Below are 61,897 nucleotides of genomic sequence, written 5' to 3'. Positions count from 1 at the left end.
TCTGTAACGGCACCTCCTGTTGTTTGTCTTCTTCCTCGTCTTCGTGTGACTCTTCATCAGTCACTTCTTGTAGTTGAGCTCCTCTCTGTAACGGCACCTCCTGTTGTTTGTCTTCTTCCTCATCTTCCTGTGACTCTTCATCAGTCACTTCTTGTAGTTGAGCTCCTCTCTGTAACGACACCTCCTGTTGTTTGTCTTCTTCCTCATCTTCCTGTGACTCTTCATCAGTCACTTCTTGTAGTTGAGCTCCTCTCTGTAACGACACCTCCTGTTGTTTGTCTTCTTCCTCATCTTCCTGTGACTCTTCATCAGTCACTTCTTGTAGTTGAGCTCCTCTCTGTAACGACACCTCCTGTTGTTTGTCTTCTTCCTCGTCTTCGTGTGACTCTTCATCAGTCACTTCTTGTAGTTGAGCTCCTCTCTGTAACGACACCTCCTGTTGTTTGTCTTCTTCCTCGTCTTCATGTGACTCTTCATCAGTCACTTCTTGTAGTTGAGCTCCTGTCTGTAACGACACCTCCTGTTGTTTGTCTTCTTCCTGGTCTTCGTGTGACTCTTCATCAGTCACTTCTTGTAGTTGAGCTCCTCTCTGTAACGACACCTCCTGTTGTTTGTCTTCTTCCTCGTCTTCGTGTGACTCTTCATCAGTCACTTCTTGTAGTTGAGCTCCTCTCTGTAACGACACCTCCTGTTGTTTGTCTTCTTCCTGGTCTTCGTGTGACTCTTCATCAGTCACTTCTTGTAGTTGAGCTCCTGTCTGTAACGACACCTCCTGTTGTTTGTCTTCTTCCTCGTCTTCGTGTGACTCTTCATCAGTCACTTCTTGTAGTTGAGCTCCTGTCTGTAACGACACCTCCTGTTGTTTGTCTTCTTCCTCGTCTTCGTGTGACTCTTCATCAGTCACTTCTTGTAGTTTAGCTCCTGTCTGTAACGACACCTCCTGTTGTTTGTCTTCTTCCTCGTCTTCATGTGACTCTTCATCAGTCACTTCTTGTAGTTGAGCTCCTCTCTGTAACGACACCTCCTGTTGTTTGTCTTCTTCCTCATCTTCGTGTGACTCTTCATCAGTCACTTCTTGTAGTTGAGCTCCTCTCTGTAACGACACCTCCTGTTGTTTGTCTTCTTCCTCGTCTTCGTGTGACTCTTCATCAGTCACTTCTTGTAGTTGAGCTCCTGTCTGTAACGACACCTCCTGTTGTTTGTCTTCTTCCTCGTCTTCGTGTGACTCTTCATCAGTCACTTCTTGTAGTTGAGCTCCTCTCTGTAACGACACCTCCTGTTGTTTGTCTTCTTCCTCGTCTTCATGTGACTCTTCATCAGTCACTTCTTGTAGTTGAGCTCCTGTCTGTAACGACACCTCCTGTTGTTTGTCTTCTTCCTCGTCTTCGTGTGACTCTTCATCAGTCACTTCTTGTAGTTTAGCTCCTCTCTGTAACGACACCTCCTGTTGTTTGTCTTCTTCCTCGTCTTCATGTGACTCTTCATCAGTCACTTCTTGTAGTTGAGCTCCTCTCTGTAACGACACCTCCTGTTGTTTGTCTTCTTCCTGGTCTTCGTGTGACTCTTCATCAGTCACTTCTTGTAGTTGAGCTCCTCTCTGTAACGACACCTCCTGTTGTTTGTCTTCTTCCTCGTCTTCATGTGACTCTTCATCAGTCACTTCTTGTAGTTGAGCTCCTCTCTGTAACGACACCTCCTGTTGTTTGTCTTCTTCCTCATCTTCGTGTGACTCTTCATCAGTCACTTCTTGTAGTTGAGCTCCTGTCTGTAATGGCACCTCCTGTTGTTTGTCTTCTTCCTCGTCTTCGTGTGACTCTTCATCAGTCACTTCTTGTAGTTGAGCTCCTGTCTGTAACGACACCTCCTCTTGTTTGTCTTCTTCCTCGTCTTCGTGTGACTCTTCATCAGTCACTTCTTGTAGTTGAGCTCCTCTCTGTAACGACACCTCCTCTTGTTTGTCTTCTTCCTCGTCTTCGTGTGACTCTTCATCAGTCACTTCTTGTAGTTGAGCTCCTGTCTGTAACGACACCTCCTGTTGTTTGTCTTCTTCCTCGTCTTCGTGTGACTCTTCATCAGTCACTTCTTGTAGTTGAGCTCCTGTCTGTAACGACACCTCCTGTTGTTTGTCTTCTTCCTCGTCTTCGTGTGACTCTTCATCAGTCACTTCTTGTAGTTGAGCTCCTGTCTGTAACGACACCTCCTCTTGTTTGTCTTCTTCCTCGTCTTCGTGTGACTCTTCATCAGTCACTTCTTGTAGTTGAGCTCCTGTCTGTAACGACACCTCCTGTTGTTTGTCTTCTTCCTGGTCTTCGTGTGACTCTTCATCAGTCACTTCTTGTAGTTGAGCTCCTGTCTGTAATGGCACCTCCTGTTGTTTGTCTTCTTCCTCGTCTTCGTGTGACTCTTCATCAGTCACTTCTTGTAGTTGAGCTCCTGTCTGTAACGACACCTCCTCTTGTTTGTCTTCTTCCTCGTCTTCGTGTGACTCTTCATCAGTCACTTCTTGTAGTTGAGCTCCTCTCTGTAACGACACCTCCTCTTGTTTGTCTTCTTCCTCGTCTTCGTGTGACTCTTCATCAGTCACTTCTTGTAGTTGAGCTCCTGTCTGTAACGACACCTCCTGTTGTTTGTCTTCTTCCTCGTCTTCGTGTGACTCTTCATCAGTCACTTCTTGTAGTTGAGCTCCTGTCTGTAACGACACCTCCTGTTGTTTGTCTTCTTCCTCGTCTTCGTGTGACTCTTCATCAGTCACTTCTTGTAGTTGAGCTCCTGTCTGTAACGACACCTCCTCTTGTTTGTCTTCTTCCTCGTCTTCGTGTGACTCTTCATCAGTCACTTCTTGTAGTTGAGCTCCTGTCTGTAACGACACCTCCTGTTGTTTGTCTTCTTCCTGGTCTTCGTGTGACTCTTCATCAGTCACTTCTTGTAGTTGAGCTCCTGTCTGTAACGGCACCTCCTGTTGTTTGTCTTCTTCCTCGTCTTCATGTGACTCTTCATCAGTCACTTCTTGTAGTTGAGCTCCTGTCTGTAACGACACCTCCTGTTGTTCGTCTTCTTCCTCGTCTTCATGTGACTCTTCATCAGTCACTTCTTGTAGTTGAGCTCCTGTCTGTAACGACACCTCCTGTTGTTTGTCTTCTTCCTCGTCTTCGTGTGACTCTTCATCAGTCACTTCTTGTAGTTGAGCTCCTCTCTGTAACGACACCTCCTGTTGTTTGTCTTCTTCCTCGTCTTCATGTGACTCTTCATCAGTCACTTCTTGTAGTTGAGCTCCTGTCTGTAACGACACCTCCTGTTGTTTGTCTTCTTCCTCGTCTTCCTGTGACTCTTCATCAGTCACTTCTTGTAGTTGAGCTCCTGTCTGTAACGACACCTCCTGTTGTTTGTCTTCTTCCTCGTCTTCATGTGACTCTTCATCAGTCACTTCTTGTAGTTGAGCTCCTGTCTGTAACGGCACCTCCTGTTGTTTGTCTTCTTCCTCATCTTCCTGTGACTCTTCATCAGTCACTTCTTGTAGTTGAGCTCCTCTCTGTAACGACACCTCCTGTTGTTTGTCTTCTTCCTCGTCTTCGTGTGACTCTTCATCAGTCACTTCTTGTAGTTGAGCTCCTGTCTGTAACGACACCTCCTGTTGTTTGTCTTCTTCCTCATCTTCCTGTGACTCTTCATCAGTCACTTCTTGTAGTTGAGCTCCTGTCTGTAACGACACCTCCTGTTGTTTGTCTTCTTCCTGGTCTTCGTGTGACTCTTCATCAGTCACTTCTTGTAGTTGAGCTCCTGTCTGTAACGGCACCTCCTGTTGTTTGTCTTCTTCCTCGTCTTCGTGTGACTCTTCATCAGTCACTTCTTGTAGTTGAGCTCCTCTCTGTAACGGCACCTCCTGTTGTTTGTCTTCTTCCTCGTCTTCATGTGACTCTTCATCAGTCACTTCTTGTAGTTGAGCTCCTCTCTGTAACGACACCTCCTGTTGTTTGTCTTCTTCCTCGTCTTCGTGTGACTCTTCATCAGTCACTTCTTGTAGTTGAGCTCCTGTCTGTAACGGCACCTCCTGTTGTTTGTCTTTTTCCTCGTCTTCGTGTGACTCTTCATCAGTCACTTCTTGTAGTTGAGCTCCTGTCTGTAACGACACCTCCTGTTGTTTGTCTTCTTCCTGGTCTTCGTGTGACTCTTCATCAGTCACTTCTTGTAGTTGAGCTCCTGTCTGTAACGACACCTCCTGTTGTTTGTCTTCTTCCTGGTCTTCGTGTGACTCTTCATCAGTCACTTCTTGTAGTTGAGCTCCTGTCTGTAACGGCACCTCCTGTTGTTTGTCTTCTTCCTCGTCTTCGTGTGACTCTTCATCAGTCACTTCTTGTAGTTGAGCTCCTGTCTGTAACGGCACCTCCTGTTGTTTGTCTTCTTCCTCGTCTTCATGTGACTCTTCATCAGTCACTTCTTGTAGTTGAGCTCCTGTCTGTAACGACACCTCCTGTTGTTTGTCTTCTTCCTCGTCTTCGTGTGACTCTTCATCAGTCACTTCTTGTAGTTGAGCTCCTGTCTGTAACGACACCTCCTGTTGTTTGTCTTCTTCCTCGTCTTCGTGTGACTCTTCATCAGTCACTTCTTGTAGTTTAGCTCCTGTCTGTAACGACACCTCCTGTTGTTTGTCTTCTTCCTCATCTTCGTGTGACTCTTCATCAGTCACTTCTTGTAGTTGAGCTCCTCTCTGTAACGACACCTCCTGTTGTTTGTCTTCTTCCTCGTCTTCGTGTGACTCTTCATCAGTCACTTCTTGTAGTTGAGCTCCTGTCTGTAACGACACCTCCTGTTGTTTGTCTTCTTCCTCGTCTTCGTGTGACTCTTCATCAGTCACTTCTTGTAGTTGAGCTCCTGTCTGTAACGACACCTCCTGTTGTTTGTCTTCTTCCTGGTCTTCGTGTGACTCTTCATCAGTCACTTCTTGTAGTTGAGCTCCTCTCTGTAACGACACCTCCTGTTGTTTGTCTTCTTCCTCGTCTTCGTGTGACTCTTCATCAGTCACTTCTTGTAGTTGAGCTCCTGTCTGTAACGACACCTCCTGTTGTTTGTCTTCTTCCTCGTCTTCGTGTGACTCTTCATCAGTCACTTCTTGTAGTTGAGCTCCTGTCTGTAACGACACCTCCTGTTGTTTGTCTTCTTCCTCGTCTTCATGTGACTCTTCATCAGTCACTTCTTGTAGTTGAGCTCCTCTCTGTAACGGCACCTCCTGTTGTTTGTCTTCTTCCTCGTCTTCGTGTGACTCTTCATCAGTCACTTCTTGTAGTTGAGCTCCTGTCTGTAACGACACCTCCTGTTGTTTGTCTTCTTCCTCGTCTTCGTGTGACTCTTCATCAGTCACTTCTTGTAGTTGAGCTCCTGTCTGTAACGACACCTCCTGTTGTTTGTCTTCTTCCTCGTCTTCATGTGACTCTTCATCAGTCACTTCTTGTAGTTGAGCTCCTCTCTGTAACGACACCTCCTGTTGTTTGTCTTCTTCCTCGTCTTCATGTGACTCTTCATCAGTCACTTCTTGTAGTTGAGCTCCTGTCTGTAACGACACCTCCTGTTGTTTGTCTTCTTCCTCGTCTTCGTGTGACTCTTCATCAGTCACTTCTTGTAGTTGAGCTCCTCTCTGTAACGACACCTCCTGTTGTTTGTCTTCTTCCTCGTCTTCGTGTGACTCTTCATCAGTCACTTCTTGTAGTTGAGCTCCTCTCTGTAACGACACCTCCTGTTGTTTGTCTTCTTCCTCGTCTTCATGTGACTCTTCATCAGTCACTTCTTGTAGTTGAGCTCCTGTCTGTAACGGCACCTCCTGTTGTTTGTCTTCTTCCTGGTCTTCGTGTGACTCTTCATCAGTCACTTCTTGTAGTTGAGCTCCTCTCTGTAACGACACCTCCTGTTGTTTGTCTTCTTCCTCGTCTTCATGTGACTCTTCATCAGTCACTTCTTGTAGTTGAGCTCCTCTCTGTAACGACACCTCCTGTTGTTTGTCTTCTTCCTCGTCTTCGTGTGACTCTTCATCAGTCACTTCTTGTAGTTGAGCTCCTCTCTGTAACGATACCTCCTGTTGTTTGTCTTCTTCCTCGTCTTCGTGTGACTCTTCATCAGTCACTTCTTGTAGTTGAGCTCCTGTCTGTAACGGCACCTCCTGTTGTTTGTCTTCTTCCTCGTCTTCATGTGACTCTTCATCAGTCACTTCTTGTAGTTGAGCTCCTGTCTGTAACGACACCTCCTGTTGTTTGTCTTCTTCCTCGTCTTCGTGTGACTCTTCATCAGTCACTTCTTGTAGTTGAGCTCCTCTCTGTAACGACACCTCCTGTTGTTTGTCTTCTTCCTCGTCTTCGTGTGACTCTTCATCAGTCACTTCTTGTAGTTGAGCTCCTCTCTGTAACGACACCTCCTGTTGTTTGTCTTCTTCCTCGTCTTCGTGTGACTCTTCATCAGTCACTTCTTGTAGTTGAGCTCCTCTCTGTAACGACACCTCCTGTTGTTTGTCTTCTTCCTCGTCTTCATGTGACTCTTCATCAGTCACTTCTTGTAGTTGAGCTCCTCTCTGTAACGACACCTCCTGTTGTTTGTCTTCTTCCTCGTCTTCGTGTGACTCTTCATCAGTCACTTCTTGTAGTTGAGCTCCTGTCTGTAACGGCACCTCCTGTTGTTTGTCTTCTTCCTCGTCTTCGTGTGACTCTTCATCAGTCACTTCTTGTAGTTGAGCTCCTCTCTGTAACGACACCTCCTGTTGTTTGTCTTCTTCCTCGTCTTCGTGTGACTCTTCATCAGTCACTTCTTGTAGTTGAGCTCCTGTCTGTAACGACACCTCCTGTTGTTTGTCTTCTTCCTCGTCTTCATGTGACTCTTCATCAGTCACTTCTTGTAGTTGAGCTCCTGTCTGTAACGACACTTCCTGTTGTTGGTCTTCTTCCTCGTCTTCATGTGACTCTTCATCAGTCACTTCTTGTAGTTGAGCTCCTCTCTGTAACGACACCTCCTGTTGTTTGTCTTCTTCCTCGTCTTCGTGTGACTCTTCATCAGTCACTTCTTGTAGTTGAGCTCCTGTCTGTAACGACACTTCCTGTTGTTGGTCTTCTTCCTCGTCTTCCTGTGACTCTTCATCAGTCACTTCTTGTAGTTGAGCTCCTGTCTGTAACGGCACCTCCTGTTGTTTGTCTTCTTCCTCGTCTTCGTGTGACTCTTCATCAGTCACTTCTTGTAGTTGAGCTCCTCTCTGTAACGACACCTCCTGTTGTTTGTCTTCTTCCTCGTCTTCGTGTGACTCTTCATCAGTCACTTCTTGTAGTTGAGCTCCTGTCTGTAACGGCACCTCCTGTTGTTGGTCTTCTTCCTCGTCTTCGTGTGACTCTTCATCAGTCACTTCTTGTAGTTGAGCTCCTCTCTGTAACGACACCTCCTGTTGTTTGTCTTCTTCCTCGTCTTCCTGTGACTCTTCATCAGTCACTTCTTGTAGTTGAGCTCCTCTCTGTAACGACACCTCCTGTTGTTTGTCTTCTTCCTCGTCTTCGTGTGACTCTTCATCAGTCACTTCTTGTAGTTGAGCTCCTCTCTGTAACGGCACCTCCTTCTCTTCTGTGTCCTCATCTGATACCAGGTCTCTAACATGGCTGTCTTCCTCAGTGTTAGAAAAATCAGGAAGTTACACTATGAGAAAAGCTGCAAGATTTAAGGTTTCCTTGAATCTTGCAGGTAGGTAGGTTTCCTCCTACCTTTTGGTTCTCATAACACTCTTTTTCAAGTGACATTGTTTTTGACTGTCTGAACTTTTCATATAACATTGAATGGCCATTAAACATAAATAATAGAAATAGAAATAGTATCATTTGTGAGTCAGACAACTCTGAGCCAGCTTCCTGACAGGTTCTTTCTTGCAAGAAATAAATGTTTTGTGTTAATCGTATCCAGCGACTCTGAGCCTAATTTTGAGAGAATGTTTCTGACATATTGGTACTTGGTACCCAGGATTGGAGCTGAAACCAAACACAGGGAATTTCAGGACTTCTAACTAAAGTCCTGTCAGCCTGGTTACTGAACGAGGCCGGCTGCCACTGGCTGGGGGAAAGGTGACAGGATCTTTATTTTTGAATCAGCTGCCAGACTCACTGGATTCTTGGTTGTTGGACTTACCAGTGGATTTATGGTAAGGATTCCGTTGTGTTACTATTGTTGGCGAGAAATAGAGTGATTATTACAGCAAAAAAAAAATTTGATTATTTAACTTACAATGGTACAGTGCTCTCTCCGGGTCGGGAATGAGATCCTTCCCCAAGTGGAGGAGTTCAAGTATCTCGGGGTCTTGTTCACGAGTGAGGGACGAATGGAGTGGGAGATTGACAGGCGGATCGGTGCGGCGTCTGCAGTGTTGCGGGCTCTGCACCGACCCGTCGTTGTGAAGAGGGAGCTGAGCCAGAAGGCGAAGCTCTCTACTTACTGGTCAATCTACGTTCCCATCCTCACCTATGGTCACGAGTTGTGGGTAGTGACCGAAAGAACAACATCGCGAATACAAGCGGCCGAAATGGGTTTCCTCCGCAGGGTGTCTGGGCCTCCCTTAGAGATAGGGTGAGAAGCTCAGTCATCCGGGAGGGGCTCGGAGTAGAACCGCTGCTCCTCCGCATTGAGAGGAGTCAGATGAGGTGGCTCGGGCATCTGGTTAGGATGCCCCCTGGGCGCCTCCCTGGGGAGGTGTTCCGGGCACGTCCCACTGGGAGGAGACCCCGGGGAAGACCCAGGACACGCTGGAGAGACTATGTCTCTCGGCTGGCCTGGGAACGCCTCGGGGTCCCCCCGGAAGAGCTGGAGGAAGTGGCCGGGGACAGAGACGTCTGGGTTTCTCTGCTCAAGCTGCTGCCCCCGCGACCCGACCCCCGGATAAGCGGCAGATGATGGATGGATGGATGGAACTTACAACTGTTAGACCAATGAGGTTAAATTGAACTTCATTTAAATAAGACGTTTGCAAATAATAGTGAGTTTTAAACAGTGACGTGAGTATTGAACAGTATTATGTTCAACTGGAACCCTCTCTTCCAGTGAAGTCCAACATTAAAGTTAATACTCAGATAATATCTGCAAGACCGGTTAAGTTTAACTAATAAATGTATGATACTGAACTAAGATCTGAAAGAAACGTTGCTATTTTTACAAGTGCAGCTAAGTACCCAAGGCCTTTAACTAAACTGTATAAAATTACGATGAGAAACCCGTGATATGACGATACATGTAAGTAGGGGCATTGCTATTCTTTAAAGGAAAAACGTTGCTATTTCGAGTGCAGCTAAGTATCAAAGGGAGTAGCCTTTAACCAAAGACTGTATAGTTGTTTAGGATTAACCCATGATAAGTAACATAAAATCAGTCAGTAAAGGTGAGTGAGTGCATAGTCTGTGTGAGAAGTCTACAGGAATAAATAACTCGCCGTGCGTTAGAAATGGAATCTTTCTTAAGAGACTTTGCGATAGTAGATTGCAAGAAGTAAATCCATCTTTGTCTGTTCGTTTGCTGCAGTGTTGTAATGTTTGCTTGGAATGTATAAAGTGTGAAACAGCTGCTAGTGGTGTGTTGCTGTTGCTGATGGTGACGACAGGAGTAATGTTTCACTGACTAGTTCAGATTGAGTTGAAGTGGTGGTGAAACAGCAGACATTTGAGTCAATCTTTCAAACTTTGTATCACCACAAAATTGTTTTATTGATGATTTTACTGAATTACTTTAATTTTTGTGTGCACTGCTTTTGACTGTTTAGTCATAACAGGGGACTTGAATGTGCATGTAGATGTAGCCCATAATAAGCAAGCTAAAGAACTCACTGCTTTCCTTGAAATGTTTGGGCCTGAAGCAGGTCTGAGACCAGACAGTCAAACCTGTTAGGTGCAGATGGTTTTCAAGCCAAACTGAAACCTTTTCTAAATTTGAGGAAAAACATCACAAGTTTATCAGAAACATAAGCAGGAAATGGAGAATTTAACATATTCATTATATCTGATTAACTTCCCTAAAACTTAAAGGAACTGATATCAAATTCATCAGAGATTACAGCATTTATCTCTTAACAGAGCAGCAAAGTGGGTTAAAGTGAATAATCGGATATTTACAAAAACACAAAAATAAAATGTGCTATGGGTGTCAGATATCAAACAATGGCTTTCTTAAAGAGAAATTTAAAGACAGCTGCAGCTGCTTTTTACAGCGTATGGTTGTATTAATAATAAATAATAATATTATAATAAAGAATTTTTGTCTAACATGTCAAATATGTGCAAAATATGATCCACGAGGTGGCCTCGGACCGGGGCGAGGACAGTTCCCGAGACCAGAGTATCCTTTTCAACGCGTTTGTATGGATTTCATTGAACTAAATAAAGGTATCTGCCTGGTGATAATTGATGTTTTACCAAATGAGTTGAAGTATTTCCATGTGCACAGGCAGATGCACTCTCAACACTAGTGAAATATTTCCTAGATTTGGATTTGCTGAAAATATCTACAGTGATAATGGGACGCACTTTGCAAACAATGTTATCTCTCTGATGGCAAAGAACTTAAGAATAGACCTTAGAAACCACTGTGCATATCATCCACAGTCAGCAGGTTTGGTGGAGACATATTGGAATAATTAAGTCAAGGTTGAAGAAAATACAGGAAATTGGGAAAAAAATTGAGTTACTACTGTTTACCACTAGTAGTCCTAAACATGCATATTACTCCAACTAGCACAGGATTAACTCCATTTGAGATAATGTACTCCCGCAGTTAGAACTGTTCACCGATGACGACATGATGAAACCTTAGCAGAATACATGGTTAAAATGTAGAGAGATCTCTTCTGTGTAGTCTCTTCCAGGTGAACCTGTGGAGGAATCTCTAAAACCCAGAGACTGTATCCTCATCAAAGCGATAAAGAAAAAGAACTGGTCTAGCCCAAGATGGGAAGGTCCATATCAGGTATTACTTACAACACTCACCGCAGCTAAAACAATATATCCCTCAGGTCCAATACACAACTTGTGAACCTACATTTTGTTAAAGAAATAGATGGGATGGCTGAGGTTGTCATATGTGGAGGCAACCAAAAAGCCCATGTGTATTCTGAGAAGTAATTCAATTCAATTTCATGGTTCAATGGTTTCATCTGGTTTCATAGATAAGTACAGCTGAGTATCATCAGCATAACAATGGAAATTTATGCCATGCTGTCTAATAATGTTACCTAATGGAAGCATGTACAAAGTAAAAAGAATTGGTCCAAGCACAGAACCCTGAGGAACTCCATGACTTACTCCAATGTGTGAGGAAGATTCTTCATTTACAAGAACAAACTGGAATCTATCAGATAAATATGACTTAAACCAGCCTAATGCAGTTCCTTTAATCCCAATAACATGTTCAAGTCTCTGTAACAGAATACTGTGATCAATTGTATCAAATGCAGCACTGAGATCCAACAGGAAAAGCACAGACACAAGTCCGCTATCAGAGGCTAAGAGGAGATCATTGGTAACTTTCACCAGTGCTGTTTCTGTGCTATGATCCACTCCGAATCCTGACTGAAACTCTTCAAACAGATTATTTCTATGTAAATGATCACAAAGTTGAGCTGCGACTATTTTTTCAACTTTAGACAAAAAAAGGAGATTGGATATGGGAGGAGACCCCGGGGAAGACCCAAGACACGTTGGAGTGACTATGTCTCTCGGCTGGCCTGGGAACGCCTCGGGGTCCCCCCGGAAGAGCTGGAGTAAGTGGCCGGGGACAGGGACGTCTGGGTTTCTCTGCTCAAGCTGCTGCCCCCGCGACCCGACCCCCGGATAAGCGGCAGATGATGGATGGATGGATATAGGTGGATAATTAGCCAACACTTCTGAATCAAGAGTAGGTTTTTTAAGTGAAGGTTTAATTACAGCAACCTTAAAAGTCTAAGGTACATATCCTGTCAACAAAGACAGATTGATCAAATCCAATATGAAAGTGTCAATTAAGGGGAAAACCTCCTTGAACAGTCTGGTTGGGATTGGGTCTAAAATACAAGTTGATGGTTTAGAAGAGACTATTGCTGTTGTTAACTCAGAGATCAACTGGGAAGAAACTGTCTAAATACAATTCAGGTTCTAAAGATACTTCTAAAGCTGCTCTACTTGATGATACATCAGTGATAATAGTGGGAAGGATTGCATTAATCTTCTCTCTGATAGAAACAATTTTATTGATGAAGAATTTCATGAAATCATCACTGCTGAGAGTTAAAGGAATACATGGCTCAACAGTGCTCGGACTCTTTGTCAGCCTGGCAACAGTGCTGAAAAGAAACCTGGGATTATTCTTATTCTCTTCTATCAATAATGAATAATAAGCAGTTCTAGCTTTACGAATGGCCTTCTTATACGTTATTAAACTATCTTTCCAGACTAATTGAGACTCTTCTAAATTAGAGGAACGCCACTGTCTCTCCAGCTTTCTTACAGTCTGCTTTAACGCATGCAGCTGTAAATTATACCAAGGAGCCAACCTCTTCTGACTGATAGTTTGTAAAAAGCGGGTAAGAAAAGGTTCGAATGTCCGAACATACACCATCAAAAGAGTGAGCGGAGGTGTTCCGCTGTAAAACGGTGTGAATGTCCGACCATAATTGATAAAAAGCGGGTAAGAAAAGGTTAAAATACCCGACTGTACACAATCAATAGCGGGACCGGGGTTGTTCAGTTACAATAAGGTATGAAAGTCCGACCATGGTTTGTAAAAAGCGGATAAGAAACGGTTCGAATGCCCGAATATATACCATCAAAAGCGGAAGCGGAGGTGTTCGGCTGCAAGAAGGTGTGAATCTCCGACCACAATTGCTGAAAAATGTGTTAGAAAAGGTAAGAATGCCGGACCATACATCATCAAAAGCGGGAGAGGTGGTGTTCGGCTGCAAAAAGGTGTGAATGTTCGACTAAAGTTTGTAAAAAGCGGCTAAGACAAGGTGCGAATGCCCGACAATGTATGATCAAAAGCGGGAGCGGAGGTGTTCAGCTGCAAGAAGGTCTGAATGTCCATCAATAATTGCTTTAAAACATGAAAGAAAATTTTCGAAAATCAAACCGCACATGATCATAAGTGGGAGAGGAGGTGTTCAGCTGCAAGAAGGTCTGAATGTCCACCCATAATTCCTGAAAAATGGGTAAAAAAATGGTGCGAATGCCCAACCATACATCATCAAAAGCAGGAGTGGATGTGTTCGGCTACAAGAAGGTTTGAATGTCCGAGCATAGTTTGTAAAAGGCGGGTAAGAAAAGGTTCGAATGCCCGAACATACACCATCAAAAGAGGGAGCGGAGGTGTTCCGCTGTAAGAAGGTGTGAATGTCCGACCATAGTTGGTAAAAAGCGGGTAAGAAAAGGTGAAAATACCCGACTGTACACAATCAATAGCGGGAGCGGAGTTGGTCGGCTACAAGAAGGTGTGAAAGTCCTACCATGGTTTGTAAAAAGCAGGTAAGAAAAAGTTTGAATGCCCGAATATATACCATCAAAAGCGGAAGCGGAGGTGTTCGGCTGCAAGAAGGTCTGAATGTCCGACTAAAGTTTGTAAAAAGCGGCTAAGACAAGGTGCGAATGCCCGACAATGTATGATCAAAAGAGGGAGCGGAGGTGTTCGGCTGCAAGAAGGTCTGAATGTCCATCAATAATTGCTTTAAAACATGAAAGAAAATTTTCAAATATCAAACCGCACATGATGATAAGCGGGAGAGGAGGTGTTCAGCTGCAAGAAGGTGTGAAAGTCCGACCATGGTTTGTAAAAAGCAGGTAAGAAAAGGTTCGAATGCCCGAATATATACCATCAAAAGCGGAAGCGGAGGTGTTCGGCTGCAAGAAGGTGTGAAGGTCCGACCAAAGTTTGGAAAAAGCAGTTAAGAAAAGGTTCGAATATCCAACCAAACATAATCAAAAGCGGGAGCAAAGCTGTTCGACTGAGAGAAGGTGTAAATGTCAGATCATAATTTCCAAAAAGCTGATGAGAAAGGGTGAGAATGCCCGACTATACACCATCAAATGCGTGAGCGGAAGTGTTCGGCTGTGAGTAGGTCTGAATGTCCGACCATAATTGCTGAAAAATGTGTTAGAAAAGGTAAGAATGCCGGACCATTCATCATCAAAAGCGGGAGAGGTGTTCGGCTGCAAGAAGCTGTGAATGTCCAGCCATAATTACTCACAAACGGGTAAGAAAAGGTAGTATTGCCAGACCATACATGATCAAAACAGGGAGCGGAGGAGGTTCAGCTGCAAGAAGGTGTGAATGTCCGACTAAAGTTTGTAAAAAGCGGGTAAGACAAGGTGCGAATACCCGACAATGTATGAGGTTTTCAGGAGGTTTTCGGCTGCAAGAAGGTCTGAATGTCTGAATTATGGGTGGTCTGAATGTCCACCCATAATTCCTGAAAATTGGGTAAAAAAAGGTGCGAATGCCCAACCATACATCATCAACAGCAGGAGAGGATGTGTTCGGCTGCAAGAAGGTGTGAATGTTCGACTAAAGTTTGTAAAAAGCGGGTAAGACAAGGTGCGAATGCCCGACAATGTATGATCAAAAGCGGGAGCGGAGGTGTTCAGCTGCAAGAAGGTCTGAATGTCCATCAATAATTGCTTTAAAACATGAAAGAAAATTTTCGAATATCAAACCGCACATGATCATAAGCGGGAGAGGAGGTGTAGAGGAGGTGTTCAGCTGCAAGAAGGTGTGAATGTCCACCCATAATTACTGAAAAATGGGTAAGAAAAGGTGCGAATGCCCAACCATACATCATCAAAAGCAGGAGTGGATGTGTTTGGCGACAAGAAGGTTTGAATGCCCGACCATAGTTTGTAAAAAGCGGGTAAGAAAAGGTTCGAATGCCCGAACATACACCATCAAAAGAGGGAGCGGAGGAGCTCCGCTGTAAGACGGTCAGAATATCCATCAATAATTGCTAGAAAACATGAAAGAAAAAGCGGGAGGGAAAGTGTTGGACTGCAAGTAGGTGTGAATGTCAGATCTTAATTTGTAAAAAGCGGGTAAGAAAAGGTAAGAATGCCCAACCATAAATGATCAAAAGCGGCAGCAGAGATGTTCGGCTGGTTTTTATCAATGTCTAGATAGATTTCAACAAAAAACAACGTTGTATTTTGCAGTAAAAGAAAGAGCAAAGGTTCAGAAATCCGAGAAAAAGCTTTTCATGAGTTCGGCATGATTTGGGATTTTGCTTGTAAAATGCATTCCTTCACTCAAACTATGTATCTAGAAAGATTTAAACAAAAAAACAACGTTGTGCTTTGCAGTAAAAGAAAGAGCAAATCTAAAGTTTCAGGAATCCGAGAATAAGCTTACTTTCATGAGTTCTTCACGATTTCGGATTTTGCTATAAAATGAATTCCTTCACTCAAACTAAATTAAAACTGCTAAACCGCTAATCTGTTACATGTAAGGCAGATGTCAAATTCACCGAAATAGGATCTAAGGGTATTCGGCCAATCGAGCTGTAGCAGCTTCGGTAAAAGAGTATAAGTTGAAGAGTTTGTGAATAAAGGTGTGCGCACAGTGAGCTGTAGGAAAATAGGCAGGGAGCAATGCCGGCTGGGGTATAGGTTCTTGTATGTTGTCTGACTGTTTGATTTGAATGTGTTGTGTAAGTGTCCTGTTGAATGTTACATGTTTGGGCTTTGACACGCTTCACTGTGGTTGTTAACTGTGTGGTGTGTCCTGAAATGTTATATGTTTGGGCTGTGTGACATGCTTAATGCTTGTCAGTAGCTCCCCACTTATTCATATATAGCAACTGACAACATAAGAAGTCCGGACATACTTTGATAGTAGTTGTAGAAGTATCCTTATTGATAATAGATAAACTAATTCATAGTGATAGAACAGTAGATGAACAGGTGCCTGCACGTGTCTCACAAAAATAAAATGGGTGTATGATTGCTGACGGCAGAGCAATACTGCCAAACTTATGAGTTCTTGTGGCAAACTTGATTCAGTGTCTTGACGTGTATACGCTGTTTCGCTGACTTGATTGTCACAAGAAACAAAGTGTGTTTGATAAGATCCGACCGTTTTATTACGGGAGGATCAGTATGTATGGATTCTGATGTGACTGATAAACCCATTTGTATCTTAAGCATAATCTAATACGTGAGACAACACCCTGGCACAAAATGATTTGTTGTGTGTGCTCACAGTGCAGAGTGTAGAGAAAAGAGAGAAAAGAAAGCCGTTTTGGTGTCACGGGTGTTGTGACTTACACACACACATTTCTGAATTGAGAAAATAAATTATTTTAGAGGAAGCAGTAGAGTTTAGATCCCACATTTGTTGATAGGCATTCATTTATATTTTCTTTTAATCAGTTTTAAAGTGAATACTAACTGAGAAATGAAAAAGGTGAAGAGTTTAGAAGCTTGATTCAAGAGCAAAACTTGGTTTATGATCAGCTGAGTCTCTAAACAGAACAGCAAAGGGCTTCATCGAACATTTAAAAAAGATTCAGATTGTTAGAATATCCAGAATTTATAGGAATGGTGGTGATTACTCTTATTTTCTAGAATGGAAATAACTGCACCATGTCTGTTTTATGAATTTAAGGGGCTAAAAAGTTTTGTTCTCGTTTTTCTATGATTAACCGAATGTATGTGAGAGTCCAAACAGACAGAAGGGTTACGGCCGAGCGCTGGACCTTCCAAAAAAGATGAGACAGACTGGAGCCGTGCCATACTAGTTAAGGCAAGGCAAGGCAAGGCAAGTTTATTTGTATAGCACAATTCAACAACAAGGTGATTCAAAGTGCTTTACAGAGACATTAAAACAGAAGAAATAAAAAGCATGATTTAAAATTTAAGCAAAAGAAGGAAATAAGAACAATAGATAAAATCAGAAATAATTATATATGAAAGATAAAATCAATAGTTAAAACATGATTCCGTTTTGAAACTCAAGCTTATTCAAATGCAGCTGAAAATAGGTGTGTCTTCAACCTGGACTTAAATACACTGAGTGTTTCAGCTGATCTGAGGCTTTCTGGGAGTTTGTTCCAGACATGTGGAGCATAGAAGCTGAATGCAGCTTCTCCATGTCTGGTTTTGACTCTGGGAACTGATAAAAAACCGGATCCAGATGACCTGAGGGGTCTGGAAGGTTCATAGTGGGTCAGGAGGTCACTGATGTATTTTGGTCCTTGACCATTCAGAGCTTTATAGACCAGCATCAGAACTTTAAAGTCTATCCTCTGATGGACAGGCAGCCAGTGTAAAGACTTCAGAGCTGGACTGATGTGCTCCATTTTTTGGTCTTAGTGAGGACTTGAGCAGCTGAGTTCTGGATGAGCTGCAGTTGTCTAACTGACTTTTTAGGCAGACCTGTAAAGATGCTATTACAATAATCAAGCCTACTAAAGATGAATGCATGGACTAGTTTTTCCAGGTCCTGCTGAGACATCAGATCTTTTAGCCTTGATATATTCTTAAGGTGATAGTAGGCTGACTTTGTTATTGCCTTAATGTGTGTGACGGAGTGACCCGCTTCGTGCCCCAGTTTGCCACTATTGCCACACCACTAACTGCCCTCACCATGAAGGACAAAAGAAATCCTGTCCTCTGGAGTGCTGCATGCCAGCAAGCGTTTGACACTCTTAAGGATCACCTGAGCTCATCCCCGGTCTTGCGCAGCCCTGATTTTGACCACCGATTCTTGGTGCAGGTGGATGCATCAGCAGTGGGTATCGGAGCAGTATTAGCCCAAGGAGAGGAGGGCGCTGAACAACCGATCCTGTACCTGAGCCGAAAACTAGTGCCTCGAGAGACCAGGTACTCAACCATAGAGAAGGAGGGGTTGGCCATTAAATGGGCTTTGGAGAGTCTCCGCTACTATTTGTTGGGACGAGAGTTTGATCTGGAAACAGATCATCGGGCCCTGACCTGGATTAGTTCCATGAAAGACCATAACAGTCGCCTAACTCGGTGGTATCTTGCGTTACAACCGTTCCGGTTTGTCATTCGACATCGGGCAGGAAAGTTCAACGTGGTGGCCGACTATTTATCCAGGTTGCCACCCAGTGTCAACCTAGGGGAGGTGGTGGATGATGTGACGGAGTGACCCCGTCCCTTATTTTCCAGGACCTGATCTGTAGTCTGCAGGCTATTAGGGGTGCACACCTACTAGTCTGTGGGTTTGGGGTTGGATCAGTATCGAGACTGGGACATCACTGGCACTGATGGGTGCTAATCTAAAATCTGTTATGTTGGTGGTTGTGTATGAGTATTTTTGTGTATCGGGGGGAATCTATGTCGGCTGCAGGTGATAAGGAGCACCTGTTACCCGGAGGTTGATGATTATGGGGGAGGAGTTCAATTAAGAGAGGGAGCCCTTTAAATGGAGAAAGACGGGTGGAGAAAGGAGCGAAAAATGGCTAGGAATGATATAAAAGCTGGAGCTGATGTGGGCTTGATTGGTAAAAAAGATATGTACAGTCTGTAGTAATTTTTGGGACTGAACACACATGTGGGGAGAAAAGGGGGCACAATAAATAGCTCCACCAAGAAACCAGCAAGAAAAAGTCTGAGTTATTCCGGTGACGCTGAACCCGGTCACCGGGAGGTGGAGTGGCGGACAGCAAACACCTGGGCCCGTGATGAAGAGGGCGATCGCCATTCGCACCTCATAACAATGTGTTTGTCCAAATTTAGGTCTGAGTCCATCACTACACCCAGATTTCTGGCCTGGTTGGTCGTTTTTAGATTTATAGATTGAAGCTCTGTGGTGACTTTCAATCGTTTATCTTTGGCTCCAAAGACAATTACCTCAGTTTTGTTTTTGTTTAGCTGGAGGAAGTTGTGGCACATCCAGTCATTAATCTCCTCAATGCATTTACCAAGGGCCTGTACAGGCCCTCTGTCTCCTGGTGACATTGTTATATACATCTGTGTATCATCTGCATAGCTATGGTAGTTTATTTGGTTGTGTTTTATAATCTGTGCCAGTGGGAGCATGTAGATGTTAAACAGAAGAGGTCCCAGGATGGAACCTTGGGGAACTCCACATTGATTCTTGTCTGCTCAGATGTAAAGTTACCTATTGACACAAAGTACTTCCTGTTCTCTAAGTATGTTTTGAACCAGTTTAGTACAGTTCCGGAAAGACCAGCCCAGTTCTCCAGTTGTTTGAGTAATATATTGTGGTCAACTGTATCAAAGGCAGCACTGAGATCCAGTAAAACTAAGACGGACATTTTTCCACTGTCTGTATTCAGACATATGTCATTAAACACTTTGGTCAGAGCAGTCTCAGTGCTGTGGTGCTGTCTAAAGCCTGACTGGAAGGTATCATAGCAGTTATTTTGTGTTAAAAAGTAATTAAGCTGTTGAAAAACCGCTTTTTCAATGATCTTACTTATAAATGGGAGATTTGAGATGGGCCTGTAGTTGTTCATTTGCGTCTTGTCAAGATTGTCCTTTTTCAGCAGAGGTTTAATTACAGCTGTTTTTAGTGGCTCTGGAAACACACCTGACGTTAAGGACAGGTTCACAATCAGTAACAGGTCTGACTCCAAAGTCTTTGAGACCCCTTTGAAAAAACCTGTTGGTAGGATGTCTAAACAGCAAGAGGAGGACTTCAGGTGACGTAAGATGTCCTCCAGGTCTTTACTGTTAATGGGTTGAAATAGTGTCATGGTGTTTAAACCGGTTTTCGGTGGACACAGTACATATGCTGAACCTGCTGCTGATGTACCAACTGCTTGTCTAATATTTTGGACTTTGTCTATGAAGAATTTGGCAAAGTCATTGCAGGCCATGGTGGAATGGAGTTCATTTGCCACTGACACAGGAGGGTTTGTTAGCCTGTCAACTGTAGCAAATAAGGCCCGAGCATTACGACTGTTTTTGGTGATGATGTCAGAGAAGTAGGATTTCCTTGCATTCCTCAGTTGTAAATTATAAGAGTGAAGTTTCTCTTTATAGATGTCATAATGAACCTGGAGATTTGTTTTTCTCCATCTGCACTCAGCTTTCCGACTTCTACTTCTTCCTTCCAGAGATAACCTTCACCTTAATGGGAGCAATAGTATCCATAACATTTAACATTTTAGTATTAAAGCTACTGACGAGCTCACTGACTGAACCCCTGGACAGGGCAGGTGTTAAGGAGAAAACCTGGTTAAAGATCTTACTACTGTTTTCAGTTATACACCGTTTTGAGATCACTGCTGTTGAGACATTTGTGTGCACTGAACTCGTTCTCTCAAAGAAAACACAGGAATGGTCAGACAGGCCCACATCAGACACAGTAATCTTTGAAATGCTTAGACCCTTGGAGATCACTAAGTCTAGAGTGTGCCCCCTATTGTGCGTGGGCTCTGTTATATGCTGAGTCAGCCCAAAGTTGTCCAGAGTGTTACTCAGGTCTTTAGTCCCTCTGTCTTGGGGATTGTCCATATGGATGTTAAAATCACCAACAATAATTATACAGTCAAAATCAACACAGATCATAGACAGCAGTTCACTGAGGTCTTCAGAAAAATCTGCACAGTATTTAGGGGGCCTGTAAATATTCAGAAACAGGACTCTGGGTGAGGCCTTCAGCTGTATAGCCATATATTCAAAGGACTGAAAACTTCCAGGAGATAACTGCTTACATTGAAAGGATTCATTGAATAAGACTGCGACCCCTCCTCCTCTCCTGCTCACTCTGGCCTCGCTGATAAAACTGTAAACAGGAGGGGTTGACTCAATAAGAACAGCAGCACTGTTATTTTGTTCCAACCAAGTTTCAGTTAAAAACATAAAATCCAGGGTGTGCTCAGTGATAAAATCATTAATTAAGAATGTTTTCCCAGCTAAAGACCTAACATTTAATAAAGCCAACTTAAGTGTTTTAGAGGTATTATTTGCCCCCTTGTGTTTGGGTGCAGTCTGTGGCACACAAGGTATGATTACTTTATTTAAAGATCTTTTTGAGTGCAACTCTCTGTGTTTTGACTGGGTCACATTTCTCCTTCTGTCACCTAAAAGTACAGAAATTTTAAAATCTTCTAATGAACAGGGCCCCAGCTTGTCCTGGGAAAAGTCACGACTGTCAGAATCCACACAGCCTGGACCCCTCACACATCACACATCAGACTGCGGAGACAGTACATGGTGGCAGCGTGAAGAGACAGAAAGGGGTGGGGCTGGGCTCCGTCGCTTCGGCTGCTCTAGTAGGGGCGGGGCTCGGCGGGGAACCTTTGGCCGCTTTGGTGGGGGGTTTATGGGGGATAAAAAGGGATTGGGCTGGGGGGTAGATCTAAGCCCAGCATTGACCCGTTCCATCATCTCCTCAGTGAATTTCAGGTGAGGGGAGGAGGAGGGAGAAAGGGAGGGTGAGGAGCACAATGACCTGTCAGGGGTTTGGGGGGCTGGGGAAGGTCCTGGTCCTGGTCCCTGGTCCTGGTCATTAGTGCTGTTGAGAGGGTTTGGGGCAAATAAAGACCTCTCTTCTTGCCTCTGATGTCTCTCCTTTCCAAAGTTCCTCTCGGGTGGGGGCAGATGGAGTTCCTCCTCAAGGTTTCTGCTGGGATTTGTTTGTTCCTCTCTATAAGATAACTCCTTGTTTATCTCAGCCTTGGCCCCGAGCACAGATGGATGACGTAGGAAATAAAACATGTTGGAGGTGAACAGTTTCACCCCTGACTTGTTAAAATTAAATCCATTTGCCTTAAAAAGATGCCTGCGTTCCCAAAAAATGTTAAAATTATTAATAAAATGCACTGAGTGGTCAGCACATGCCAATAAAAGCCATTTATTCAGTGCCAGCAACCTGCTGAATCTTTCCTCTCCTCCTCGGACTGGTGGTACAGGTCCACTGATGAATACAGCTGCATTCAGCGAGCTCACTGTGTTTAATAATCCAATGAAGTCCCGTTTCAGAACCTCGGATTGTTGCTTGGACACATCGTTTGACCCTGTATGTAGAACGATGCTTGTCACAGTTGGATATTCATGTGCAATTCCAATTCCAACACCAGCTCGGAGTTACTAACTATGGTGAATTCTGGGAAAGAACAGAATCTTCTGGATCCCACTTTTGCTTCACAGCTCCACCCTCCCTGGAACAACTACCTTCACCCGTTACAGTAATGGCCCTTGACAGGGGTATTCTATCTGCCATCACTCACAAGACCGCTCCTATCACTCTGATAATTTCCGGGAACCACTGTGAATTGATTGAGTTTCTTCTGTTTCCCGGCTCGAGTGTTTCTATGATCCTCAGTTTTCCCTGACTTGCGCTACACAACCCACATATCCTCTGGTCTGACTGCCGTGTTAAAAGTTGGAGTCTTTTCTTCAAACTGCCATAAATCAGCGCTCCAGTCTCCTAGCTCTCCTCCATCTGACACTACCATGTCCCCGGTAGATCTGTTGCTCATCCCCATTGGATACCATGACCTAGGTTCAGTGTTTTGTAAAGTTAAAGCTCTTTCTTTGCCCCCACATCGCCCAAACGACTGCACCATTGATTTATTACCAGGAGCCCCCCTGCCTTCCAGCCGGCTGTATAATCTGTCATGTCCCTAACTTGAGGCCATGGAGCTTTAAATCTGTGTAACATTCGTTAATTCGTTTTTCCAAATAAAACCAAAAATAAGAAATTTAAAAAGACAACTCTTTTTCCCGGTATTAGTTTCCAAAACTAAAATAAAAAAAAAAACAGTTAGCGACTTGTTTTTTCAGTTTTCGATTTTATGCTCAAATGAATATTGGGAAAAAACTGACTGTTTCCTGTTTTATCCAATTGACCCTTCGCTAAGCCCCTCCCACAAACGGCCTCTGTCCAATCCTACATTAGCAACCGTAACTATGCACAAGAGGCTAGTCAAGCTTTTGGCAGAAAGCAAAATGCCGAAGCGGTGTGCATACGGGACTTGCAAGTCCGACAGTCGATATCCAAGAAGTTTGGAGGGTGGTGTAGAATTCTTTGCTTTCCCCAAGCGCACAAGAAAGATGCCGGGTGTGGATAAGGCAGTGTGGAAGACCACATGAATAGCTGAATCCCTCCAAAATCAATAAGAGCCCCTAAGATTAAGTGCTAGCTAATATTAGCTAACTATAGCTTGGTGTGATAACGTTAACAAAGACGTCTCTGTTAAACCTTGAACCACTGTGTAATATTTAAGCAAAATAAATAATAACAGATAGAGACAAATTCTGACACTGATATCTTTTAGCATTTTGTGAAGGGACTTGTTTCCTCTGTAGCAGCAATCTACAGGTCTCCGCTTGCACTCACGCCTGGCTTTCGCGATGACAATAGATGAGCTCAGAACACCTTTAATCTTGCTACCCCTTGGTTTGTGCCACTGTTGTGGCAAACTTGTGCAAGATATTGCTGGGATTTGCTGTGCCTTAATGAGGTCAAGTGTGTATATCAGCCCCACTATATGTGAGCAATATAAAAACTCCATGTTTCTCCAGGAGAGAAAGCTTGACTGGCTAGCGACAGTAAACAAGGGGGGCGGGGCTTAGCGAAGGGTCAGATCAAAATTGGATGAAACAGGAAACGTTCGTTATCCGTTTTTTCAATTATTCATTTGAGCATAAAATCGAAAACTGAAAACGTTTTTTCATTTTAGTTTTGGAAACGAACACTGAGAAAAAGAGTTTTTTTTTTTTTTGTTTTCTTATTTTTGTTTTTATTTGGAAAAACAAATGAACGAATGATACACGGATTCTTTACATTTGCGACTCACTGGCCGCTGGGATCATCAGAAATAATTAGTTCTTTCCTTTGTCAATTGCCAATCAAAAATCACATAATGAAAAATTGACTGGTTATTTTGTTTTTCATTATGACACCAAAGACGAAAAAAATGCCTGTTTTTTCATATTTCAGTTTTAGGCTCAGATCAAAAATACGAAATGGAAAAACGGGCACCAGGATAGAATTTGTTTTTAATATATAATTGGTCGGGTTTGACCCGGAAGTTTGGTCAGGCTGCATCAGACATATACATACACGCCTCGACAGTGGAAGGGTGTGTCTAAAGCGCCGCTTGGTACAGGGCTAGCAGAGGCAGCGGTTCATGAATTTACGAAGGAAAGAGGTACTCATCAATCTTAAAGTAGAATTATTCGCTGAATTTTGGACCGCTGAAAGCTGAACCTCATTCTAATGTTGTGAGTGTTTGCATGTAATGTTCTTCAAACACATGAGATCATCGTGAGAGCTGGAGGGTGTAGGTTAAAAAGTGATTCTGGTCAAATTGCCTGATGACAGATCTAAATGATCGCACTGGCTCAAAGGTTAGTTGGTAACCATGGCAACGGAGACTCAACGTTATTCCACAGTTTATTTATCACAACGGTAAGACAGACAAAACATGAGTGATATAATTTCTTTTAACTTATTTGGTGAATTTGATAACTTTGAAGTCTGGAAGTCTTCGTGGTGTCGGACGGTTTACGCTTTCGCGTCCGCCATTAATTTCTGATAATGGACACCTCGTCGGGCATTATCAGAAATAATTACATATAACTTACATATGTCCATCCCTCTTTCCACTAGGACCACAATTATGCTTTGCCTGCTTCTCCCATTGTTCTAAAGGCCAGACTTGGTGAATGTTTGCTAGAGTGGAGAGTCTGGAGCACGAGAAGAGGAATGGCATGCTCCAGGAGCGAAGGGCGAAGAAAAATGTGCACGCTCTTCTCGAGGATCTGAGGGAGGAAAAAACTCAAGAGCTGAAAGACAGGCTTGAATGCTACTCGGGTATAATGGAAATACTACCGATAATTTGAATATTTTATATAGGTTCTTTCAATAAAGATCTGAATACGCCTGAACGTTTTCTGAGTTCGTTTCATTCCATCTATGTCTGTGTAACCGATGTTAATAGTTTTTGTTAATTTCACCATAAATCCAGTTTTCTCCTACTCACATTTTGTTGTTGATTTCAAATTATATATTTGTTGTTGCAATATTTTTTATGGAGAGCTTTTATTTTGTAAATTTAGCTTTTATTGCGCGACCGGTAACTTACTGGTGATGTCACTTCCTGTCAATTCGCGCCGATCTTCTCAGTTGGTCTCTGTGATCGCTGAGGAATGGTGAGATGACAAAGTGGTTCTGTACATAAGTTGTTGAAATAAGTTAGGAGTGATAAATTGAGATGTTAATGTTACTGTGCGCAGGTCACAAGTGTTTATTCTTTCATTAGCGAGCTGTATATTAGTGTTTGTATGTATTAGGATATGTGTGTATAGCACTTCGCAGTTTGTTAGTTAAGAGTTGAGCTTAGCTAACTGCACTATGTAGCCTCTCAAACCGCTGCTGTCTTCCCATCTCTTTTAAAGGTGTGTGTGAGAGACGGCGAAGTGGCTGTACTTTTAATATCTTTGTTTACATACAGGTATGTGAGCTCCCTTTTATTTTTGTTTCATTGTATTGTTTAGCTTTTATTTGTCTTGACAAACTATACATATTGTGTATGTTCAAACAGCTGTTGCTGATAAAATGTTCATCTGGAAAATGTATAAAATTGCAGCTAATGGTTGGGGGGGATAAAAAATGATTTTGTATGTGATCAGAGCGATGACTACGATTTGTCTTATCGTTTTGTCAATTCGCGCCGATCTTCTGAGTTGGTCTCTGTAATCGCTGAGGAATGGTGTGTGTGAGAGATGGCGAAGTGGCTGTACTTTTAATATCTTTGTTTACATACAGACAGAATAAACCACCCCCCCTTCTTCTGGCTGGCAAGCAGAGGTTGTCCTTATTTCCTTTCTCCAGGACACAACGCAGGGAGGAACACTTTAGCCAGGGTCGAGTCACTCCGGCTACATCTGTCATGTCTGATGTTTGACAAGCAAGCCTCGTGAAAATAGCTTGACAACTGAGTGATTTAAGATCACTTTTATTGTGTAGAAACACTATTCCCCCATAGATGTAATCATAGGAGCGAGTGGCACTGTACCAAGATGGCCGCCTTGTAGGCACGCCCTCTAGTGAGCGGCAGCAGTCAATGCGGCGTCTATGTATCTATGTCCAGAGTGGTGTAAAAATGTGCAATACGAAATCATCATTATCCTAATAATTAGCCTGCAAGGCACTCATTTCTCCCGTCACTCTTGAAAGTAGCTAACGGAATACTGAAAAAATATGCCTTTTGTACTAGATAAGCAGTATCTTGCAATTAAAATTTATCTAGCAGATTAACTAACCAGTTTAATTCCAAAAATACAAAGTGTATTGTCATTGCGCTAGATGGGTGCCGCGGGAGCTAATTTATTGTGCTGTAGCTCGCGATCTGATTGGTTGTTGAGGGTGGCGCAGCTTCCCAGGCTGAGCAGCCTGACCAAACTTCCGGGTCACGTAAACCCGACCAAAAAAATATTAAGATCAAATTCTGTCCTGGTGCCCGTTTTTTTTTTCGTTTTTGGTGTTATAATGAAATTAAAAAAACAAAATAACTAGTCAGTTTTTCATCACTTGATTTTTTGATTGGGAATTGAAAATGGAAAGAACGAATGATACCCTGATTATCAGACCATCCCCTCGTCCCTGGCCGGAGCTGGATTCTTCTTTGTTCAAAAGAAAGACAAATACAGTGTTTTTACTTAACAGCAGCATCGCTGGCAGTTCTGCTCAGGCGCAGAAATCATTTGTGAGCAGACTTGCTGTTAGCAACGTTCTCATCCTGCATGCCCATCAAGTCAACCAACTGTGCAACATTTATTATTTCTCAACAAATATCATATTAGCTGTGATTTAACTGTGTCTCTGCAGAGGGCACTGCCTGCGTTTGTTGGTCCAACCCTGACAGAGGGCAGGAAAAAAGCTGTTACATCTGCTTTGGTTTAAGATCAAACATGTTTACAACTCTAAAGCTATCCGATGGCTCACAAGATTTTATCTTTTCAACGTCTGCTCCCATGTTTCAATAACATCTACGTAGCTGTTGTTCATGATAAGCAAGTTGATTGCTAAGCATGTAGTAACAACTCAGTATTACAGCAACTTGAGAAGGTAGTAAGATTTTATTCTTTCTGAAACATCAAAATACATCAGAGGCAGGGTTTACAGGGTTTTATTCACTGACCTGCAGTGAGACAAATGGTTTTGGATTCTAGTCTTTTGTGCAAAAGTGGTTGACTGGTGCATTACACATTTGTTTTGTTCTTTTTTTTGGGGGGGGGGGGGGGGGGGTGCACAAACAATTAGTTTAAGAAAAGGATGGTAGCAGTGTTTTAAAAAACATTTCCATACAGTATAAGCATTTAAAATGTGGGACTTACTTTGCTTTATTAAACCTTAATAAATAAAACTAAAGACTAAAATAGGCTGTACTGATGTTAGATCTCCCAATGTTGACACAAATTATTATGGTGATCTGAACATTTCATCCTCTCACCATTATATAGCTTTTTATGTGCAAGTGTAACCTGTGGCTTACAGGTAACACTTTGAATTTTGTGGAAACCCAAAAAAACCCATGAACGAAGTCTAAGTTGGATGCTTGTGTAACTACTTATGACTGATTTTCATGCTGTCAGTGCATCTGTAGACTTACCTTGCGCTACATTTGGGCTACATCCACACAGCTGAAAAGGGGATGAGCAGAACCATGCAGATTTGGGTGTATATGGACACATTTCAAATCCTCTGGGGATAAAAAATATTTGTCTAGATTTCAGGAGTAGTTCAGGAGTAGTTCAGGAGTAGTTTTTGTTAACTGCACTTTGTTTTGCATTTTTCTTTTGGATGCTTAAGATGTTAAGTTTACCTATTTAGTTAGGTTTTCATAGAAATATGGGCCTATTGAGGATTCAGGGACCCCATAAGAAGGGGTGGGTTTTTTTTTTGGTTTTTTTTTTTTTACCAGAGCAAGAGAAGCAGCAGGAAAAAGTTTGGAGAAAGTTTGTTCTTCGTTTGCTTGCAATGGATAAATAAACCACCAAAATCCATTGCAATTGCTTGGACAATGGACTTCTTTTTTCTGTGTATAGAGTGTCCATGCTACATCTGTGACAATTCTATTTCAATATCTTTAACTCAATCCATTGATTCCGACTGTGTGCAGCTCCTCCTGAGAGATTACTGCAGAGCTAAAACTACCAGCTATGCAAAGAAAGATTACACTGAAGTGAAATGCAGTCCACCAACATTTAGACAGACACTGTAACATCTAACTACAGTCAGTAACATACAGGAAATGATAACATCCAAGCAGTACAAAACCATAAACATGGGCCAGATAAAAACAACTTAATACAAGGAGAAGAAATTTGGCTTTTATGAAAGCATCCTGTGAGTTACACACTGAATAAAAAGTGTACCAGGCAACATTCAAACCGTACAGAGAAGCCTAATTTCTTCATCAGCTCAGTTTATGTTTGAGACTAAACACAATTACAGTCTCAGTATTGCTTACCTTTTCCAAGTACCTTCAACATTTTCTTCATTGATATTTCAAAGTTCATATTTTGGTATCAGCTCAATAGTACAATGACATGTGGATGGACTCAGTCCCTTATTTACACAAACTACTACACTCTTATAAAGAAAGAAGGGAATGATAATACTGTATGGTGTTTCACATAATACAACACGCTTTTTGCATACTAATATCATCTAATGGATGAGACATAAAGATCAAGTTTCAAAATATGAGACAACCAGTTGCCAAAGGTAAGGATCCAGAGGAGTGTGTGTTGAACTGAGCCAGTGCAATCAGGTAATCTGTCCTAGTTTCTGGTATTATCATTGTTATACAGTAGGAAGCCGGTACTCTGAAATGAAGCTGGTGGTGTGGAAACCACCACCACAAGGGTGCCAAAATGCAGCTCTAGAAACCCATAGTTAATCTATGGGTCTCTAAAGATGTATTATGAACAAAAGAATCCTGATCTTTAGCAGCTTGGAGCTTTATTCCAGCAACTAGATTTTATGTCAGCCCTGGGTCTGCTGTATTTTCTCTGAACTCTAATGTTCTGGGTCGATGGGGTAAATGCAGCCAGCTGAAGTATGGCGCTCAACCCCAACAGTGCTCAGCAGAATCTGGACCTATAGCAGAACCTGGAGGTCTGCTTCAGCAGCATTAACACACAATCTGTCAATGTTACACTTTTATGGGGTCTGGATATTGGTGCTTTGGAGTAGAACTGCTGAAACAATCAGAGATTAATATTTTATTGCTTTTATGTTACTGCGTTCTTGTCTCAATCTCAACTCCTTCTCGTCATTCTTTTTGGAGCCACCAAAATATACATGACAGTCTGAATGTTGTGTTTCCAAAGAGCAACAACTATTTCTGTTGTTCAACTTTAAGGTAACATATTTTATGAGCTGTGGTGCATCTTAAGGCTGAAATAGGAAGGGGGAAATAAAATTCTGGGAATCATCTAAAAAAAAATCTGAAATGTTGAGCTCTGCAAGTCCCACCCTAAAAGGTTTAGGGTTGTCTCAGAAGTACCACCTCCCTACCAGGGCCTTTTGTGGGGCAAAACCTTCTCCACAAAAACTCTTTTGAGGTCCCTGGTTACTGTCGTCAAAATGGAGAGGGTCAATGAAAGAGAAAAGAGCCTGGCTCATGGGAAAGGTTCCTGCGGGGGAGATGCAGCAAAGTTTGTCTAGTTAACACTGCTCCTGATGAGGCAAGGTTATAAAGGCACGTAATTATTACCATGTGATTATTATCATACCCACACACACACAACTTCAGGTCTCCTAACATTAGTCAAGATAAAATGTTGCCATACCACTAACAGAGTGCTGAACAAGGAGGTGAAACTTCATCTAAACTTTAGATTACATTTAGCAGCTTCAATCAGACTGTATCAGTTCAGGAACCTGGGGTGTTGCATTGGCTTTTTTTAAATTTTGGACATGCTTAGACTCTTAGGCTAAATTGTTTCCAGCTGAATGCAGTTTGATCCAGATATGGCGGAGTGAGGCAGTCTTACACTGAATGACAGAAACACAGTGCAATTTAGCTTCAGTACTCAGGTTTGAACTTTGGACACCACCCAGCATCTGGATACAGAAGGCAGTGGACCGTCTTAAACCTGCAGGGTGAAAAGACAGGGAAAGAGCAACTTAAATGCTAACATAATGTGAGCATGTCTATAGTTGTCATCAGAAGGTATGACTTCATGCAATGTGTGAGTGCTTTTACCTACAAAAATGTGTTTGTACATAATTATATATATGAATATATACACACATTTTAGATGTTTCTGATCATAAGTGTAAAAAAAAACGGTCACAAAGTTGAAGAATTCAACAAACAGATATTTTATTTTAAAACCACTGCTGAAGTTATGTCCAGACCAGTATTAACTTATTCTTGCTGTTTGATGGTGCACACTTGGCACTTTATGCCAACAATATGTGAACACAAAAAGGGATTTATTCACTTTTGATTTAAATATATTTCCCTGGTTTGGTCCAAGCCTGTTAGCCTGGAAAAAAGAGATATCTTGATGGCCCACTCATATATTGTGCAGATCCTCAAGTTTGATGGGAAAGAACCCAATCTATTCAGGATAAAACTGCAAGCCAAGCAGTGTGACAAAAATAATGCTTAATCCAGAAAGAGTAAAGGGTTTTATAACAGCAGGTCAATGTTAGATGTCCAACATTTGACTGGGACTTGTACTGAGTATACAGTGTAAATCTGACTTAGTGGAAGTCCTCCAACTATAGTAAGATGCAGGGTGCTTAACTGTGGAATACAGTTTTTTGCAGTCATTGGGCATCATAATGTAGCAACACATTTCAACTGAACTAAGCCAAACATAGGCCCCAGTTCAGATCAGATGTGTACAGCATGCTGCTGTCCCACTCTGCCCTTATTTCTCTTTCAACTGCAACTATAATAAAGGCAAACAATGTCAAAAGAATCTTTAAAAAAGCTAAGTGAATAACACAGTTTATGTCCAGTGTTTGTGTTCACCTTGTAGGGTCCTCAGCCAGGGAAAAGCCTCCAACAACACTGACCACATTTCTTCTGTTCTCAAAGCCTCCGTAACTGAGAGTCACCTGGTGAAACACCACCATAGAACACACAATGAATGAACAATTTCCCCGAATATAATATACCAGAAACCAACAGCACATTTTTTTCCACAGCAACAAACTTATGCATCACAAATGACCAGACTCCCACATCTCTCAAATGTCCTTCTATACAGTAAATAAATGAGAAGTGGTCACAGCCCCACTCACCTGATCCAGTACATTGTCAGCAGGAAGCTTCTGCAGGTTTTCCAGGTGAGAATGGAAGAGGTGTGTGTGTGTTAAAGTCACCTCCAGGAGGGCCTCGATTATGTAGCCTATGGTGCAGTCATCAGGAAGTCGGATCTTCTCTGCTGTGCTGATGAAATTCCCCAAACTGAAACCACAACAAAGAGTTGAAGCCAACAATATATATCTAAGTTCAGTCTTTTCAGTATCGCCTATATTTGGACTTACTCCAAATGAATGGCTGTGTGTGCCCAAAGATTTGAATGGTATCATGGCTGCACCATTGCAGAGTGAGGAAAACAACATAAAGTCCAGCAAAACAGAGTAGGAAGGAGTTGTTATCACACACAGTTGCTCACTGTAAATCTAAATCTTCTGGAAGATTAACAGTGACACTCACAGACATCTGTCATCTCCAACAGTTTTTACTTTGGAGCATGTCCGGTTAGCTCAGCTAAAAAACCATCGAGAAAGTTGCAGATATTTATTTTTTTCCTCACACAACTCTGCTGAAACATGCCAAAGAAATTGCATGTGTGAGAAAGACTGCAGTAATCCAGCCCATTTGTAACAATAAAATATTTTTTAAGAGAACTTCTCTACAATAGAATCTTATTCACCAGTGAAAACGTATTTCATAGTCTGGTAAGACCACTCTACATGGTTCCTTCACATGTTCTATTTCAAGAGCTAGGTATTTAATATATAAGTTGTGTTTTTTACACGTAACTCTTCTTTAACAGTCTGTGGCAGCGAGTGCCATCTACTGTGTTGTGGTCTGCTATTTCAGTGCCAGAGATGCCAACGGGCTCAACAAACTGATCCATCGTGGGTCAGAAATTGCAGACGTTAGAGTCAGTGAGGAACAGGAGATCACTGACCAAACTGCTCCATCGTGGACAATCCATCACCTCCCTTCCATGAAACACATCAGAGACCGTGGAGTTCATTCTCCAACAGACTGATTCAGTTTCGCTGTCACAATGAACGCTTCAGGAAAACATTAATGCCATTAAACAACAGCTTATCACTGTGTAATAGATCAACTCACCACTGCACTCCACATCTGTTGTTAATACACCGCTAATCACTATATGTACATTTTTATTTGTACTGCCCTTTTTCACAGATAACAACAAATCCTTATTACATCTTTCTATAACTTACTAATCATGGGACCATCTGTAAATATACTTCTATCATTTATTCTTAATGTTAATCATTCTAATACAATATAATTGTATTAGGCCGGGGCTCAGTGCTTAGAATGGGTCGTCCAATAACCAGTTGGCGGTTCGATTCCCACTCTCGTCACTCAAAAAGATTGATGAAACTAACAGCTGGAGGGGTGTAAGTCCACCTCCTTGTCATGGCCGAGCTGCCCTCGAGCAAGGCACTGTACCCCCATGCTCCCCAGGCGCTTTGAATGGCTGCCCATCTGTCTCTATGAGTGAGTGTCAACAGGTGCCAACCTGGATGACTTAAAAGCGGAGGACAAATTTCGTGTATGCATAACACACAATAAATAGGATAGTTGTGTATATACTATCCTATTGCTTGCTGCTTTGCCAAAACAATACATGATCAGAAGTACCTTTCTTCTCATGGGTTCAGATTAGGCATTTCATGGTTTCTTCTGTTTGACATTTTCAACAAGTACAAAATTGGGAATTCGTTGAAAATGGAGAACCAGGAGAACTGTGAACCGACCTGGCCCATGGGCTCATTTTCAGAGCCAGTCCTCGGCTAATACAGAAACCTGCTCCACCTGTGGCAAACCAGAACTTGACAGACACCTGAAATGAGATGGGGAAAAAAAAAACCCATGTCATCCAGCTGTTAGTGGTGTAAACTTCCTCACAGCACAGGACACGGTTCTCGGACTGAACACTAAAACTTGAATAGAGACCACTGGATTCAGATGTTGTTATCACTCCTTAACAACTGCCAACATGATAACAACAATATCTGAAACTGCTGTACAGCTGATCATATTAATACATTCGGTCACTTACTTTTCTTACCACTTCTGGCTATTCCAACCGCTTTATCAAAGAGTTAATGCAGCAATGTTATTCAAAACTACTAATCAACATTCTTGTATTTATCAAATCATAATCTCCCTCTCATTTTGATAAACTGAGCTGTTGCATAATCCGATTACATAACAACCCTAACCGTAACCCCCCAAAAAAGCTGATTATGAGGCAATTCCTCTTCACAGGGTGTATTGCTGCTACAACAATCTGGGACTCTGTAAAACCAAATGGGGAAAGATTTAAACCCTAAACTTTCTAGATAAATAAAACATGCACATAAAAGAAAAAAATGTGTGTTTAACTCACGATGTTCTAAAACAAAAAAATTCAGGTGAATCTTGAGTCTACTGCTTCTTTTTGGACTTTAATTCTTTCTAAGAGTCCTGATCATGACCTCATTTCTTTGTATTTTATATAAAAACAGGAAACAGCTGCAGTGATTTACTGAAACATGTTCAAACATGAATATAAATACAGAATATGGGGCAGAAACAGAGTTTTTATCAGTTCTCAGCAGCTTTAAAGTGAATCTCTGGTCTGAGCTCCTTTATTCTCCAACACAGCCTGAACCCTCTGAGACAAGCTTTCTGTCATTTCTTTAAGGAGTCTTCAGGAATAGTTCTCCAGGCTTCTTGAAGGACATCCCAAAGCTCTTCTTTGGATGTGGGCTGCCTTTTGTTCCGTTCTCTGTCAGATGATCCCACACTGCTTCAATAATGTTGAGGTCCGGGCTCTGGGGAGGATTCATCCCTCCATAAGACCTGTTGCCACTGATTTTCAGTCCACTTCTTGTGTCATTTGGCACAGCTCAGCCTTTTCTCCCTGTTTCCCTTCCTTAAGAACGGCTTCTTGACAGCCACCCTTCCATGGAGACCATTTCTGATGAGGCTTGGGCCAACAGTAGATGGATCAGCTGAAGGTCCAGATGCATCTCTCAGGTCCTGTCAGGTCACAGCTGGATTTTTTCCTCTTTCTTAAGGACATCACTTTCAGATCCTGTTCATCTGCTGGAGATAGTTTTTTAGGCCTGACACTTCTTCTTTTGTCCTCCACTTGTCCAGTTTCCTCAAATGTTTTAAGGACACACTGCACACCATGCTGAGATATGCCAAGTTTTCAGCTAATAGCTCTTTGGGAATCACCTTGTTGCTGCAGAAATCCTATTTTCTGTCTGTCAAACTGTGTTTTCTTTGCTGTTTTTCATAGATGCAGCTAAAGAAATGGGAACAAATGATGTGTCTTTGTGACAAAGTGCCTAAAGATCCAGTTTAAAATGGCTTCTTTGCTAAGTTGTCTGTTCTGTGTCGACACAACACTGGTTCATCCCTTGAGTTAGGAGCCTTTTTTCTGCCTGAATGGGTTCAAAGGTCAGAGTTAAGTGGCTGAACAGAGAAAAAACACATTCCTCTGAAAATGCTCCGGTACAAGGACTGAAGAGGAGTGAAAAAGCAAGAAATGTCCAAAGAAAACCTCTGACAGATCTTAAGAAAGTCTGGCTGCTTGGAGGGAAACAGAAAGAAATGAGGACTGTATAAGGACTTTTAGCCCAGTGTTATAGCTAATCAAAAATATCTTGGAATAGAAACTGGTGGTTCTTTATCTTTTTTGCCTCATATCCAGCGATTAGGGGGGAAATAATTAAACAAAATAAGGATTTTATTTAACAATCAGGATATATCTGTCATTTAAGACCAAAAAAAGAAGCTTGTATCTTCCAATTTGAAATATGTGCCATCTTATGGTTTTAGTATCTATATGCATGCATCCTTGAAAGGATTACACTGGATATAGTCCAAAGTGAATGTCATTGTCTTCAGGATTTTATTCCTGCTATCTGTTCCCAGAATCTGTACTGAACTGGGAGAATGGTATTTGAAGTTGCTGCTCACTTTGCTTGGAATCAGCTTATAAATAAATTCAAAGAAGCTTTATGTGACTTTGAGGTAGATAGTGGCCCTGTGATGGAGTGGTGACCTGTGCAGGATGTACACCGCCTCTCACCTAATGACAGCTGAGTTGGATAAAGCGGGTATAGAAAATGGATGGATGGATGGATGGACAACATCTAAACTTTCCAAGAAACTGATTTATATGGTTTTCTTGAGTGAAGCCAGAAGCTGTTAATAAGGTGTAAGTTGACTGACTGATCCATCACTCTTGACCCTCTCTGCAGCTTCTATGGGGTGGTCCAGACTGGGCCGGCCCAGGTAGATGTCTTGGCTATGGTGGTAGGAGGACAGTAGTCGCAGCAGACTGGGCAGGATCACATAGTTGTCATCATCCACGTGGCAGAACCACCTACAATATAATATGCATGCACAAGTTTGTCTTAATATCTTCATGGGGAAATTCCACTGACACAATGCATTGAATAGTGCCTTACACTGGCCTATTATATGCCTAACCCATACCCCAAACATAACCATAACCTTTTTTATGGAGGTGGCAAGTAAGCCCACATCTATCAGCAGTGTACATTTTGATGTGCAGTCAGAAACGTCATCAACAACAGGTGGACTAGCTCTTTTCGAAGTTTATATTGCATCTTTGCAGTCTTACATCAGGAACATTTCACTCACTTTTTCTGAGACTCTATGAATTTATCATATTCCACAGACATCTTGCAGCACAGAGCCTGTCGGTTGTGAGCTGCTGAGCAGTTTGTGTTGATAATGTTAGCTCCTGGAACAGAGACATCAGAGGACAAAACAGGCACAGTTGCTTATTTACTGTATAGTTCATATGTTGTTGGAAGATACATAATAAACATACTGTTCATTATAATAGCGTTAGTGTTCCTTGTTTTATATCCAAGATTATTGCGAAAGTTATATTTAACCCACTCAACGACTTTCTGAATGAAAGTGGAAGTCTTGATAACTTTCAATCAGGCTTCTGACGTCATCACAGCACTGAAACAGCTCTGGTTAGAGTGTTAAACGACATTAGGTTGAATACTGATTCTGGTTATGTTTCAGTTCTGGTTCTGTTGGATCTCAGCGCTGTGTTTGATACTGTAGATCACAGAATCCTGTTGCAGAGGCTGGATAACTGTGTTGGAGTCTCTGGAGCGGTCCTTCACTGGTTCAGGTCCTATTTAGAAGGTCGGAGTAATTTTGTTACAATTGGCAACTTTGAATCTGAGCGAGTGGCCATAACTTGTGGAGTCCCCCAGGGGTCAATTCTTGGACCTCTTCTGTTTAACTTGTATATGCTCCCTTTGGGTCAGATATTGCAGAACTTTAATATCAATTATCACAGTTATGCAGACTGTCACCAGACGGCTGCAGCCCAGCAGACGTACTGTGTCAGTGTCTGCAGAAAATAAACTCCTGGATGAGAGAGAATTTTCTACAATTAAATTAAGACAAAACTGAGATCATTCTGTTTGGGAGCAAAGAGAAGAGGGTCAGCATTGGTAAATATCTTGAGACTCGGGCCCTTACAATCACTGACCAAGTTCCTAACCTTGGAGTGTTGATAGACTCAGATCTGACTTTCAGCAGCCACATCAAAGCTGTCACCAAGGCAGCTTTTTACCAACTCAGAAACATCAACAGAATTAAAGGTTTTCTCTCCCAAAAAGACCAGGAGAAACTCATCCATGCATTCATCGCCGGTAGACTTGATTACTGTAATGGTCTTTTAACTGGACTTCCCAAAAAGAGCATTAAACATCTGCATCTCATCCAGAACACTGCTGCTGGAGTTTTAACCAGGACTAAGAGATCTGAACACATCACACCAGTTTTAAAATCTTTACACTGGCTTCCAGTCATTCACAGAATAGATTTTAAAAGCCTACTGATGGTTTACAAATCCCAGAACGGTTTAGGCCCAAAATACATCTGTAATATGTTCAGAGAATATAAACCCAGCAGAGCTTTTAGATCCAAGGACTCAGGTCAGCTGGTCCAGTCCAGAGTCCAGACTAAACATGGAGAACTGCCAGAGGAGATTAAACTGTCACCAAATGTAGACATTTTTAAATCTCAGACTGAAGAACAGGCACTCACTGGGACATGGGCAAAAGCATTAATGATGACAGGATTCAATCGCTAAGTACGAGCTTGATACAATCTTCGCCCCATTCAGAGTGAATGGCTGGGATCCGCCTGACCCTGGATTCACACCGAACGCAAAGCGAGCGACGGAAGTGGCCAGTTGCCATTCATTTCCAATGTACAGAGCAAAGAGGCGCGGCAAAAGTGATCGTGGCGGTGAGCGGCGCGAAGGGAGAGCGGTGAGTGATGCGGAGGGGGCTTAATGCCCCGATGAATGCTCGGCGCTCCCCGTGGTAAATTCAAAATGGCGGTATCCGTGCACACATAAAGCGCACTGGATTATATGGCACACAGCCGATTTTTGTGAAAATTCAAGGCTTTTAGGTGCATCTTATGGAGCGGAAAATACGGTATCTAATTTTTTTCACTTTGCGATTTTATCGCAAATGCAATTAATCGTTCAGCCCTATGCTAAACTGAGGTGTGAAGCTATATTAATGAGAGGTGAGGAATGAGAGATGACAATACCTACAAGAGCATAAGTTTATTGAAATGGAGGGCTGGGGATGATCATCTTTCATTGACCTTATAACATGAGAAGTAATAATTCCATCATGAGTCCTGTCTGGAAATGTCCCCATGGCATCCTTATGAAATTCTAATGAACCACCCACCTCAAGTTCTGTACAACACTTAATATGCAAAGCTTGGGGGGCTAGCAGCTTAGCAGCATAGCAGGCAAGCATATAGCTGCTCAGGAAGGTGTCACGAGTGTGACATCGATACGTTAATGCATCGCAGAGATATGGCCTCACTCCCTGTTTGGCGTGTTGGCGCTGACTTTGATTGGCTGCTACGGGAAAACGGAGGCAAAATTTGAAAATACACAAGATAACTCTTGTGATGCTTGGTCTGAATATTCTACGTGTCAAGTCTCGTGAAAATCAGACAATCTGTGTGACCTGAAATGCTTTTTGAAGGTTTTTGATAAAAATCAAAATGGCACGACTTCCGGGTCAAGAATGAAGTAGACGTGTTGCGCCTAAGCTCCCACAACATTTCATTAAAACTTAAGATTTAACTCTTTCACTTTTCACTTGCAACATGGCATTTGTCGTATAATTATGCTGAAGTCACTTCTACCAATACCCGCAGACCTAATGGCATCGAAGTCAACTAAGAAGGACGGAAAAAAGGACGACGAGTTACCGGCTGCTAGCATTGCTGCTCTAGCTAAGCTACTAGCAGAGCACACAACAGCCCTCTCCCCTGAGTTTAAGTCAGCCTTAACATCCCTCGAAACTAAACTAGATGGTGTCCAAGCAGCCATCTCGGACCATGGATAAAAACTGGTTTCTCTGGAATACAACCCAAACCAAATCAGCAACCAATTTGAGGAGATGGAAGCTAAATACACTGCTCTGGAGGATAACTTTGCCAAGCTAAAAGCTAAGACTATTGAGCTTGAATCCCGCAGCCGACGCAACAACATATGGATAGGGGGAGTGCCTGAGTCTGTTGAAGGCACACAACCCACTATTTTCTTGTCAAAGCTTCTGCTTGAAATCTTCGGGGATGAGGTTCTGAGTTCACCCCTGGAGTTGGATCATGCCCATAGAGCCCTGACTGCTAAGCTGCCTAGTGGGAAACCAAGACTGATAATTCCACAGTTCACAACTACAGAGTCAAGGAAAAGATTATCCAGGAGACTCGCAAAAGGAGGGGAAAACTGCTCTACCAGGGGAACCCAGTGGCGATCTTTGAAGACTATTGCCCTGAAATCATGGAGCTGCGCATGGCTTATCGAGAGGTGATGTCTGCACTCTGCCAGCTGGGATTCAAACCATCACTGCTATACCCAGCGAAGCTCTGAATTACAACAGAGGACGGTGGGAGGAAATACTTCGGTGAAAGATGCGGAGAACTTTCTGGCGTCACAACACTAAAGATGTATACGGTAAATTTATGATGCACATTTAAACACTCTCAGCTAGTGTTGGGAACTTTGAGTCTTTTGGCTGAATCGGATCATTTACTCTCGAACAGTAAATTGAACGAATCTTTGAACGAATCATTTCGTTCATTTTTCCAGCAGGTGGCGCTGTAGCCCTACTGTGGGCGTTGCACAAAAAGGCCACGGTTCTAAACACTTAACACTGAGAGAAACATAGTTTGCTTCAGCTGAGCTGACAAAGTACAATATACAAAATGCCACAAACAATTCAAACCATGTGAAAACCTGGGAAAGCAAATACACAATAAGGTGACTTGTGTCTGTATCCTTCCTGCCATTGTTGTTTAAAGCCTGACACTGACTCAGTAGCTGTCACGTGACAAATTAACGAACGAGAACGATCCGTTCAGCCCTGTCACGTGACAGCTGGTGGAGAACAAGGGAATGTAAAACTCACATTCATTTTGACAATTAGTAACACAATTAAGTGAGAAAAAAGTAACAATAAGTTCCTTAAAAAGATTGATCTCAAAACCAGATTTGACCTTCTGTCAACCCATCAAACACAAAATATCCTATTAAAGAACAATAGTTTACATGATGAACACAAGAAGAAATCAGGGAACTTGCTAACTTGCTTAAAGGACGAAGCGCTAAACAATTTATTGCTGGGATCCGTTCTGACACTGGTGAAAGTACTTCTAACCCTGCTGAGATTAACGACGGCTTCAGGAACTTTTACTCTCAACTGTACTCCTCTGAATTTGACGGAGAGGAGTAAGGATTAGCACCTTTCTCAACCTGCCTCCTATTCCATATGTTCCGCCTGACCTCGTTAACAAACTAGAGGCTCCTTTAACTCAAGCAGAGTTAGCCCAGGCCATTCCCTTAATGCAGTCTGGGAAGACACAGGGGCCAGACGGATTTCCCTCTGAATTGTTTTAGCATTTTTCTAAGCCCCTTTCAGCACAATTTGCAGTTGTGGCTCACTTCCACCATCGTTGACGGAGGCAGTGATAATGTTTATAGCGAAGAAAGGGAAGGACCCCGTTGATTGTGCCTCCCATCGTCTTATCTCGCTGCTCAACACGGATGCTAAAATCCTGGCTAAAGTCCTAGCTCTCAGACTGGATGAGGCCTTTGAGGTTTTTATCAAGAACCGACATTGGTTTTTCAATATCCAACGCCTTCTCGATGTGCTATACACGCCTTCTCATAACCAAATTCCAGAGTGTATTGTTTCTATAGACGCAGAGAGGGCGTTTGATCATGTCGAGTGGAATTATTTATTTTCAGTTCTGGATAAGTATGGCTTTGGCCCTAGGTTTACGGGCTGGATCAAATTGCTCTATGCTGCCCCCACTGCAATGGTTAGGATGGATGGCATGACCACAATATCGCCCCCTAAAGATCAATGGTCACCAGAATTCTTGGGCCTCTCACAGAAGTGGTCATGAGTGTTAGAAGTTTCAAGTCAAAACATAAAACGGTTGCCAAAATATAGCCTCACTCCCTGTTTGGCATCGATGCAGCCAAGTTTGATTGGCTGGTACAGGCAAACTGAACCGTAATAAAAATTCCACATAACGGCTTTTGTGCGGCTTGGTCTGAAGATTCTATGCACCAATTTTCGTGGAAATCGGACAATCTGTGTGACCTGAAATGCTTTTTGAAGGATTTTGATCAAATTCAAAATGGCAGAAAATCTAATCAGGTGGAAATTGACGTCATAGGGTGCGTTGAACTCGTCATGATCCCTGGATTTCAATGTACCATCATTTGTGAAATTTGGACCAAAGAGTCCATAGTTATACAGCTGAATGCACTTCAGACTTTGACATGTTGATGGTGCTAGAGTTCACTTTTCGGGCATGAAAATTCTTGACTTTGCCAATGGGACTGTCCGGAAAACGTGTGTCATATTTCAAAACTTTTTACCATAGGGGCTGCCATAGACTTCAATTGCAGCAGAAAGTAGGTAAATAATAATAGGAAAAGTTACTAACACAATGGATGCCTTCGCTGCTAAGCTCCCAATTAATCAAATTGACATTAATGACTAAATAATCACAATCTGAATAGTTCGAATTAGCTTACATTCATCACAGAGCCCTGATGCCAGAAAAGTTGGAACGTTGTTTGAAATGTGAACTAAAAAGAGAACGATCAATATAATAAATCAATAATTTAACCAGAATACATCATAGAACACATACCAAATGTTGAAAGTGAGACATTTTACCATTTATGAAAAATCATATTGAATCGAATTTGACATTAGCAGCACGTCTTGAAAAAGTTGGGACAGGTCCATGTTTCCCCACTGTGTAGCATTCTCTTCTTCCTTTAACAACATCTGGAAATGAGGAGACCAGCTGCTGGACCTTTGGGAGAGGAATGTTGTCCCATTCCTGTCTGATATAAGATACTACGAGGCCATGCTGTTGCAACAGATGTAACCCTGACGAGAAGCCAGATAATCCCCAACCCTAACCCTCCCTTCTTTAGTCAGGAGGATCATTTCCAAAAAGATCTTACATTTTGCACTTTGTCTCAGTCATTCTAAATGAGCTTGGGTCCAGAGAACACAGTGTTTCTGGATCATGTTCACTTTTGTTGCCCCGTCCCAACAAGTGTTACTGCCATCAATTTCATGATGAGCTGATGCAGACCTCAAACGCCTGCTGATTGAATGTTGGCAGAGTTGGATGATCAAACCAGCTAGTTGCATACTGGCAAGATACCAGTGTCAGAAATTCCATGATTTCCTTTATAGTAGCTTTATCTTCTAATTTCATTACTGATACGAGTAAAATACCGTTCTTACATCAAGAAGCTGTGTTAAACCACACTTTCTGATAACCTTTGTGAGATGATTTAATGATTTAATTACCGTACTTATGTCAGATATCAGTGGGAGTGACAATGAGCTGTCAGCTTTCCTGTGGACTGGTAAGTGACCAGCTTTATTTATTTTTATCCAAGTGATATTGTGGTCAATTTAAGCCTTCATGTGGAACCTCACGGTCTGTAAATGTGACATTTTAGAAAGACGTGACCTGTACACACGTTTAGCGTGTATGTCACAGGCTGTGTCAATAGACACATGATGCAATTTAATAAACTCAAACCAAGCTGAAAATTGCAATCAGTGTTCCAAAGTAATGTCATATTTGATATCACTCTTTATAAAATTTTAGGATATACAGTTCTAGTCCAAGGTTTGGACCCAACCAGTCGTTTATATTTAGCTCAGAGCTTATATTCCAAAACACTGTCAGCATGCAAACTATAAATAACACACAAGGTGAACTTGCAAAAGCCCAGAATGGCAGATACAAAGCCAAAAAACTGTTCAACCCAGTGAAATGAAAAAGAGACTTGGGACTGAGCGACAGGTAGCCACTAATCTAAATACTAATAGTGTCTGTATGATTTCACCTGTTTGCTTGGTCGTCAAATCCTACGGACACATGTCCAAGAAAGTCAAGTTTCTTACCAGTTCTCATTTGCAACTCTTTGTCCTCACCATCAGTGAATATGTAAGTCTGAAACAGACAAGGACATACCGTTAGTGTGCCATGCAGAAACAAATACAAACACACTGTTATGAGGCTTTTATATTTTCTTTGGCCAATGAACACGTGTGGCAATTTTGGGGGAAAGAGTACAGACTATGTCAAACATAGAAGATCAGACTGAAGACAATTCACGCACGCACGCACGCACACACACACACACACACACACACACACACACGCACACTAAAGTCGGAAGAAGACCTGGTCAGCAGTCTTATTCCACTTGTTTTTCCTTCTAGCTCCTCCCCCACATCCACAGTGTTTCCACTTGAAATTGTGTGGGAATTAGCATTTAGTTGGCATTTGGAAACCTCAATTAGCTTCTCCTGTTGGCAAACCACTCATGTGTTGGTATGGCAATTCATCATAACAAATGTTGAAAAACGTCAAAACTATGAGAAGAATCCACTCAAGCAGCACAGCTTCCAAACAAGTGCAGAAAAATCACTTATTTACAGATAAAATAGCTCAGTATGAATCCCAAAAAATACACACAAGACAACAAGACCATTTCAGTCTGAAGCAAGCCACTAAGCAAAAACCTACTGCAAAATGTCTGCATGAAGTGGGGCAGTTAAAGGTCTTTCTCTGAACACAGAGGGTCTTTGTCAGAAAGTGGGACTTACTAATTGCTTCCAATACAACTTTATGTGTAGAATCCCACACACACAAAGTCATTCCCACATGACTCAAAATCTTTTAATAATAGGATGATAATAGACCATGTAATATTGTCAAAACATTAAATGCTCCATCACAGGAGGCTCATCCCTAACTTTAACCATTAGCCCTTCATACTTAACCCCTAACTTGACAAACTAATTACAAACTGTATTGCAACTTTTATTTCCAAGGATTTGCATCCATATTCAGTTGTACAAAAGGGGCTTATGGGTCATGTTGCACACTTTGGAGCAGAGATATTTTACTGACACAGTGATCCCCACACTCTACAAGACCAAAAGTGACATTCCTGAAGAAATCATGTGACGTGTGCTACTTTGTCACAGATGATGGACAGATAGGGCGTCATGAGCAACAGCAGTGAAAGAGTGATTATATTGAAGCTAACAGGAGGATGTTGCTTAGAGGTCTGTTACTTTTTGGTAATGATTCAGAATATGTTGACGTCCGTATCAATTCACTGCCAGTATGCTGCTGCAGACACTTTTCCTGTTGGGTCTTTTTCAGTGTGGGGGATATGCTGACGAATGTAAACTTCCAGTTAACTGGCCACATTTATTATTTGTTTTATCAATAAATGATATTGAGATTATTGTATGCTTTGAAAGTAAGGAATAAGTCACAAGGTTAGGAAAAGGTCTTGTAAAGAAAAATAAGATGCATCAATAATCATTTTATAATCTCTTTGCAACCATCTGAATCCTAATGAAATCATGTGTTACCCAGAGACACCCACCCTGACTGATCTGGACCCCAGACATTATACTCCGCTTCATTACCTCCATGAGCACTACTGGTTTTCACAATGTCAGTAACTTTACTCAAAAAGGACCCAGTGAGGTAACAATAAGAAGAACACAACATCCACATGCAGTCCCACACACCTTATCCCAAGCAGCCCACAATGTGCAACAGTTGAATCTGCAGAACATTGTACTGTAACGTTGATAAACAACTTGATTCTGGCACAGTCTTAGAATTTTTCTGTGGATGAACTAAACATTGGTGAGATAAACTTAACCGCAACAGCTGGGAGTCTCTGGTGGTAAGGTAACACCCAAAGTCCACAAATGCAAATCCATTACCACTAGACAATCTGCAGCAATAAAAATCTAGATGGTTTCTGCAGAATGTGTTTATATAACAGCAGATTATCTTTTTGTTTTGAGTGCTTTGCTCTGTCAGTCTGATCATGTTTTAGGATTAAAGAGAGCTTTAGCTGATGTGCCAAACTTGTGATAGCCTTACTGGATGGTTCATGCTTGAGTATAAGGTTAATGGAGATAGCTTGAGGCAAACGCAAAGTTAAAGTGGTGTTTAATATTGATATAGTAGCACATATTTTGACTATCAATTAATCATTTATTATCATCAGTCAACAGAGCAATATCACGTGGAGCCCCAACTAATAATAATTTTCTATACTCTCACTTTTATCCTTCAAACCATACCAAAAACCAGACCAGAAAAGAGATCAATGTCCCTTTAACCGTTGATGCGAGTTGGTGAAGTTGTTTACATTGTCCTCACTTTGCACCAAGTCCTCTTTCAAACAAGCAAAAACATCTTGAGTTTTTTTTTGTACTGTTCCTATCACCTTGTCATCGTCACATCTTCTAATTGAAAATCAAAAACCGAAATTTGAAACCCAGACATTGGTGCTTGACCGTAGACATTAAAATGTGTTTCTCAAAACTAAGTCACTTTTTCCCTTTTCATCCTAAATCAATCCAATCAGCTTTGAGTCCCAGTCATTATAAATCTACCTAATTACAGACACTTTCTCTACCTCAGTATTCAAATGATTCAATACCGTATAAAAGCAATAATATGGTTTCATTCAGTCCTTACAATGCGAACAGAACTGTATCCATGCGGTGGATACAGTTCATCTACTGTATCCACCGCATGGATATCTACAGCTATCCTCACCTGTTCCTTGGCTTGGGACACCCAGGTCTGAATCAGCAGCTCCAGTCTGGACTTGTGGTACTTCCTGGTAGTCTTCACCGCAATGAAAAGGTCCTTCAGCTCAAGCATGTCAAGAGACTTGGACCATGAACTTAGACCCACATCTCTTTCAGGGACTCTTTCAGAGGCCACACCTAGCTTGTGACTGTGCTTCTCATTCTGAGTAAGTTTGGTCCTAATGGTTCTTCTTTGGATCTCTAAACCACTGAGCCCTGTGGGCGAGTCTGTGGCCCTAGCACTGTCAATGCCTGCTGGAACCAAGGTGTGGTGTGATGGTCTTGCTTGGGCAGGTCTAACTTGAGGTCGGGGCTGAGGTAGCTCCAGCTGGCGTGGTGGGGGCTGGAGGGCTGGGATGAGCAGAAGGAGGAGGCAGCAGAATGCAACAGCAAAAAGGAAGCAGAATTTGCTGACACCTACTGAAACTATGTGCATCCTGACTGGCTAAAGAAGAGGGTTCATCAGCCTCCAGGGCTGCAGTCGCTTCCAGCACCCCCCTGTCCCATCGTCACACCATCACATGGAAACCTGCACAGAAAGAACTAAATTAAAACTCACCCGTGTATTCAGAGGCATGTTCATGCTCTATTCAATACCTGTCAACAATATTTATTCCTGCCATCTTGTATATATTTTTTTCTCAAATCCACAACTTCCTTTTTACTTGTCTCTGCAAAGTCGACTTTTACTTAATGTTCTGTGGCGCTGTTACACCAGGTCAAATTCCTGTGTACATTGTACATTTGGCGAATAAAGAGATTCTGATGATTCTTAAAAACCTAATCTGGTGCAGGACAGACCTTTGTGAGGAGCTCACATTGGTGGGGAGTTAGAACAAAGAGAGGTTTGATGACATTTTTCATGATACTTTTACGCTTCCTCTCTCCTGTGCCAGGAAGTGTTGAATGTTGAGTCATGAGAATGGCATCAAGGCGCAAAAAGAACAACTTTATGGGCTCTGAGATTGAAGTTCTGCTTTCAGAGATCCAAAAAGAAAACAACTGTCATTTTTAGCAGTGTCAGCAGTGGAATTGCAGGACCTGCTATAGCGAAGTAAGCAATTACAAGTGCTGTTAATTCCATATCAGCTGCAGTTTGTAATGTCACCAAAATAAAGAAGAAATGGTTTGATATGAAAAAAATTTTTTTTTTTAAAGTCTCGCCATGGGCATGCGCTCGATAACTGCAACTAAAGTCGTGCAAGTCAGTTGTTGCCTCTTCATGATGGCACTTTGATGGGGCGGTCCATGAGGGGGTCTTCTGGCACCACACCTTCTGGTCTGCCTGGGCTGGTTCAGGTACTGGGGGACCCTCGTTCATGGCAATATTGTGCAAAACACAGCATGTACTTGTTGGACAGCGGTGTATGGGAATTTGATGTACTATGGGTGATAAACTGATGAGAACTTTGATGACTAAGGGGAGCGTACGACTCATAGAGGACTGGGACACACCCGATCTGTCGCCAATCTCCCTCTGAAAGGTTCCCGTGGCCAAAAATCCAAGGGTGGTGAGGTCCTGGAGAGTGGTGAAATTTGGTTTCTCTGTGGAGTTGTGGCTCTAACAAGCTGCATATTTGAAGCAGCACAGTCATTGGCAATCTATATCGGGATGTCAGCCATTCGTCTGTCTCCAGCAGGATATCTACACGGTCTCGAAACACAGGCTCTCTTCCAAGAGCCTGACTCGCAAAGGCATCAAAAACTAGCAAGTCTGGTTACACTTCCCATTGACCTTGTTATGTACACAGTCAGTTTAATCTTCAATTAGTGCATAATTTAAGTCCAACAGAATAATGTCAGCATAATTATGGGTTATAATTTTATGATTGCTTCAAAGTAATTAAATACACAATCCATTAGTCAAACTTGAGCTAAATAACAGCAGACTGTTTTACGTGACTCCTACGACAGGTCTGGATCACTCATGAATTCTTTTCATGCCTGAAAGAAAACTTAAAATACGAAAACATTGGTGAATGTGCAAATTCCCCTAAATAACTCGTACGCATAACTGAAGAACAAATCTGTTCGTAACGGTTGTTGCACGAGGCTCAATTACTTCTCATTCATGGTAACTGTTTGCTTTTTAGCTGCAGAAGTGAAAAGGTTTCTAAAAAGAAATGAGGGCCTTGACATTGACAAGTCCTAAACTAAATGCATGTTGCCATATCTTTGGGTGATTCTGTTATCTTTAGAGATTCTGCTAATACGGTGCGACATGTTGCTCTGGAACTGTGACACAGTTGAACTATTACAAACTACGTTAACTCATCTGTGACATTTCCCATGTCCTCTCTACCAGTCCTACTTTGAAAAAATATTAAATCAAATGCCAACCAAAATCAAATTAAAAGTTTCATTCTTCTGTGGTCAATTCATAAAAAGTATTTGTCTGTACGTATGTACACACAGTGGCAGCTATCTTCAGATCAGGGTTCCTAATCAGTCCTAGACCCAAGATTAGTTTTTAGCTCTTTTGAATCTCTGATTCTCAGTTTTTCCCACCCAAAGTGGAAATCACAAAAACCTCTTGTGTTTGTTGTTGTGTATCGTCCACCTGGCCCTTATTCTGAGTTTCTGTCTGAATTCTCAGAGTTTTTATCCCAGTTAGTGCTGAGTACAGATAAAGTCATTGTAGTGGGTGACTTTAACATTCATGTAGATGTTGAAAATGACAGCCTAAATATTAACTTTAATTCTATATTAGACTCTATTGGATTTTCTCAAAGTGTTCACAGACCTACTCACTGCCTTAATCATACCCTTGACCTTGTGCTGACTTATGGCATTGAGAGTGAACAGTTAACAGTGTTCCCTCATAACTCTGTCTTGTCTGACCATTTTTAATAACTTTTGAATTTACATTACTTGACTAAAGGGCTTCTGAGAAGAAAGTTAAATATAGAAGGTGTCTATCAGAGAATGCTGTAACCAGATTTAAAGAGCTGATTTTATCATCCTTTTCTTCACTGCCATGTGCAGATATGACAGAGGACGGCTACCTAAATTTTACTCCAGCAATACAGTTTCAATGTGTACAACACTGGACGATGTTGCCCCTCTGAAAAGGAAGGTAATCAGTCAGAAGAGGTTGGCTCCTTGGTATAATTCACAGCTGTGTGCGTTAAAGCAGACTGCAAGAAAGCTGGAGAGACAGTGGCGTTCCTCTAATTTAGAAGAGTCTCAATTAGTCTGGAAAGATAGTTTGAAAAGATAGATTTGTATTTAGACGGTTTCTGCCCAGTTGATCTCTCTGAGCTAACAACAGCAATAGTCTCTTCTAAACCATCAACTTGTATTTTAGACCCAATCCCAACCAGACTGTTCAAGGATGTTTTCCCCTTAACTGACACTTCCATATTGGATTTGATCAATCGGTCTTTGTTGATAGGATATGTACCTCAGACTTTTAAGGTTGCTGTAATTAAACCTTTACTTAAAAAACCTACTCTTGATTCAGAAGTGTTGGCTAATTATCGACCTATATCCAATCTCCCTTTTTTGTCTAAAGTTCTTGAAAAAATAGTTGCAGTTCAACTTTGTGATCATTTACATAGAAATAATCTGTTTGAAGAGTTTCAGTCAGGATTCAGAGTGCATCATAGCACAGAAACGGCACTGGTGAAACTTACCAATGATCTCCTGTTAGCTTCTGATAGCGGACTTGTTTCTGTGCTTGTCCTGTTGGATCTCAGAGCTGCATTTGATACGATCGATCACAGCATTCTGTTACAGAGACTTGAACATGTTATTGGGATTAAAGGAACTGCATTAGGCAGGTTTAAGTCATATTTATCTGATAGATTCCAGTTTGTTCTTGTAAATGAAGAATCTTCCTCACACATTGGAGTAAGTCATGGAGTTCCTCAGGGTTCTGTGCTTGGATCAGTTCTTTTTACTTTGTACATGCTTCCATTAGGTAACATTATTAGATAACATGGCATAAATGTCCATTGCTATGCTGATGATACTCAGCTGTACTTATCTATGAAACCAGATGAAACCTACAGGTTGGTCAGACTACAAGCCTGTCTTAAAGACATAAAGACCTGGATGACTCAGAACTGTCTGCTTTTAAATTCAGACAAAACTGAAGTTGTTCTCTTTGGACCTGAGCGCTTCAGGGAGAAATTGTCTAGTTATATAGTTACTCTAGATGGTATTTCCTCGGCTTCTAGTTCTACAGTGAGGAACCTTGGAGTTATTTTTGACCAGAATTTATCATTTTGTGCACATATAAAACTGGTTTCTAGGACTGCCTTCTTTCACCTTCGTAATATTGCCAAAATCAGGAACATCCTGTCTCAGGGTGATGCAGAGAAATTTCTCTATTCATTTGTTACTTCAAGACTGGACTACTGTAATTCCTTATTATTGGGCTGTCCCACATATTCTCTGAAAAGCCTCCAGCTGATCCAAAATGCTGCAGCCAGAGTTCTGATGAGAACTAACAGGAGAGATCATGTTTCTCCAGTTTTAGCTTCTCTTCATTGCCTCCCTGTTAAATTCAGAATAGAATTTAAGTTTCTTCTCCTCACATATAAAGCTCTTAATGACCGAGCTCCATCATATCTTAAAGATCTCATTGTAAGATATTTTCCTAACAGAGCACTTCGCTCCCAAACTGCAGGTTTATTTGTTGTTCCCAGAGTTTCTAAAAGTAGAATGGGAGGTAGAGCCTTCAGTTATCAGGCCCCTCTCTTGTGGAATAAGCTGCCAGTAAATGTCCGGGAAGCAGACACCCTTTCCACTTTTAAGATTAGGCTTAAAACTTTCCTTTTTGATAAAGCTTATAGTTAGGGATGGCTCAGGTAATCCTGAAACATCCCATAGTTAAGCTGCTATAGGCTTAGACTGCTGGGGGACCTCATCTGTCACACCTTTCCTCACTTTGCTCTCTTTTTCCTCCTGTTTAATTTCTCAAATGATATTATGTACATGTGACATTATTGTGGTTATTAACTTGTGTTTCCCTGTTCCAACAGGTATCCTTTGAATGGTGTTATGGTGTTTTTCCCCCCTCTTTTCCCTCTTTTCTGTCTCAAACCCCAGCTGGTCGAGGCGGATGGCCACCCTTCCTGAGTCTGGTTCTGCCAGAGGTTTCTTCCTGTTAAAAGGGAGTCGTTCCTTTCCACAGTCGCCTCAGGCACGCTCAGAACGGGAGATTGGACTGAAAACAAGTTTTGGTGCAATCTGTTGGTTTCCTTAGCTAGGATATTGTTTTTTGAATTGGCTCTATATGAATTAATTGGATTACTTTTAAATTAATTAATTGGATTAATTATTATTTAAGTGCCTTGAGATGACAATTGTTGTAATTAGGCGCTCTATAAATAAAACTGAATTGAATTGAAGGTGCATCTTGGAACAGGATTTATCTAAGGTCATTATTTTCGCAGTAGTTTTTTTGATTTTAGGTTATTGTTACCAAGTTAATTGTATTCTTTGATTTCCCTTTTTTTATTATAGCTTGTTTTTCAGAAGAAAAAAAAAGATGTAACCACAACCTTAAGAAATCATCATAATTTAAATCAATGTTTTGCACTTGTTCATCTAAAAATGTGTTAGCAGATGCTGGCAACATGATCATTCATGTGCTCAGCTGTGGCTCAGATGGCTGCAGGTTGTCCACTGATCCCAGAATTCCAAGCTTGGATGGTTCAAGGATCCAAGAATGGTCCAAGAGCTCACTGGCAACCAATTGGTGTGATGCCATCCAAGCAACATTTGAGGACATGGAGCTTACAGTGAATGATGGTTAATATATTACAGCTCCAAGTCATTGTTTTGCAAGCAAAACAAAAACAAAAAAAGGACATACTTAAGTTATCCTTAAATTTTCGGTATTTAATTTTCACCAGTTCTATGACTCGAATAGGACGTGGGGTTGAGGGTGGTATGCAGACATACAAGTTTTCATTTACATTTCATTAAAAGGTGTCATTTCCGGTTCAGTTTAAATGGCGAATGGAAGCAATAGTAGCGTGGACAGCGCTGCCAACGAAGTAAAGAAGATCAGACATTAAATTAAGATGTATTAAGACTGCTCCTTATATATTATATACGATTTATATCATGATACTCTGACGCACGACATATGTAGCAGGACACTCTACGCGGAGTGCTAGGTCAGAAAAATAAATGAATGTAGAGCAGTGGGAGCTCACAACTTACCATGAAATTATCCTCAGCTTCTGTTTTCCACAACGACTCTAATTCACGAAGAAAATGACAGGACTTGCGACACAACTTGAAAACGATCTTCGCTCAGAAACAGATCCGCTGCGTGGTATCCTCGTCTTCCTTTTTGTTCCTATTGGACTTCAGTCCAAATACGCGGTATCCCTGGTTCTTCCTCGACCTGCCTGATCAGATCAGGGCCCCCATCTTATTTAACAGAACGGGGAGGGACAGATGAGCCGGGTAACTTCTGCTGGTAACGCCTGTTGTTCTGGTAAACTCAAAATATCTCACAAACTCGCCTCAGGTAGTTACGGCAAGTTAAAGACAAAAGACAGATGGAATTTCCGGGAGAATATTTCAAAATAAAGATAAGCTAAACGAGCCCAAACGGGTCGCCAGACTGCATTTGTGCTATACGAGTTTTTGGCGCAGTTGTCATATTCGTTGTCAGACACGTGCCGGTTATTCTTTTGTAACTTTTTTTTTTTTACCGACGAAATGGTTTACACTGTTCATTATCACCTTTCGGTTTGTGGATGGGTTAACCATAGACATATATACAGAGACGCCGCATCGACTGTGGAAGGGCGTGCCTAAAGCGCCGCCATCTTGGTACAAGTGATGGGAATTTCTGCACTTTTTAGTGAGCCGGATCATTTGCTCATCTCAACGTGAAGAATCGGCTCTTTCGGCTCCCAAACGGCTCTCCATTTTACCACTAATACCTTTTAGAATTCAGATAACTTTAGTGCTGTTTGACTTGTGATTTGTATTTGAACACATATATTATTTAAATTTCAATAAATTGCTGTTGCCAGTTGCATTTACAGTTGTAAAATCCCTTGTAACTCTAACTTGTTTGAAGAACCACTCTGCTACACAAAGCATATAGAAAATGCCTGTAAAAACTTAAGCATAGAAATTAAAATAGGACAGCTATTGACACAACTGTCAAAATGCATCCACATACTACTTATTTTGCTGTTTTCAGTCATCTTTGCACCACACTCCTCTCTGTCTGCTAGTGATGTGTCGGGCGCGAACGATTCGTTCGATATTAACTAATCTTTTATATGACTCGGGAGTAACGAGTAGTCTCAGTGAGTGATTCGTTCATTTTCACGCAGTACCCTTCCTCCCCATATGACAGGCGGCTGCTCATTAACTCAGTCAGCACGACAGGAAACAGTATTGATTAATTCATTTCCATGCAGTACCCTCTCTCGCCACATGGCAGGCGGCAGCTGCATAAGCTCAGTCAGCAGGACAGGAAACAGTTTTGATTCGTTCACGAGTCAACTCCTCGGGTTACTGCTCCTCGCACAGGAAACAGTTTTGATTCGTTCACGAGTCAACTCCTCGGGTTACGGCTCCTCGCACAGGAAACAGTTTTGATTCGTTCACGAGTCAACTCCTCGGGTTATGGCTCCTCGCACAGGAAACAGTTTTGATTCGTTCACGAGTCAACTCCTCGGGTTATGGCTCCTCGCACAGGAAACAGTTTTGATTCGTTCACGACTCAACTCCTCGGGTTACGGCTCCTCGCACAGGAAACAGTTTTGATTCGTTCACGAGTCAACTCCTCGGGTTACTGCTCCTCGCACAGGAAACAGTTTTGATTCGTTCACGAGTCAACTCCTCGGGTTACGGCTCCTCGCACAGGAAACAGTTTTGATTCGTTCACGAGTCAACTCCTCGGGTTATGGCTCCTCGCTCAGGAGACAGTTTTGATTCGTTCACGAATCAACTCCTCGGGTTACGGCTCCTCGCACAGGAAACAGTTTTGATTCGTTCACGAGTCAACTCCTCGGGTTATGGCTCCTCGCACAGGAAACAGTTTTGATTCGTTCACGAGTCAACTCCTCGGGTTATGGCTCCTCGCACAGGAAACAGTTTTGATTCATTCACGAGTCAACTCCTCGGGTTACTGCTCCTCGCACAGGAAACAGTTTTGATTCGTTCACGAGTCAACTCCTCGGGTTATGGCTCCTCGCACAGGAAACAGTTTTGATTCGTTCACGAGTCAACTCCTCGGGTTACGGCTCCTCGCACAGGAAACAGTTTTGATTCGTTCACGAGTCAACTCCTCGGGTTACGGCTCCTCGCACAGGAAACAGTTTTGATTCGTTCACGAGTCAACTCCTCGGGTTACTGCTCCTCGCACAGGAAACAGTTTTGATTCGTTCACGAGTCAACTCCTCGGGTTACTGCTCCTCGCACAGGAAACAGTTTTGATTCGTTCACGAGTCAACTCCTCGGGTTACTGGTCCTCGCACAGGAAACAGTTTTGATTCGTTCACGAGTCAACTCCTCGGGTTACGGCTCCTCGCACAGGAAACAGTTTTGATTCGTTCACGACTCAACTCCTCGGGTTACGGCTCCTCGCACAGGAAACAGTTTTGATTCGTTCGCGACTCAACTCCTCGGGTTACGGCTCCTCGCACAGGAAACAGTTTTGATTCGTTCGCGAGTCAACTCCTCGGGTTATGGCTCCTCGCACAGGAAACAGTTTTGATTCGTTCACGAGTCAACTCCTCGGGTTACTGCTCCTCGCACAGGAAACAGTTTTGATTCGTTCACGAGTCAACTCCTCGGGTTACTGCTCCTCGCACAGGAAACAGTTTTGATTCGTTCACGAGTCAACTCCTCGGGTTACGGCTCCTCGCACAGGAAACAGTTTTGATTCGTTCACGAGTCAACTCCTCGGGTTACGGCTCCTCGCACAGGAAACAGTTTTGATTCGTTCACGAGTCAACTCCTCGGGTTACGGCTCCTCGCACAGGAAACAGTTTTGATTCGTTCACGAGTCAACTCCTCGGGTTACTGCTCCTCGCACAGGAAACAGTTTTGATTCGTTCACGAGTCAACTCCTCGGGTTACTGCTCCTCGCACAGGAAACAGTTTTGATTCGTTCACGAGTCAACTCCTCGGGTTACTGGTCCTCGCACAGGAAACAGTTTTGATTCGTTCACGAGTCAACTCCTCGGGTTACGGCTCCTCGCACAGGAAACAGTTTTGATTCGTTCACGACTCAACTCCTCGGGTTACGGCTCCTCGCACAGGAAACAGTTTTGATTCGTTCGCGACTCAACTCCTCGGGTTACGGCTCCTCGCACAGGAAACAGTTTTGATTCGTTCGCGAGTCAACTCCTCGGGTTATGGCTCCTCGCACAGGAAACAGTTTTGATTCGTTCACGAGTCAACTCCTCGGGTTACTGCTCCTCGCACAGGAAACAGTTTTGATTCGTTCACGAGTCAACTCCTCGGGTTACTGCTCCTCGCACAGGAAACAGTTTTGATTCGTTCACGAGTCAACTCCTCGGGTTACGGCTCCTCGCACAGGAAACAGTTTTGATTCGTTCACGAGTCAACTCCTCGGGTTACGGCTCCTCGCACAGGAAACAGTTTTGATTCGTTCACGAGTCAACTCCTCGGGTTACGGCTCCTCGCACAGGAAACAGTTTTGATTCGTTCACGAGTCAACTCCTCGGGTTACGGCTCCTCGCACAGGAAACAGTTTTGATTCGTTCACGAGTCAACTCCTCGGGTTATGGCTCCTCGCACAGGAAACAGTTTTGATTCGTTCATGAGTCAACTCCTCGGGTTACGGCTCCTCGCACAGGAAACAGTTTTGATTCGTTCACGAGTCAACTCCTCGGGTTACGGCTCCTCGCACAGGAAACAGTTTTGATTCGTTCACGAGTCAACTCCTCGGGTTACGGCTCCTCGCACAGGAAACAGTTTTGATTCGTTCACGAGTCAACTCCTCGGGTTACGGCTCCTCGCACAGGAAACAGTATTGATTCGTTCACGAGTCAACTCCTCGGGTTATGGCTCCTCGCACAGGAAACAGTTTTGATTCGTTCACGAGTCAACTCCTCGGGTTACTGCTCCTCGCACAGGAAACAGTTTTGATTCGTTCACGAGTCAACTCCTCGGGTTACGGCTCCTCGCACAGGAAACAGTTTTGATTCGTTCACGAGTCAACTCCTCGGGTTATGGCTCCTCGCACAGGAAACAGTTTTGATTCGTTCACAACTCAACTCCTCGGGTTATGGCTCCTCGCACAGGAAACAGTTTTGATTCGTTCACAACTCAACTGCTTGCGGCTAAAAACACTGCAGATCGGGATGTAGCCTAGCGACAGGATGTCAATAGATTATGTGGAAAGGAAGCTCAAAGAAGGTCTTTACAGCACAAAGACAAAGCAAGGCAAGTGTGATATTTGGAGAAGTTTCTCAATTATCCGTGAATCTCTTTATTAATAGCCTATAAAATGACGTGTTTTCTCCTGCGGGACGGGAGAAGACACAAAATCAATGCATTTCTATTATTGTGCGGGCATTAATTCTCAAAGTTTTGCGGCTGCGGCCGGGAGCAACACACACGTTGCGGTGGTAATGGTCAGAAATTCAGCGGGAGCGGGGTGAAGAAAAGAGTCCCGCACAGGATGCTACTGTAGACAGAGAAACGAAGGAGGAAATGAATGATGTCTGATTTGTGATGTTCATTCATTTGTCATGAAATCCTAATTAATTAGTGGTCTTCGGTTCTTGTAGATATGTATAGTGATGTGTGTAAATAGATAAATGATAATGTAATAATGTGAATAGATACTTTTGAAAATTATATCAACATATTGATTTTGGGTTATACTCTACCATAAAATAATATACTACTACTAATAATAATAATAAGAAGAAGAAGACACAATAAATGCACTATTTAACATTTTAGGGACCTTATTGTTACTTTTTTTCTCACTTAATTGTGTTACTAATTGTCAAAATGAATGTGAGTTTTACATTCCCTTGTTCTCCACCAGCTGTCACGTGACAGGGCTGAACGGATCGTTCTCGTTCGTTAATTTGTCACGTGACAGCTACTGAGTCAGTGTCAGGCTTTAAACAACAATGGCAGGAAGGATACAGACATGAGTCATCTTATTGTGTATTTGCTTTCCCAGGTTTTCACATGGTTTGAATTGTTTGTGGCATTTTGTGTTTTGTACTTTATCAGCTCAGCTGAAGCAAACTATGTTTCTCTCAGTGTTAAGTGTTTAGAACCGTGGCCTTTTTGTGCAACGCCCACAGTAGGGCTACAGCGCCACCTGCTGGAAAAATGAACGAAATGATTCGTTCAAAGATTCGTTCAATTTACTGTTCGAGAGTAAATGATCCGATTCAGCCAAAAGACTCAAAGTTCCCAACACTACTGTCTGCACTCTCCTTCAGGGTCTCTCCCTCCCCCTCCTCCTGTCACCTCTCTGCCCCGCCCCTCCCTGCTTGGAGGTATGATCCTTGTCAATCCTCACATGATTGGTTACACTGCATAAACGTGAAAGTGAAAAGTAAAAAACGCTTTCTCCCATCGTTCACTTAAAAGAGCCGGCTCTTTGAACCGGCTTGTTCGCGACTGACCCATCACTATTTGGTACAGGGCTAGCAGAGGCAGGGGTGCATGGATTTATGAAGGAAAGAGATACTCCTCAGTCTTAAAATAGAATTATTCGCTGAATTGTGGACCGATTTCCAAACGTACTGATTTGTTAAAAACGTCACACATGTGGCAATGATACAGGGTGCTTGGATATTTTATAAATGCTGGTTGTCTTCCACTGGACTTGCCTCAGCATTTCGCTGAAGCTGAACCTCGTTCTAATGTTGTGAATATCTGCATGTAATGTTTTTCAAACACATGAGAGCTTCAGGGCCCTGGTCATATTAAAACCTGTGTGCATTTGCTCTCTGCCCCTTATTTTAGACACACTGAAATACACATGAGTACACTTTAAAACATACTGTAGTGCAGGGGTTGGGAACCTTTTTGACTAAGAGAGCCATGAAAGCAAAAAATTTGGAAATTTATTTCAATGAGAGCCATATAATATATTTTAAAAGTGAATCAGTAGCTCTTGGCACGCTTTCTTTCTGCTGTCTCCTGCCGGGTATTTTGATGCAAAGGTAGCATGGCGCGTGTCGAAGTGCCGCTTTACATTCGACCGTTTCATCGATGTAATTTTGTCTTTGCAAATTAGACACACCGCAGAATTTGCTCTCTCCACAAAGGCGAATTCTTCAGTCCATTCGGCCTGAAATGTACGATACTCGTCATCTTTTTTTCTTTTCGCCATCTTCTTCGTCGAAGGGTTAGCTTTGAGCTAATGACCGAGCAGACTGATTCAAAAGGGGCCGTTTACCTGTTTTACGCTGCAACGGCCAACGTGGTCCAGTATCATCCAATTAAAATAATGGACAATTGCTCCTGCAGCCCTGAGCAGGACATGAGCAGAGAAAAATCGATGGATGGATTAAAACAAGTGAGAATATTTAGTTTTATCTGCGAGCCAGATGCAATCATCAAAAGAGCCACACCTGGCTCGCGAGCCATAGGTTCCCGACCCCTGCTGTAGTGTGTCCCTGTCACTTAGACAGCTTAGCTCATATCCAGGGTGTAGACAGTGGGACTGTGAATAGAATAGAATAGAAAAATACTTTATTCATCCCCCAGTGGGGGAAATTGAAATTAGTTGAGTAGCTCAAAACATTATAAATATTTACGATGATTTCATATTCAATTCAATTTCAATTCAATTTTATTTATATAGCGCCAGATTACAACAATTGTCATCTCAAGGCACTTAAGTAATATAGTCCAATTCAAGCCAATTGGAATTCAATTCATTGTAATCATAATCCAATTAATTCATATAGAGCCAATTCAAAAATTAATATCCTAGCTAAGGAAACCAACAGATTGCACCGAAATGTGTCTTCAGTCCAATCTCCCGTCCTGAGCGTGCCTGTGGCAACTGTGGAAAGGAACGACTCCCTTTTAACAGGAAGAAACCTCTGGCAGAACCAGACTCAGGAAGGGTGGCCATCCGCCTTGACCAGCTGGGGTTTGAGAAGACAGAAAAGAGGGAAAAGAGGGGGTAAAAACACCATAACGCCATTCAAAGGATATCTGTTGGAACAGGGAAACATAGGTTAATAACCACAATAATGTCACATGTACATAAAATCAATTTTGAAATTAAACAGGGGGAAAAAGAGAGCAAAGTGAGGAAAGGTGTGACAGATGAGGTCCCCCAGCAGTCTAAGCCTATAGCAGCTTAACTATGGGATGTTTCAGGATTACTTGAGCCATCCCTAACTATAAGCTTTATCAAAAAGGAAAGTTTTAAGCCTAATCTTAAAAGTGGAAAGGGTGTCTGCTTCCCAGACATTTACTGGCAGCTTATTCCACAAGAGAGGGGCCTGATAACTGAAGGCTCTGCCTCCCATTCTACTTTTAGAAACTCTGGGAACAACAAGTAACTGGAGAAACATGATCTCTCCTGTTAGTTCTCATCAGAACTCTGGCTGCAGCATTTTGGATCAGCTGGAGGCTTTTCAGAGAATATGTGGGACAGCCCAATAATAAGGAATTACAGTAGTCCAGTGTTGAAGTAACAAATGCATGAACTAGTTTCTCTGCATCACCTTGAGACAGGATGTTCCTCATATGAGACAACAGCAACAATAATAATGATAATAATAATCAATGACTAAATAAATTAAGTTGAGAAGAACATGTCAGCAGTCACTATTAAAAAGCTGTATGGCTGTGGGGCCAAAGGACAAAGGACTGAGGGCTGAAATTAAGAATGTGGGCCAGCTACATCAGTGAGTGATGAGATATAAACATCACTATATATTTCTGTCCCCCTTTCCACTAGGACCACAATTATGCTTTGCCTGCTTCTCCCACTGTTCTAAAGGCCAGACTTAGTGAAGGTCTTGCTAGAGGAATAGCATGCTCCGGGAGCAAAGGGCGAAGAAAAATGTGCACTTGAGGATCTGAGGGAGAAAAACCTCCTAAATGAAGAGTTGAATGACAGGCTTGAATACTAATTTGAATATTTTATATAGGTTCTTTAAATAAAGACCTGAATTTTTCTGGGTTCTTTTCGTTCTATCTATGTCTGTATGTCATGTTTGATGTTTGACAAACAAATCTCGTGAAAATAGATTGACAACTGAGTGATTTATGATCACTTTTATTGTGTACAAACATCATTCCTCCATAGATGTGATGTACTGTAGGAACGAGTGGCGCTGTACCAAGATGGCCGCCCTGAAGCCCCTCTAGTGAGCAGCAGCAGTCAATGCAATAATACCCAACTGCAGCCACAGCCGCTACAAAGCACCCCCCTTTAACCCACAAGGTGAGACAGCAATGGCGGTTCAGGTAAGACACATTATATTTTTACATTTTGGGAAGATCTTGATGTTTAATGTAACGTTTAAGACATCTTCCGCTAGGCAGAAAGAGCATTAATGACAGCTTCAAAGACAGCAGACTCTACTTGTAAAAAAAAGACGGCATATAGACGCAGAATATTTTTAATTTTGATTTAACTCAACATATCAAACTGAAACATATCAAACTGCCTCTTAGTAGACCAATTCAAAGTTGTTTTTCTGATTTCTCATTTAGACACACAAAAACATTAGAAAATAGGGTCCTGTGTTTGAACTTGACAAGGAAACAATGCAAAAAGAATAAATTGACCATAATCTGATTTTATTAAAGTTTAAAAGTTATGTGTAGACATGTATTCATGCAGATTTGAAATTAAATAGGTTAGCAATATATTTCTGCTTTAATCATTTATGTCTTTTCAAAAAGTACGAGATTTAATTGTATTTTATTCTCCTGTAGACCAACATCACAACATTTCGGGAGGGCACCTTCCTGGCCCTCATTAAATTGGGAGTGGACACTTTTCAGTGCCCATTGTGCCCAAATGTAGGGCCACACCATGCCCTAATTCTCCATTTACAAGGCCACCAGAAGTCTGTTGTTAAATATAGAGGTAAGTCCAACCACGGGTATTGGTAAAATTTTGTTAATATTATCAAGTCCTCTTATTGAGCTGATTCTTTGTCCATTATATTATTGATTTATGGTCAGTTTTCTGTGCGAGGAAACTTAACTGTTCTATTATTGTCACTGTTAATTGTTTTGGCTTGCTATATACAGTCTGGAGGCTGCACTACTCTGCACTTGAGTTCTGCCTTTAAGTGAAACATTTTCTGTGTGCCTCGTTGTTACAAAGACCAATAATCCGAACGGACGGATCTATATACCTGCACGGAGGAATCTGTAGCGGCACACCGCTCTGCTGCATGCACGTGAAGAGAGAAGGAGAGAGCTGTCGTCGGGAGGCTGCAGGAGAAGCTGCAGCAACAGTCTGCTAATTCTAGTTGGTTTAGTTAGCTTGGGAAACATCACTTATACATGTTGGTGGATGTTACAAAGTGCGTCACTGACGAACAACCACACACACTCACCCTTAACACAGGCAACAGTCCACGCCCTTTCAGCTGTCCATGCCATTGACAGAGCCACAGAAATGAAACTGGAGTGCAGTATGAAAAACCTGCTATTTAATTTTATATATATATAAAATTAAATAACAGAAAATGGACACATATGCAGAACAACTCAGAAGAGCTCTGGACTTGGAGGAGTTTTTGGAGAGGCTGTAGAATTATAAATATGTTGAAGTGAGAATATTTGTTTTATTTTATTGCCAATAAAAGTTGTTGCTGGCTGTTTCATTTGTCTGAACTTTTTTCTCTTTTACGGTACATATTTTGCAGAAAAATGGTACAAAGATTTGTGTATGGTCATATTTATTTTACTAGTCTTGTGAATTGTATAATTAATTCAAAATATTATTTTAGTTCTAAATAAATACATTTTATTTGTGTCAAAGGGCCAGCAACCCTTTTTTGTTAACCCATAAGAATTCATCACCTTAGAGTGATGTAGTAGGCCAAGCTCTGTGATGGATGGATGGATGGATACTTTATTGATCCCGAAGGAATTTCAATTGTGGCTCTTAGAAAAACTGTGGAAACAACCTATTTTAATTGAAATAACTACTACTAATTATTATTGTAAATATTTTATTGAGTTTAAAATAAACTTGTGTACATACATTAGTCACTTATATAAATAATGTTTATGTTTATGCATTTATCAGACGCTTTTATCCAAAGTGACTTACAGGTAGGTATGTAGGGTAAAGGGGTCTTGCCTAAGGACCCCTACTGGAGGTAATACCTTTCATGCAGGGGATTTGAACCCAGGTCTCCCACATGGAAGGAGGCAATCATACCACTACACTATCCAGTAAAGTATAAAATTATTGTTTCAAACACAATGTTGTGAATCAACCATTAAAGCTGTTAAAATT

General features: G+C 42.1%; 1 protein-coding gene across 1 annotated transcript; it reads right to left on the bottom strand.

Annotated features, from left to right (window-relative positions):
- Positions 1-27,183: 27,183 nt before the first annotated feature.
- rfng (RFNG O-fucosylpeptide 3-beta-N-acetylglucosaminyltransferase) lies at positions 27,184-52,084 on the bottom strand. Its single transcript, XM_072373285.1, has 9 exons — positions 51,640-52,084; positions 45,428-45,991; positions 42,730-42,778; positions 35,852-35,954; positions 35,417-35,570; positions 32,944-33,029; positions 31,216-31,381; positions 30,944-31,029; positions 27,184-30,053 (listed from the first exon to the last, which is right to left on the bottom strand). The coding sequence occupies exons 2-9, from the start codon at positions 45,896-45,898 to the stop codon at positions 29,984-29,986; spliced, it is 1,185 nt and encodes a 394-aa protein (XP_072229386.1). The 5' UTR covers positions 45,899-45,991; positions 51,640-52,084; the 3' UTR covers positions 27,184-29,983.
- Positions 52,085-61,897: the final 9,813 nt, after the last annotated feature.

Source organism: Leuresthes tenuis, unplaced genomic scaffold (assembly GCF_036924035.1).
Source record: "Leuresthes tenuis unplaced genomic scaffold, fLeuTen1.0.hap1 SCAF_20, whole genome shotgun sequence".
NCBI classification, from domain to species: Eukaryota; Metazoa; Chordata; class Actinopteri; order Atheriniformes; family Atherinopsidae; genus Leuresthes; species Leuresthes tenuis.
Note: the sequence above shows the minus strand (reverse complement) of the source record. Positions and strands in the feature narration are given on the sequence as shown.

What these genes read in the sequence shown, in the direction of transcription:
- rfng (XM_072373285.1), bottom strand. Translation starts at nt 45,898, where the DNA reads ATGCACATAGTTTCAGTAGGTGTCAGCAAATTCTGCTTCCTTTTTGCT. An exon ending in AGAGTTGCAAATGAGAACTG is followed by an intron (nt 35,955 to 42,729) that starts GTAAGAAACTTG and finishes TCTCTGTTCCAG; the next exon opens with GAGCTAACATTATCAACACA. An exon ending in AAAATGAGCCCATGGGCCAG is followed by an intron (nt 31,382 to 32,943) that starts GTCGGTTCACAG and finishes TTGTGGTTTCAG; the next exon opens with TTTGGGGAATTTCATCAGCA.